At 40.7% G+C, this 72,089-nt stretch overlaps 3 protein-coding genes and 1 long non-coding RNA gene across 12 annotated transcripts; all 4 read right to left on the bottom strand.

The window, feature by feature from the left end:
• Positions 1-18,510: 18,510 nt before the first annotated feature.
• On the bottom strand, positions 18,511-22,467 carry LOC147498929 (uncharacterized). Of its 6 annotated transcripts, none has more exons than XR_015195647.1 (6): positions 22,122-22,467; positions 21,836-21,940; positions 20,816-21,427; positions 20,612-20,717; positions 20,310-20,468; positions 18,511-19,766 (listed from the first exon to the last, which is right to left on the bottom strand). It is a non-coding gene; the product is annotated as an uncharacterized LOC147498929 (long non-coding RNA). The 6 variants fall into 6 exon arrangements; XR_015195643.1 differs by having other exon boundaries at positions 18,511-19,335; positions 19,655-19,766; positions 20,310-20,717; positions 22,122-22,466; XR_015195644.1 differs by having other exon boundaries at positions 20,310-20,717; positions 20,816-21,043; positions 21,349-21,427; positions 22,122-22,466.
• Positions 22,468-23,168: 701 nt separating this feature from the next.
• On the bottom strand, positions 23,169-29,017 carry LOC147498928 (BTB/POZ domain-containing protein). Its single transcript, XM_086560765.1, has 12 exons — positions 28,715-29,017; positions 28,366-28,549; positions 28,218-28,286; positions 28,025-28,123; positions 27,177-27,256; positions 26,244-27,081; positions 25,199-25,872; positions 24,329-24,410; positions 24,155-24,206; positions 24,025-24,074; positions 23,667-23,714; positions 23,169-23,563 (listed from the first exon to the last, which is right to left on the bottom strand). Exons 1-12 carry the CDS (start codon positions 28,948-28,950, stop codon positions 23,387-23,389), a joined length of 2,589 nt encoding a protein of 862 aa, XP_086416891.1. The 5' UTR covers positions 28,951-29,017; the 3' UTR covers positions 23,169-23,386.
• Positions 29,018-32,197: 3,180 nt separating this feature from the next.
• On the bottom strand, positions 32,198-35,799 carry LOC147498927 (serine carboxypeptidase-like 45). Of its 4 annotated transcripts, none has more exons than XM_086560767.1 (8): positions 34,701-35,762; positions 34,477-34,578; positions 34,277-34,369; positions 34,022-34,072; positions 33,853-33,932; positions 33,459-33,740; positions 33,215-33,339; positions 32,198-32,729 (listed from the first exon to the last, which is right to left on the bottom strand). In XM_086560767.1, the coding sequence occupies exons 1-8, from the start codon at positions 34,933-34,935 to the stop codon at positions 32,672-32,674; spliced, it is 1,026 nt and encodes a 341-aa protein (XP_086416893.1). In that variant the 5' UTR covers positions 34,936-35,762; the 3' UTR covers positions 32,198-32,671. The 4 variants fall into 4 exon arrangements, with proteins under 4 accessions (XP_086416893.1, XP_086416895.1, XP_086416892.1 ...); XM_086560769.1 differs by having other exon boundaries at positions 34,022-34,063; XM_086560766.1 differs by having other exon boundaries at positions 32,669-32,804; positions 34,701-35,799.
• A 2,296-nt stretch (positions 35,800-38,095) lies between these two features.
• On the bottom strand, positions 38,096-41,393 carry LOC147498926 (putative protease Do-like 14). The gene is made up of 9 exons (XM_086560771.1): positions 40,344-41,393; positions 40,171-40,247; positions 39,948-40,054; positions 39,719-39,853; positions 39,522-39,636; positions 39,246-39,436; positions 39,035-39,159; positions 38,708-38,924; positions 38,096-38,322 (listed from the first exon to the last, which is right to left on the bottom strand). The coding sequence occupies exons 6-8, from the start codon at positions 39,331-39,333 to the stop codon at positions 38,709-38,711; spliced, it is 429 nt and encodes a 142-aa protein (XP_086416897.1). The 5' UTR covers positions 39,334-39,436; positions 39,522-39,636; positions 39,719-39,853; positions 39,948-40,054; positions 40,171-40,247; positions 40,344-41,393; the 3' UTR covers positions 38,096-38,322; position 38,708.
• Between the last annotated feature and the right edge of the window lie 30,696 nt (positions 41,394-72,089).

Here is a 72,089-nt window from a genome sequence, read left to right as displayed (position 1 = left end):
ATGGTTACGATTAAATGGAGAAGTTCCAGATTAAATATTTGTGTATATTAGTTGTCTTTTCCTCTCTAAAAAAATAAAAAATAAAAATAAAAAATAAAAAATAAAAAAAAATAATAAAAATAAATAAAAATAATAAAAATAAGTAAATAAATAAACAAACCATAACAAAGAAAGGCCATCCAAAACTCACCAAAATAATTAATGGATACACATGGTGTTTAGAGAAAATCGCCAAGACGCTACAAGGTACACATAACAACACTTGTCACACATGCATTTCGATTATTCTATCCATATTCTATTACCGAAGTTATGATCATCATTTCAAAAATTACGTGTAAGTCTAACTACCCCTCGTGAAACTTTCCTCCGTATTTTCTAACATTAAACCATCTCATTAATTGTATTTGGATATCTGACATGACAAAGACTTACTGTAGATCCCCTATGATGCTGTTCATAATCACATGGGTCATTAACTACACTTGGACTCCATATTGGTATAGACTCATAGATTGGCTATAAATCTCTTCTTTTTCATCCATTCTTATTCAAACAATTTTCATTATCCTTCCCTCAGTAATGGCTCAACCAAGAAAAATAACGGCAGAGAAAGACTACCTGAAAACTTTCGAAGAGGGCCGGTTTTCTCCTTATTTTGACACCGAAATCATACGTCGCGGATGGACGCCTTTCTATATCATTCAAAGAAATTGGTTATTCCCGAATTGGTTTTGATGTTCTACCAATTTAAGCGGATCTGAAGATGGAAAATTCTACTTCAATGCCTATGGACAACGATTGAATTGAATAAGGAAATGATCTCCCACATACTTCAAATCCCAATAAATACCTGAGTCCCTTTTTCAAGAGTCATCATTTGATTCCGCAAAAACTTTACTACGAGCTACCGTGATCTCATGGCGACGTCGAAAAATACACATCACATTGTTCTTCAACGCCTTTGAAACAGAATCAATGTGTTGTGCTCCAATCGGGTGGGACATAATGTGGTAGGTACATCACACCAATCGAAGTCACAAAGCCTCAACTTCACCTACTTTGGATTTTGCAAACTCAAAGAGATGACTTTTGTCTAATCCAACACCTCTGGAACGTAATCACCAAGAAAACAAGAAGGTTAGCACCCCTACCCACTTTAGTAACGCAGATTATGATGCGTTGGGGTTATCCAATAATTTCTCCAGAGACACCACTTCAAAGAGCATATATAAAAGTACTCCAAACAGACTACTCCGTTGGTTTTTGGACCCCTGATACTCTGATAGATGAGCAAAACAACCCAAGCTCAAATTCTGACCATTTATTTGATGAAAATGCCTTGCTGAACATTATTAATCCCATGAAAGGCATTAAACTTCTTCATCAGGGTTTGAGGGAACTACACGCTCGTCAGAATATCATCATCACAACTCTTCAGATTTCCAAGATCGTCAAGCAACGCATGATGTTGAAATCGGAGGAGATCTTGGAAAATCATTATCAATCCTTGCAAAATCACGCCTCCTAATGGAAAATCAAACCAGTACTCTCTGCCCGTGAAGGGGACATTCAGATGCATTTCGCCAACAAATAGAAGACCTAAAACACGGTGCAAAATATGCATCTCCAAGATCAACATAAGAATCCATGATATTACTAAGTCAATAAGTATATAATCATATATGTTATTACGTTTTTCCATCGTACTATGTATTTTGTCTTATCTTTTTGTTTTCTTTTGTATGCAATGCTTAGTAGGATTGTCATCATTTCCGTTGTGACTAATATAATTTTAACATGTGCTACAGGAGGGTCTATTTTCTTACATACTCATTTTTCCATCCAGTTTGCCTGTATCGTTACCCATTTCTTTACTTCATCCACCATGGCATCTTCATCAAACATTGCATCTTCATCATCCATGGTACCTCCCAAACTCATTCCCCGAAAGCAATCCTTTTCAGTCTATGATGGATTCCAATGCCTATGGCCATCTCTTCCATGATTACATCACAAACATTGGGTGGTCTTCCCTAATTCTTCAACCCGACCAAACTTATTCTCCGAAGTTTGGGCGCATATTTTATGCTAATATGGAAGACACACCAAAGATTCAACCATGCGCATGGTTTCTATTTAGACGGGTTCACAATCCGAAGTTGGTGACACACCTCATATCTTTTCCTCAACAACAACTTGCCCTAACTTTGGACCTTCCATACCACGAACCTGCTTGCATCTTGGCATTACATCTATCATAATTCTTACCGCTTTCCTTTCGGTGGCAAGCGTTTAGCGACTCTTATGGTGATGGTCTTGAGATCAAACGAAGGAGATGGCCATGTGCCATGGCGACATCACCATTCCATTAGCAAGCATGACCATGAACATGGGGACTGCAATGTTATTTGTACTCTCGAACATTATGGGAGATTGGCATTTTTCTACTGCCAATGAGGTTGCTTGCGTCGTATTCAAGCACTAGCTCGGTCTTGCATTATTTAACATTTTAGGTTGTGTTTGTCTCCAACCTGAAACGAGCTCGCGACTTTTCAGATCGGTATATACTTTTACCACCACCACTTGCGGATCATGAAGACACATTTCCCACGGTTTGCGGCTACTTTTCATGACTAGGTCAAGGTGGATTCCATGTGCCCAAAAATATAGAATCATTCGCTCATTGAGGTTTCATTCAATGGAAGCGTCCCGCGATACCGAGGCATGTTCGATGTTACCTAAAGGACAAAAGATGAAGACCAATTTGAGGGAATCCGGAGACAAAAAATGGGCGAAATTTGGCGGACTATTATCTATTGGTAGCGATGCTAAGGAAATACATTTCCTTAAAGAGGGCGCTTGACCTTCACATCCCTATTGGATGGTAAACTTGAGTTTGCCATTGTACATATATCTAGCTAAACCTTATGTTTGGTGTGCTATTGTTTTTTTCATGTTTCATATGCTATTGTTTTTTATTTCGGTGTGCTATGTTTAGTGTGCTATTGAACATTTTCTTGTTCTTTTCCTAATAATATATTATGTTCTCCAACCTTTGCTCCAAACAATCTAGTCCTAATTTTGCTCACGGTTCTCGTGTACTTTCTCTTTTAATTATTGATACTTTGAGGACTAAACATCATTCCGTTTGGGGGTGCTTTAAACCTCAGCAAAAAAAATAGGCATCTTGTAGCCCTGTATATAGTTTTATTTTCATATTAATAATTGTACTTAGTGACAAAGTCTTGTTTCCTTTTCAATGATGAAAATTGTCTACAAATCTCACATTAGTATCCGAATTAGGATTTGTTTTTAAGAAACTTTAGATAATACGTATGCAATAGTTTATACATCTTTTCATGAATATTCATGTACTGAGTATCATCGATTGTACATAGCAGTAAGTTTCTGGAACCAACGGTTAGTTACGTAAACTATAAATCCTGTGAGAATCTAACCAAAAACCTTGACAATGAGTGATTTGTGTGTGATGACACAGAGGAGTAGTTTTTCCGATTAGAGAAATCACGTGTCTACTTACTTGATCACCACCCGAACCCTAGGCGAGAATTTAGGCCTTCTTTGGATCGACATAGCTAAAAATTCTTACCTGTTATAAATTTTACCGCTAGTCACTCCACTGAACCGTTCATCAAACCTTTCACTTTCACCAAAAATTCCTTACCCATTTATTAAACCAAATAAAAGAACCTACCTAAGTGATGAGTATGAGAAATAGGATGAAATGTGGAAAGAATAAAAGAAAAGACTTGTCCCAATTAAAAGTCGATTACTTGCTTCAGAAAGAAAAAATAGAATCATGTTTTTAAGCCATCTAAAATATATATATATATATATATATATATATATATATATATATATATATATATATATAAAATAATAATAATAATAATAATAATAATAAAAATCCATTAGAGGCTTAAGAACAAGGTTATAAAACTTCGCTTAGAAGAAGGAAAGAAAACAAGGATTTCTCTAGTGTAAATATATGAAGACCCTATTCTCTCATACTCGTAAATTTTGATTATCCATTTCCATTTTCTTGTACACTATCCACCTAAGCCCCACAATACCTAATAAAGACCTCTAGCTCAATTAGGAGTAGGGTGGTGTGATAATAAGTAGTAGACGTGATTGATCGACATTGGCTCCTCTGACTGTCATTGGGATGTAAGGAAACGTGTGCCCACTGCACACTGGAGTTAACAAAACCTGAGTGGAAAAATTTTGAGTGAATTTGTGTTTCAACACATACATGTGAGAACCCATTTAGGTATGCTCTCCAAGGGATCCAGAAACAACCCTGCTAGTATATTTCAATGAAAAGTTCACTGCATGAATAATCATATGTAGATGTTTTAATTATTGAATACATATTAACTTGAGTTTCAAAGAAATCAATCCTCGTTCCCCGCTAAGGAGATGTATGGATATCCGAGATTAATTTAGGAAACGAGTTTACATCCAATTGAGTCGTTGTAGTATAAATGAAGTTTGTGAGTATCTTTTCTGGAAAACTCTCACGAGGCTATAACTCGTCCACTAGGGAATTCCTAGTGGTTTAAGGCCTTGTTGTATATGGTCAATGCAACCGCACTCTGCAAAACGAGAATTAGTTAGGACTACACATTTTTGGCCACTTATCTATCTTAGTGTCTCTTCTTTGCTTGAGGACAAGCAAAGTGCTGTTTGGGGGTAGTGTGATAAACACCCAAAAGTGTATTATGAAACCCCATTGAGACATATAAATTTGGTTAATTATGTGTTTAATAATCATGAAATAAATATGTTTTCATACTTTTGCAGGTATTTGCAGATGACGTAAACATGAAAATATTGGTTAAACCTCTGCGATAAAGCACGAGGAACGGCATTATATATGAATTCTTCCAAATCCATACGTAAGCATCAAACTTCCAAAGCTCCTACCTCTCGAACCAGGACTCCGAATGCGACAAGAGAGCAGCTTAGACAATCAGGGCGATGAACTCTACGCGTAGGCGGGAAGTTGTAAAATTGCCCAAATACCGGACCGCCATCGATCACATGGACCCACTATCTTGAGGGGCCACAAGATTGGATGAGTCATCAATCATGGAGCATGTCAAGACAAAAATAAAAATTATTGGTGCAAAGTTGACACCTTGCATGTAATAAATTAGATTAGGTGTTAATAGTGAAAAAAAAAGGCAAGGTGTCACTTTGTTTTAATGTGGTGGATAAAAATGAATTAATGTGGTTTGATGATTCATGTGGGAGGAAATGAGATTTCTCTCAAATGGAGAAGAAATTAGACAAGGGTGGGGGACACTCCATTTACTCCCTTGACTTATTTTCCTTACATGGTATTATTTTAGTTCCTTAGTGAAAGAGGAGAGTTAGTTTTAGTTTTTAGTTTTGGTAAGAAGCTTGTAATAGTTTTAATGGAGGAAACATTTGTTTTCTTCTAGAAAATAAAAAGAAGTGAGTTTGATTGTTTATCTTCTTCCTCTTTCTCTCTCTTTTTGTTTTTCTAGTTGTAATTTCCTTGTCCCAAGGATCATGAGCTAACTTCCCTTTTGGGGAGTTAATCCAACTCATGTGAGGGAAAAACAATTGTTGTTGGTTTGGTAGGTTGTTAGGAAGAATAACTAGCTCTACATCCTATCCCAAAATGATAGTTGGTGTAGTGTCTAGTTAGGAATCAAAGCAATGAGCTTAGAGATAAGTCATTGCTTGGTTCCACTTGCTAGCATGTATGAGCTCTTAAGTGAGCCATGCATGCTAGGGATCAAGTTTTTTTTTCCATTAGGGGCTTGTCTATGAGTCTAGGAAGAATCAATAAATCTTTTCAAATCGACAACTAAATGTTAGTTTCACATGAGGAGGATTAGCTCTCCACTTTTCTTTCTTTAGTAATTTGTCTTTTGTATTAAGTGCATGATTTCAAACTTTAATGTTTTTCTTAATGTTGTGTAGGAAAAGAAACCTAGCATTAGTAATATAACCTTACTCATTAGTTACCTAAGAGTAACAAACAATTTGTAGTTGACCTAGACTTTAGGTTGGTTCGAATCCTTACTTTAGCTCTACGAAAACGAAAATCGTGAGTAAGGAACTTTGAGTTGCTTTTGTACCAAATTAGAGATTCTAATCTCTAACGTAAGGAAAAGCTAATATCAAGCAACACGCCTTCAGAGGTCAAATACGCTCTTCGCGAGCAGAATGCTCTCAGGAGCTTACAAGCTCATAGCCTCTCCAAACCTCGCTAAGTTGAAGACCTATACTTCTAGGATCAACTCTGTGAGAACGCTCTCAGTGAGCAGAATGCCCTCAGGGGCTACAAATGCTCTCAGTGAGCAACACCCCTCCAGAGGCTTAATACGCTCTTCGCAGGCAGAATGCTCTCAGGAGCTTACCGGCTCATGACCTCCCTAATTCTCACTAGTTGGGGACCTATACCTCTAAGATCAGCTCAGGGAGGTCGCTCTCCTGAGCAATACTTCACAAGCATAACGCTTTCTTAAACTAAATCTCAAAAGCATACCACAAGCGCCATACACAAAATAATAACTACAAACAATCAAGCAAAACATGGCATTACATATACATTCACCAATCGAACTGCCCGGCCAACGCCAGGAAGCCAGTTCCAATCCACCGATCTGCTGGGTCTACCTAGAAAATCCAGATCGGTTCTTTGAACAATGGGAGCAAAATTAACGAACTGCCACTTTTGTGGAAACCAGTTCTCAGTATCAATTAAGGCGAGCTGGTCAGGGAAGCTTGAAAACACAGCTCTGTTGTTTAAATCTCATAGAGAGGAGAACACACAAAACAGTTATTCAACTTAATCTTTTTCAAAAACAAGATGAGAAATCACCATCAAGGAGCAACCACAACATGCTTATCCTTTGGGGCAGCACTGGTCGACGAGGGGTGCCTTGCCGATCTCAGCACAACGCGCATACCCGTACCCTGGTCCCCCTGTGCCTTCTTCAACTGGAAGTATTTCTCATCCAGTTCGGCATACTGAACACAGGCCGTGGTATACACATCTTGAGCTTTGCGTGCAACCCCCTGACATTGCTTGGCGTACTCGGTGACTTCCGCTAACTTCCCTGGCAGATCAGTCATCGCTGCAACAAGCTTAGTGTTCTCATCAGCAGCAACACGATACTTAGCTGTCATCACGTCCAGCTTCGTCTTGTCAACTCCCCACGCAGCTCGCAGACATCCCAGCTCGACTCGGGAGTTGACATCAGTATCAGCGTGCTGCACATCGTTCTTCAGTTTGTCGTACCCCGCCAGAAACTACAAGGACAAGTTCAAGGTTACGATCCCTTACGAAAAAGAGCAACAAGCCTAACAAGTAAACACTCACCAAACAAGTTGCCATGTCCATGGTGCCCAGTAGCGTGTCCATATCTTCATCCTCAACCTCAGCTTTGTCGCCGTCCAATACGATCCCCTTCAGCAGACTGGTCGCTATGGCCGAGTGAAAGTTGCAGTCAAAGCGTTTCACCGCACGCTTCTTCCCCGTTCTCCCCAGATAGTAGAATTCGCTCCCCACGTCCCCGATACGAGGAGGCGAACTCTCACCAGCGACGTGGTGACCTTGCCCCAGTCGCCCGGCTCCCTCAAAGGCGACCCGATTAATCGTCGGCTTTTTGAGGCGACACGAAGACAATGACACCCGTCGCGCGACCTGAACTCCTGGGTCGCTTGTTGCTTTTGGCCCCTGACGCCATAACTTTTCTTTTGCCATGATTTCCATGAACATGTGGGTGGAACTCCATTTCCTCCATTATCAGAGGGGAGCTTTCTCTCAAATTCCCCTCTCTCCTGACATATTTGCGGCACTTGGCCATAAAGAAACCTACGCAGGACGCAGGTTAAATAAACAAGCCGCAACTTCTTTTTCAACAAAACAAAAGAGAGGGACAACCAAACAGAGAAGCCAAACGTACCTGAGTAAATCGACAAAGTAAACGACGCAACACAGTCGAGAGAAGAGACGCGGCAGCAAGAAGAAGAGCAAAGGAAGAGCAAATGCCTTTGCTCTTCCAAGAACACTACTACTTAGGGTAAAGTAACATCTCTTCCAAGACAGGTCATGATGGCATCGAGAAGCCAAAACGGCAGGCCACCTGGCAGCCATCATGTCATGACTCCCGACCACCCGTATTCTTACACGTGCCACGTACGCACGGTAACTCAGGTAGCTCCACGGTAGAGAACGCCCCTTGCGTCCTCAAGACAAGTGCGACCTACACCGTTTAAATCGGATAGCAAGCACGATAGACCAGCAAAGTCACAGGTCATCGAGACCACACCCTCCGTACGACAAGTCGTAACAGCATACACATGCTAGCAGAAGGCAAACGTTCATATCATACACAATATTACTTGAATTAAGCAAAGCAACATACTTCCCATTCACGAAAAGGAACGAACTGACTACCTCAGTGAAGCCTCAGTTCACAGACAAACCGAGCTGCTGAGAATACTCAGGAAATCCAGCCCAGTTAGCCACTATTCATTGTTATTACGAGCATAAAAAACGTCGAACTGCCCAGGTTACCCCATGAAACCAGCTCTATTGTTTCAGGCCTAAGGCCACATACAAACACAGTTTTTACAACCACTTTTAGACAACATGGTCCAAGCTTTCACTGACAAGAGCATCCAAAACTTGCGATGAGCCCGGGTCACCAGAGGTCGTCCCAGCTGCATTGATCACGGTCATATCCAATTCGGGTGATACTGGAGGATGTTCAATCACTGCGTCAGTAGAAGAAGGAGGCACAATTGCAGGAACAGTACTCGCATCTTCGAGCGGCTCATTGTCCCGCCCGACCAAAGTCCCACGTTCCCGCTCCTCTTGTAGATCAAAATATTTCTTCTCCAGCTCCTCTACCTCAGCTCGGATGACAAGATAAGCGTCCTTTGCCTGCTGTGTGGAAGTCTTACATCGTTCAGCATAGGCTTTCGCTACGACCAGCTGGCCCTTCAACGCCTCCACCTCATGTTTCAGCCCGATCGACTCATTCACGACAGATGTCTTCTCCAGCGTCAAGGCAGTGAGTTGGGGCTTCAAAGCGTCTAGTTCTTTCTTCTCAGACTGCTGCACAACTTGAAGATTCGAAAGCTCGTCCCTCAGCAACTCGACCTCCGTCTTCTCCAGCTCAGTGAACTGAGCGGCCGTCTTCAGATTCTGGTACCCAGCGATCAGCTGCGACAACTTGCACAACATATCACGTTAACATCAAACAACAACATATAACACAATAAAACAGCTAAGTCTTAACACAAAGGTTACTCACCAGGCACATCGCCTTATCCATCCCCCTCAGATTCGACTCCAGCTCCATCGCATCCAGGTCTTTCCTATCACTGTCCAGCGTCATACTCTCCAGCAAACAAGCAGCTATGGCCACGGACTTGTAGTTGCAGTCCGACCTCCTCACATAGCGCTTCTTCCCAGTCACTTTATCTACATACATCAGGTTGCGCTCCAGCTCATCTTTCCCAGCACTGGAGTGCCCCTTACCAGTCTCTTTCATACCAACCTTCCCCTTCATCTTGCCAGAAATATCTCCAACAACCCTGGTCGAAGCGACCTCCGGGGCATCCTCACCCAGAACGTTGAAGTCGGGCATCGGCCTTGCTCTCGAGTTACGAACCGCCCTCCCCCCAGTTCGCCCTTCACTACCCCCCAGTGTGGTCTCAGCTACCCTCACAACCTTGGAAGGTCGAGACTCTGGGTCGTTACCCTTCCTCGTGGACAAGCGAGGTTCAGGGATTTCAAAGAGAGAGTCCTCCAAATCAAAGGGAGCGTCCTCTTGACCCTGCCCAGCTCTAGACCCAGACGCACCAGCACCTCCGGCGGATCGCTTCACTCCAGTACGACCGTGGTTCTTATCTTCCTTAGTCACCAGATCACTCCGACACTTTTCCATCACATGCTTCCTTGACGTTCTCCCGCTCACCTTACCCCGTGCCCTGCTCTTTTGCACCTCCCTCTTCTCCCTAATCGTAGGTCCGCCCCGTTCCTTAAAGAAATGTGCGACTTTCGGAAGCTTCGCTTGTTTCTCAGCTCGAGTCAACCTAGCGAACTTCTCAATCACCTTTCGGCTCGTCTCCTTTTCTACGGGGATATCTGCAAAGACAACAAAACAGTAATATCAGTACAACTCAATTAACGCAAGATCAATATTCTCAAAGAGCGTACTGGCACCCACCAGTAAAGTCGCATATTTTATTTTCCACACTGAACCAGCTCGCACAATAGTTTCCTACGAGCAGAAACGGTTTTTTATCCCAAGACTCGTTACTCACACCATCCAGAATGCTCGACAGCTTAGCTCGGGTTTGCAAGCTAAAGTTAAGCGACCGAGATCGCTTTAGGGAGTAATGCTCAATAATATCAGCGACCTCTATCCGGTATTCATCACTAGTGTTCAGCAGGTCGAACACCTTGAACAATCGCCACGTGTTACCCACAAACTGAACAGGTGCTTTACCACAACGGTTCAAGAACTCACAAACCAGCTTAGAGAACGGTATCGTCATATGCGCCCTCAGCTGCCCCTCACAGACGATAACCCCATAGTTCGGTGGGGTATACCTATTGCTAAAGACCAGAGCGTTATGTTCGGGCTCATGGATCTCCAGACCGCTTACGGTTATCCCATATTTTTTCCTTAAATAGGGGAACGCCCTCAAAGCGTGTTCCGTCCACAACGATTCTAGGCGGCCCGGCTGGGACGCCGACCCTCACGGCGACACGAAGTGCTTCGCGCAAAGACCCACGATGCAGATTGAGCCTCATCTTCCCCACTTCCAGCCTTATCAACTGCTTCATCTTCATCACCAGCCTCACTCACCCCACACACCGACTCATCTTTCTCTTCCTCCTCATCAGCCCAACCAAGAGAAACTTCGCGAACCTCATGAGATCGCGTATCATCTGAGTCAGACATCTCTCTTTCGCCCTAACGATTCTAGCCACTAGTAACTAAGCAAACGTCCTAACAACTCTAGAGCAAAGATTTAGTACGAAGCAAGAAGCAGGAGTTCAACAATGGCAGAAAACTAACCTGAAGGTTGTTGCGGTACTGACTTATTTTCTACAAGGCGAAGCAGCAAAGTGATGTTTCAAAAATCACAAGCGTAATCTTTGAACAACCGCCCTCCAGGTTTCCAAGGCACCATGATTACACCCTAGCCCTAACCGCACACGACTTCCAACAAGTTGTCCTGTCTTTTCAAATCCCGAAAAAACGGGGCGGCACGTTTTCTCTGCAACTGCTCAGATCCTCTCACGTGACGAACATGTGTCAAACATCTACACCCACCAGCTCACAGGATAACATAGGTCGTTCTCCTTAACTCGTCAGGTATTTCCAACTCTAAACATGCTCCGCACGCGTTACCATTTTCTCTCAGCAAGCCGCTTCCATGATCGGCACGCCCTACTGAGAGGGGGCTGTGTAAGGGAGTGATATCCTCCTTCAAGAATATCGGTGCGTACTCAGCATGATGGAAATATCACACCGACCTGTAGAATCGGTCAGCGTCCCCAATCTAAGAGAACGTTCGAGCGGTTCGGCGGCGACGACGCGAACCAGGCTATAACGTGGATTCGGCTTATCTTCTAGAAGTAATCATGAACGAGATGCACATGCACAAACCACTGCCACCAGCTACTGACCACTGCCGCAAGCTACTTGCCCAGACTACTAATCCCCATCATCACAGCAAACCTATAAAGACAGGTTTCGCACGCCTCCTTAATCGAGACCCCACGTTTGTGGTACACTTTACACGTGGTGGGCGAGGATTCACTCTCAACATCTATAAATACCCCTCCTATGAACTACGCCAGACTTGATTCTTCTCTCCCCTCAGAATCGAGAGCAAGATACGTAGGCAGTTCGCTCCTTAGCCGAACTCGGTCCCAATAATAACCCTTTCCAGTTCCCATTTAGCTGTATATGTAAAGGAAAGCTGAATCACGCCTTTACATCATCGATTAGGAACTTAACACATCAAAACTTGACTTGCTACGTGAGCAAGTAATTTTCCACATTACAGCATTCCCAATGCAAGCAGCTTTTGATCAGCAGCTTGTTACCTCCACATAGGCGCACTAACTACCTTGCTGGTGAAAAATTATCAGGGATTGCCCAATGCAGAGGTGACTTTAAATTTCAGACGCAATGTTTCATTCCGTCTAAATATTAAAAGCAAAAAAATATCGAAAAAAGAGCCGGACGGGACAGAATAAAAAGTTCGGAAGCTCACAACTCAGTAACAATCTCATTATCAAATGCGACCCTCATTATTACCTTTGCATTTTTTTTTTTGATGTAACAGTAAACCTTTTATTAAACAAAACGAGATTTACATATGCCCAAGACATCATAAAGGACTTGCATATTTCCAACCATTGGCGCCTGATTCCACCATACAGACGAAAAAGGCGGGAGGAAAGACAAGTCTCGAACAGGCCTAGTTGAAAAGTGTACATTTGATTGCCGTAACAATCGAGAGTTCTTTAATTGAGCCACCGCATGTGAGGCTAGCGCGTCTGCAGCCCCATTTGCTTCACGATAAACCCAACTGAAGTACACTTCTTGGAAGTTACTCAAAGACTATCTTAATCGAAAGTAACAATTCTATCTAATAACCAATGATAGTTCAAGTTATCCTCCGTTAAAACCTTAAACAGCAATTGAGAATCTGTTTCTACCTCAACCTTCATATATCCAGCTGCTGCCACAATTTGAAGTCCGTATAATAGAGCAACAAATTCCGCTTCATTGTTGGTTGCGAAAAAAATTGGAATCGATGCTCCCATTATGAAATGACCTGCTGAATCCCTGAGAATACATCCTCCCCTTGCATGTCCTGGATTCCAAATAGAAGCCCCATCTGTATTCAGTTTAACCAGGCCTTCTTTGGGTGGGAACCATTTAATATAAACCAAAGATTTTTTTTCCTATCGTCAAGGACATGACTTCCATAACCATCTGTATGTGTTTCAAGACTCTGCTAATGTATCGAGATGGATGTGGACGCTTACCTTGAAACCTTGTTTCATTTCTCGCAGTCCAAATAGTTCACAAGACCCCAACAAAGTAGCAGCACTGCACTTCACCATTTTGCATTGTCCTTATATATTTTAACAAGCACAATAACTGCTCCTTAAAACTGCCAATATTCATATTCCTCCGATCAACAAGGCCGCTCAAATTTGTTCCACACCAAATAGCTCTAGAAAAGGAACACTCAAAGAAAACATGAGTTTGTGTTTCAGGAAAGCTCTCATACATGGTGCATTCTGGATACACATGAAAATGATGAGATGCCAAAATATCCGCTGTTGGGACGACACCTTGCAAGCATTGCCATACGAAAAATCTTTGTTTGAATGAGACTTTCATCTTCCAAACATGTTTGTAAACATTGTTATCCCGAACCAAAGTATCTATTGCTGTAATCAACTGAATGCAACCATTATAAGCAGACTTCACCGAGTATTCTCCATTGTCCTCCCATTTCCAGATCAAAGTATCCTCTTCATTTGGTGTAATAGGTATCGAAACAATTCTCTCCACATATTCTACCGGCCAAAATTCATTTAACCTATCCCAATCCCAGGTATTTGTATCCATGTCAATGAAGTCGAAACAAGGTGAAAAGGACGATCCTAGTGGTTTCCCAAGAAGTTCACCAAATCCTCGAAATGTGGAATCCATTTTTCATCCCATGCATTAATAGAAGTACCATTCCCAAGCTTCCGGACCGATCCAAAGATTGATAATTTTTCGTGTTTCACAAATCCTTTTCCACATAACTGATGAAGTAGATTTTACTTCCGCCTTTAAGAAACTGGAGTTGTGAAAGTACCTCTGTTTCATTTGATGAGTCCATAATGATGTTGGATTCAGTAGATCCCAACCTTTCTTTGCCAAGAAAAACATAATTTTGTAGTCAAGTTCCTTTATGCCCAACCCTCCATTATTCTTTGACATACATGCTAACTTCCACGGGAAATAATGAAGTTTCCTTGTTGATGGTGTATGGCCCCATAAAAAAGATCTTCTGATAGTCTCCATTCGATCCAGTATCTGTGTAGGTAAAATTGTACAGACATAGCATGAGTAGGCGTAGAGATAAAACCTGAATTAACCCGAGTGAGTCGGCCTGCCTTAGATAAACAATTAGCTTTCCATCCTGCCAGTTTCCTTTGAAATCTTTCCAAAAGAGGACTAAACTTCTGAACTCTACCCTTCCCTGTTAAATTTGGCACTCCCAAGTACATTGGCAGGACAGAAGTAGACGACATCATGAAACTTCTTCTCAAAAAGTACACAAACCTTCTATGCAATTTGGGGTGATGAATAATTTGCGACTTGGTTCTGTTGATAATCTGACCTGACACTCTACAATACTCCTTTAGCAGATTGTTCAAATGATGCTGCTCCTCGAATCCACACTTACCCAGCACTAAAAGATCATCAATATACATTAAATGAGACACCGGTTGACAAAATCTCCCCAATTTGCAACCATGTATAAGCCCTTCTCTGTTCAGTTTCAAGAAATTCAAAGACAGAAGCTCTGAACATGTATAAACCATGTATATTATTACCTTTGCATTGGGATATTGTTTTTTGCTCAACAAGGGGGTGACAACTTGCTATTTCCCCTCAAAACTGCTTTCAAGGTGCCGGAGCTAATTGGATTTGGGGCTGAGGATCTACATCATATAATATATACGAAGGAATGTGAAGCCAAAATAACAAAGTTTAGGATTGACGGCACATTTGTAAAACACATGAAAATAATTGCGATGAAACAATGTTAACTGAAAAATGAGATACTTGTCGGACAAAATAGGCTTGGTCTCTTGTTCATCTTCTTTTATTTTTCATTCCCTTTCACTGGTGGCACATAAGTAGCAGAGTTTAGTAAAGCAAGGCTCCTTACATATGTATGTGGCTTTAAACCTCGACTTGAGAAACACCATCAACATAATCATTGTCTTTATAAAAAGTAACAATCCTCACAACTTTATAATCATCTCTAGTGTGATCATAACCGAAGCCAACAAAACAAATTGAAGTAGGAAATTCATAGGGTCTTCGAATTCTCTAGTAGTAGGATTCCAAAGGCAGTACATACCAACCCATTACAATCGGTAATGAGCTGTTTTTAAAGGTTTCAACTTGGTCCTTCTGCATTCGACGTTGTAATGTTTGTGTATTTCGTTAAGTAGTTGTGGCAGTTTGAATTCCAAGAAACCATAGAAGGAAATATCGTAATACCAATCCTTATCGCAATTATTTGACGATATATCTGGACATTTTGTTTCTATGAAATAATCAAGAAACCATATTAACCGCCAATAACTATGCTATAAATTTATAAAACAGTAGCGAGCCATTTTCACTTTAAAAACAAACTTCAATTCTTAGCAATCAAGAAAACTTCTTCTTCTTCTTCTTTCTTCCAAGAAACCTCACAACCCATTTATAATGGCTTCCAAGAAACCAGGTGAATCTTCTTCTTCAAGTAACCAACCACTACCCAAAGGCGATTGGTCAACCATGCAGCAAGCATATTGCGTTGCTTCCGATGGTAATTACCAAGAAGCTATGAGGCTCATTAGAGAATTGCATGATAAACACAAAGACACGCGTGAAATATACATGTATGAAGCACTTATTCATTCTGCTACTGCTTCTAAACAAGAATGCTATAGTAAGGGAAAAGAATTTCAGGACCAGGCAATTCGGTGCACAAGAAAAGTGATTGAACTCGATCCCACTGCACAAGAACCCAGAAAATATCTTAAACATTTAGAATCCAGCGTTTACTTGGAACTACAAATTCCTGATTCGATTCCATTAACGATAGACATGCTTTCCAATCCGGCACAGAATGCTTCATCTTCTGGAATACAAGAACAAAGATTGGAGGTGAGTCCGAATACTGTTTTATCTTTAACTAGCAAGAAGATTAAGGTTGAAAAGTACTGGAATAGTTTGAATGCTAATGGTAGGAAAAACTTTTTGAAAGTGGGGATTCAAGATTTAAAGGCTCATTTCACTTCATCAGAAGCGCTGATGTTGTTCCCCTCTAATAATAATGTGGAAGAGCTAATCACAAATACGGAATGGTTATTGTGGGAGTGCTGTCAATGTGATGAGAAATTTCCTAATCCTGATTCTCATTTTAATCATGTTTGGCTAACTCACTTCCTTGGGCAAATTCCACCTGATTATATGTCTGCAAAATCCGTTTCTCCAGTACCCATGAACTGTTTTTGGGTGTCATTCGCGGAAGAAACATGGATACCACGGGATACTTCTCGTGCAGTACAATTAATTGAGAAATCATCTCGTGCAGTACAATTAATTGAGAACTCACTCGGACGTCATCTTGTGATTGATGCAAGGAATTTCTGTCTTGAACTTCCAACAACAAATGATTCTGATCGTTCGTTTTGCCTCAAGAACATACAGAACTTGCTTCAAGTTTTATTGATTAAAAATAAGGTTCTCTCAGTCCAAGTCATGGAGAAGGTGGCAATGTACATCACTAGGGGAATGTACGAGCTTTGTCCTAATTTAATGAATAGTGACTTGGAAAACAGTTTTTACTTCGTCTGTGTGCTTGGTACATCTAAACTTGAAGAGATTCATAGAGGTTTGCTTCATGTATCTCAGTACGCTTCCGAATTCTCTAGCCCAGATATAAAAAGTAAGCCATTTCCAAACCAGGTTGGGTTTCAAGTGAAAGGTAGGATTTCATGTAATAGTATATCGTCATATGTCCTTTTGGATGAGGATTCACTTTGCATGAACTCAAGGAAGGCTAGTACTAGAGATGCATTGCTAGCCTGGGTATTTTCTGGCCCTTCAAGTGAAGAACATATGGAATCATGGAAAGGTCTGACACAAAAACGGAAAGATTACGGCAACAACCTGATTGGCGTTTTAAACAAGTGGCTGACTGAGCACCTAGTGAAACATCAGAAATGGGAGTTAGAAAGAGGAAATCGGGACGCTGGTGATGCTTTAAATGTGGGTTTGACACTTTATCCTGTTAGAATACTCTTATATATGTGCATTAGCCTGTTAGGTTTACCCTAAATTCTGTACGTGTTTTACTTGTTCTGCAGCTCATTATGTTTGATACGCATATACTGAGATTTGTTGAGCTTATGCCGGATCTGAAAAGGAGAATCAATGAGTCTGGAGCCCGTTATTACAGAGAAATACTTATGTCTCTTGTGAAGTTACACATACAGGTTCATCTGCAAGTTTCGTCTGACAAAGATTTGCACAGGAAGGAAAAATTAAAACAGGAGAAAAAGGTATCAAGGAACAAAAACGAAGAGAAGAAATATGCTAAAAACAAGGACGCAGAGAGTAGTGCTTCTGGTGGTAATCAGGGCACACATGAACTAATATCATCAAGTCACAAGGTATTTTATTTCTTTATAACATTTTAGATCGTCAGTTAATCTTCTTCGGTCTGAACTAACAATATTCTTGGTTCTGATATCCAGGCATCCCTGGAAGTTTCGGCTTATGAAGAAAAGAACAATCAATCGAAAAGCTCTACAGATGTATCCAAGGACAACAACGAAAAGAAGGACTTAGAGAGTAATGCTTCTAGTGGTAATCGGAGCACATGCGAATCAGCATCAAGTCACAAAGTAAACGACGACATTATGGCTCAAGTTCCATCTCCATCCGCCGAAACCCCCCTTTCATCAGGGGATGCTTCCAATGCATACAATGAATCTGCACCAGCTGACAATGTGGACCAACAGATCAGCTCTACGGATGGCTCACCCCTTGATGACGACCCTCCATCTCCTCCGGATATTAGCAGGGACATCGATGGCTACCTCGCAAGAATTGGAAGAATTAATAGGCTCGCAGTTTTCAGAAATATTTGTCCAGATGATTGATTGGTCTACTAGTGTTGTGGATGAAATGACCTCGATCACAGTAGTGGTATTTGCTCGAGATACAGTATATTAAAACAGTTTAGGACCACAGTACAAACGCAATTTCCTTTATTAGTTTTTTATCGACTTGGTGTTAAGAGTCTTAAGACTGGCATGCAAGACTGATATATGTAAGACCCTAATGCTTTTGAATTTGGATGATCGATGAGGCCAATTGATTATCATATACAATGAGGATTCTCATTAAACTCGAAGCAACTGAAAACTTTCTGTCCTGCTTGTCCTCCTAGGCCTTTTATATGTTTCTGCAGTATTCATTTCTATAATCTCTTTTATTTTTTTTGTAATTGTTAGTGCTTTCGGTATTTTTAACCATTAAATATGAATGTCGATCACGTCACGCTATGCAAGAGAAAATACAAAACACACGCATGGTGGTTATTATATCAAATCTGTATGCTTGGTATCACCTGGTTTATAAGTTTTTCGACAAGAATCGCAGGTGATAGATATACTGTCAATGTTTTATATCTTGATCAATGATTAGCTATTCTGTATTACTGATGATTGCAAGTTGTACTTGTTATGCAAGTAGAGACATACTGACATACATTTTACATCTGCTTGGTGCTGCTGTAAACAGTCACCCCTTTTAAGCTCAAACAAATTTAAAATACATCATGTCAGGCACCTCCCACTTGTGGATCCATGGCGGTTTACCGTAGAAACACTCTGGTTCTAAATTTGCAAATGTAGTACCATGCTTTGCAACTGTATCGTCTGTGAATTTAGACTCCCTCCAAGTGTGAGTTATAGTCCAACTATCCAACTGAACTTAATTTTATAGTTTCCCTTCTGCTCTTTAATTCCCATGGAATCGTATTCTTGCCAAAAGATATAACTGCTGGTCTTGAGTCGGATTCAACCCAGAGAGACTTCCATAGCTTCAAGTATTGCTGTGCATTCAGCAACAAAATTAGCAGTAACACCAATTTTCCTACAATACACCAGTAGAAATATCCCCAATGAATCTCTAAATTCAGCCCCAACACTTGCTACCCCTGGATTTCCGAATGATGCACCATCTGTGTTGATCTTGACTATAGGACTAACTGGAAGTGACCAGCAACATTCCTTGATTCTTTGTATTGCTGCAGTTCTGCCCTCAACACCCCAGCTTCGCAATACCTCTGATTCAGTCGAGAAAGCATGTTTCTTTGATCTTTGTGAGATAATGAAGACTTGTGTCATGATAAACTTCTTGCAGAAATCGATGTTAGGTTGAGCATCTTCATAAAAGATCTTATTCCTATGTTTCCATAGTCCAACCATACCCCCTGTTATAGCCGCAGTCCATAGGTTTCTCAGAATAGGACTGAAGTTGTTTGCCTCAAGTTTTGACTGCCTCTAGTTCATGAAGTCACCCCTAACTATATGATGTTACACTATACTTATACCTTTTCCCCCGCATGTTTTAATGTAAATACTCTACCTAGTGGGTTGGGACTACCCATAAGTTACAAAAGCATGGAAAAACTGTGCTGTTCAAGTAAGAACATGTTTTTTTTTCCATTTCCAAATAATGATGAGGCTTAGACAAATCAGACAATATATAGTTTGACGGGGTTTGTACAAGTAGAAGGTAACAAGACGTACCAGAACTAATCTATATGAAAATTGGGATCAAGCTGGAATGCTTCCAGAAATTTCTGAGCCCTCGTACGTTTCATCCTTCTGTTTTGGCTCTTCCCTCGATCTTCATAGAGCGCTGAAACAAACAAGGAAAATCAGCCATAGAGCAGAGAAAACAAAAATATATTGGTAAGATACATAGATTGATAGATGTATCCTTAAGAGAATGTAATTAAGTATACTAGCCATTTTGCCCAGCCCATGGTCGGGATTGTTTTATTTAATGTGGAAAAAATTACTTTTGGGGGTATTAATCTACTGTGCTCAAAGTTATATGATTTTGAGAGACGACCAATATGCAGCCCATTTCATTATACTAAAAAAAATGAGAAATCAGTCAAATCACTCTGATTTAGTGAAGCCTCACATTTCGACAATCTAAAGGAATAATGACAGTACATAATATCTGTTAAAAACCATTGACGAATCTTACTTAATATACTACTCAAATTATGGACAATACTACACGACCTTGGTGGATTTGAACCACCATCCCTTCTCTTGGGATGTATTTCACATTCAAGTGTTCTTCCATTGAGCTAAAGATCCACTTTAAGATGCTAATTTGCAAGATGACCAAATTAGAAGTTAAATAATTATTAATCACAGCAAAATGTACCTTCGCTCCTGGACAAAAGACATTTTATCATTTCTTAAACGGGAATCTTCAAAAGAAGGAGCTCCCTCTAAGTATGTTAGTCTGCACCAAGTTTGTTAAGAAATTGATATGCACCACCATGGCAATTGTGATATTCTTCAAAATCAGTTTGTTCAGAACCTGATACCAATTAAAATTTGCTACAACAAAATCAGTTCAAAGTATACAAATCCTTTGAGCAAGGGACAATAATTAATGAATGCTAACAAAACTGGAAAACACTGATAAAACTGACTAATTGCCCCTCAAGTTAACAAAACTACCAAGTGCAAAACCATAACTTTCTTCTTCTTTTTCTTCAACAAAGTTTGGATGAATTCCAATGAATCCTTTCCTTATGGCTTTTGCTTTCTATACTATTTCATATATCTGCAATTGGAGGAGTGGAAGCAATTAGAGCTTAAGAAATCTGCAGATCAAAGAAGTATAGTGAGAAAATTAGATAGAAGAGATCGAGATAATGCAACCTGTATGTAAGAGTGGACGTGTTAATAGCATTGCTTCCCATTTCCTCCTCCATCGACTAATGTTCATATAGCGGGCATCGAACCCCAAACCCCAAACCGCAGTGGCTAATCTCAGTTTGACATACTGCTTCCCACCAGTTCCTCTTTGCACTGTAAATTACAGATGGCAATTTCTCTGTCTTATGGTTTGAGAAGGATGCCTCTTTCAACTCTAAACTCTTAAGCCATCTTTAATTTCAATGATGTAAAAGCCCTCTTTAGATATAATATACAATGATGTAAAAGCTGATGAGAATACAACTATAAAAAATGTATGTTTAACTGATGTAAAATGTGTTGGCTGCCTTTTGTTTTTGGATTCAAAACTTGATCAGAGAAACAATAGAATCAAATCTAATTAAAATTTTAAAAGATTTCTAGAATAATAGAACAATATATATAATTCAATCAGTTTAGCTCCACAATCATCAGAATTGCTTCAAAAATGGACCAAATTCAAATCAGTTATGAATAAATAAGTAGAACCCTACTACCTGGAAGCAATGAAAGTTGTGAGAAAGAGCAATGTTCTTCATAAATCCTGACCCACCAAGCATTCCAAGATTTATTTCCCTGTTGCAAGTATATATTCTCAGACATCACATTTGCAGATCAAGGGATCAACTATGTGATACTGTTGGTCGTAAAATATTTTGTCCAACTGTCAGAGTTCATATATATGGACCTATTTAAGCTACATACTTAATGCCCCCTGTGCAAGGTCATTACCATAAACCCATTATTATTAAATCCTCGTTTCCCTCGTGCCGTAAAATCTTAGCAAACCCAACATAGGGAACAAACCCAACATAGGGAGCTTTATGGCGTTAAACAATATTTTTTATATCTGAACTTACCAATTAATTACTATCCCGTTTTCACTAACCAAGCATGCTCCTAACTACAAACTAAACTAAATCCAAAGCTCAAGCTATAATAATCTAGAAACAGTTGAAAAAAGAAAAGAAAGGAAAAGCTTACTCTTTGAGGTATTGTCCATTATTCCTTTTTTATGCCTGTTGAGGAACTTTTAAGATTGAGCACAATTTGGAAACATCCCAGTTATTTGTATTTGTTGGTATGCTGCTGCACGCATAAACACTTGTCAATTGAATCCCATAGAATTAACCATTGAAAATAGTATTCAGTCACCACTTACAAATTCAAAAATGATTGCAAAATAATTAAACTGGTTATAAACATAAAAGAAGAAAATTGAATGCCCAATCAAACATGAAAGTTAAACAACATGTTAAGAGTAACTCACTTGCAATTTATCTCATACTATACATTAGCAGACACTATGAGCATCATTGCAAGTGATATTGGCAGCGAGAAGGACATGAGCATCATCTATTATCAGATAAAAAAATCCTCTAGCAGTCAAACATTCCTAACAATTTCGGAAGATTATGGCCCCAAGTCTTGAGAAGTTTTTAGTTTTGTTGGATCCATTTCAACAGCGGTTATAGTTAGCACTTAGCAGTATAACCAAATGGGAAGAATATATTTAGGACGGAATTAGTGAAAAAAATGAAATTTTATTAGCTTTGTACGATCTAGATCATTTACTGGCAATTCACCTGTTTGAACTTGTTTTTTTCGGTCAATTAATGCTTACGTTTACTTGGCAGATGAATATAGCAGAGAACATTCAAGTGTTCTTGGAGATGATGAGATGAACAGCCTATTGAGCCTCTTTCCAAGTTAATGAGCTCATGTTTAATAGTTGATTTGATCTTGTCTAGTAAGCTCATGTCCATCAAGCATTTTAGATGTTCTGGCATTCTCTAATTGTTTGTACACAGATCCATTATCCATTTACTTTCTCATTAAGACGATGTAAGAATGTAATTGGTCTGACAAAAAGCCTTCTACTTCTCGTTCCTACTCATTGTCCACTGCTATCAAGTTTTAACTTGTTTAGTTGGTACAGAGCCAACTTTTCCATTGGATGTTTAAGTGATGCGCTGATTGCTGTGACTGAAAAGAGACATCCAACTAGAAATTTGGGTACAATGTAACATACAGGCAATTAGGTGGAAGATCATGTTACGCAGGTAAACTGCTTGGTTTAGATCATACTTCGCAAACCATCCTAAAATAAAAGCCAATGTCATCTTCAGGTTGGTCACTTGGTTGTGTTATGTCTATGGCCATTGGTTGATTCAGTTTCTCTTGGAAAATTTTTGTTCAACAAAACTTTGCTAAACTGGGGTGTCTTTGATTGCTAACAGGTTTAATTACATGGGAAACAATTTGAAATGTTGCATTTAACTTCTCTTAACTTCTACATACAACTCGACACTGGAGATCCGATTGAACATACAAATCATATTGAAACCACTTCGGAATAATACCAACAGAGAAATGATATTGGGGCATATATCCTAATAGTTAGGAATGATCTCATACAAATTTTGGACAATAGCAATAAATGGAATAACAAGCAATTGTCACTCCGCTTCTCAGACATTCAGGTGGCTTTTTCTGGAGTGTGATTAGCTTCAAATGAATTCACCTTGTCTAATCTTAAACAAGCTGCACAATGGCAGCAACACGCAAAGCCCCACCTTGGAGGAGATCAGGAAGCTCATCAAATAACAAAGCTGTGGGCCATCCCCATCCCTTCGGAGCTTTTGGTAACAAAGTTCCAGTCTGTTTGAAGCTTCCAAACACCATAACTTCTCTCTTTGATGGGCAGATCAACTGTATTACCCCAAATTAAAAGATTAGATAAATCTGAATTATCATGTGTTAATAAGTAATAACCACAAGAAGGAAACAGAAATTGAAAGCTATAATGATCTACCTGATAACGAGCTGTGACCTTCTCCCGAGAATCTACGTACATATGAATCTGCAAGTAACGAATTCAAACCAAATAGTCCGACCATTAGAATACGTGTTCATACTACAAACAAATCTGAATTATTGAATATGGCTTTCTTCAATAATAATAAAAATTCAAAGAGCAGTCCTACCAAATGAAGTACTAGGAAGGTTCAAATGCAGTGGTTTGTGACCAGAAGAAAGGTTGCAAGTAGGAATTTATAGAATATATGCTGAAAGTGTTATTGGGCAAAACAATGAAAGTTTGGTACAAACACCCATCCAGAGTTCATATGTCCAATCAACATACAACTCATTTTACCAGTAAAGAGACTGACCTTTCTTACAGAATCAGTTATTTCTGCTTTACGCCGGTGGAGAAATAATCCTGAAAAGATATGGTGTCAATCGGTGAACATTATAAGACTTTCATCCTGATAAATACAAGCTTCATAACACAATAATTACCAAGTGTACGACGCCCTTGGAGGTCTTCATCATTGAAAGCTTGGAGACTCACCTACATAATCCAGCAATTAGACAAACAAAAAAACTCTTGAATTAGCACATCCAAAAAAAGGAGACAAAATGTCAAACAAAAGATAATCTGCCGAATAAATAGAATGATTTTGTGGGCTATACCTTCCATAAAGAACCAGCATAAAATACTTCTGGTGAGTGCTTTACTTGGCCATCAAGCCTATGCACATCTTCAAATTCAACCCTGAAACCATAACGTAATCTTCATTAGTAGAACAATGTGAGTAACAAAAACAAAATGTGAAAAAGGCATTCAGGGAAAAATAATTAAGAAATTAACATCCTTTTATCCTTTAGACAAAAAACAGAATACAAAACCAAAATGAGTGAAAACTGAAAAGGGGTTTGAAGAAAAAGGCCACTGTATACCTTAAGTTAGGACATAGGATTAAACGCACATGTGCTAGTTCCACAGTAAAGTACTTTTAACGGAGATATGAGAGTAGAATCAGTATAAACCATAGAACAAAACCTCCTCACATCAGTAATTTTTGGGATATATTGGTGGATATCTCTATCAGAAGAATGATATAAAATATGGAATCTAGCATCAAAATATAGATTACTGGAGAATATGTCGAAACATTGTTTGAATACAGAAAATATCAGTCAGTTTCAGAAAAATCCACAAAGAAAATGAAATTAATATAGTCACATGAAATATTTATTCTTCTTTTCCTCAATAACCTCATCTATCCAGCGGTTTTGCGGGCATCGACACACATTTTGTTCCAAGGTATAACTAGACTCTGCTACATACTATGAAGCGTTTGTCTTTTTGCATGAAGCAATAATATTTTCATCAAAAGTAGACTACTAGAAGCATGCCAGTCAATTACATAGTCAGATCAGTGAATCCAAGAGTCCAACCAACAATCCAAGGGAGGAAAAACCCAGGTGGATATGACACATGAACTAACCTAGAAGCAAAAAAGAGTACGTTCAGTGGTAGTAGCGGTAAGAATTGCTTACCCAAAACGAAAAGGAGGGAAGTGGTGCAAAGGTGTTTTCGAATCCAGGGAAATTGAAGACCCATCTGCATTTTCCCACTCTAACCCAACATTATCATGTGACTCTAGTATTTGCACAGGAATGTTACTAGTATTCGGCACAGAAGCTGTAGCTCCAGAATATCGGCCTTGAATATCTGGTTCATAAATTCTCTCTGTTTGTTCTCCATGACCCCCTCCTTGGCCGAGTCCAACAAGAGCTGTCAAGCCATCTCCAGACAGCTCACCGTTATAATCAGCTCTAGCCTCTGATTCATCATGAGCAAGAGACTGGTGGCCGTTTCTATTGCCAAGTCCAAATGGGACACGAGAGAAAACAAAACGCGTTGGAGGCCAAGCAGTAGATGGCACAAATGTAGTACCCCGACCAATGCCTGCAAGTCCATCAATAGGCGCCCTAACATGCGCTCGTACAGGCCTACCAAAATTATTTGCTTCACCTTGACCAGCATCAGCAACATATACATTCCCCATGCTTCCAGAAGGATTGTTTCGATCGCGGTCTTGCATGTAATAACCTGTGGTGGCTGCCTGTGAAAAGCCATATGATTGCCTGCACACACACGCCATGCTCAAAAGGCAGCAATTTTTGCAAGTATCAGCACCAACTTCCTGCACCTTGTGGCTCAAGAGCATCTACATGGAAAGCAGAAAGTGGTCAGGAGACCAAATCCTGTATAATGTATATAAAAGTTTAATATGAACGAGAATCCGTGAACGTATAAATATCCAATGCAAGTGTTACATGTGAAGTTTTTTTTTTGGGGGTGGGGGGGTGAGAGACATTTCTGATGACAAGCATCATTTTATTTCCAAGCATTCAATGCAGTAAAACAACGGTGATGAGAAAAAAATGAATAGTGAGAGTTATTGACTTTTATGGTCATATCATTGAAACTATATTCCTGTTCTACCCTGCTTGTGTGCCACGTGAAACCCAAGGTAAACAGTTTAACGTGTCAAGTGCAATAAAGATTATTTCCTTCAAAATAAGTAGTGATTCTCACCTGAAGCCAAAGACCGTCATTCACAGCCTTGCAAGGAAACCCCATTTCCTCAAGCTGCTTTCGAACATTCAGAAGTGCTTCAAAAGACATGTTACAATACAAAAGAGAGCCCCCTTCGAAAATGTTAATAAAGGCATCATAATCTTCTCCAAGCACCGCAGAGTAACCTTCAGCATAACTTTTGACACGTCTTCTGCCTACAACCCTCCCACCCCACGAAGGAAGAGGCATGCTGCATCTTCCCCACTCATTAGGCATGAAATTATTACAGGAAGACGTTGCAGAAGAGCACCTTGACTGGTCCCTGGGAAGCCATATATTGTCATTCGTGTTGTAGCATGAGCTTTCTTCAGAAGGTCCTTCCATAGCCACAACACTACCCCTCATTCTGGTTGCTTCAACACCGGTTGGCATTTCACCATAAGAACAAGATGTTCTAGTTCCATCTTGGTGAGAAAATGAGCTAACGAAAGATGCAGCTTGTTCCTTTTGGCTTGGATATCTAGTTTCCTGATTCAATTGAGAGCAAGAAGCTTGCTGCAATGGGTGTCTCGAATCAGAAAACCCACTATGGAAGTCTACCACACAGTCCGCAAGCTCTACCAGAATATTGTGAGCAGTTTTTTGTCCTTCACAATCGTCTTTCAAGCTCAAGTTCTTTAGATCTGATCCTATCAACTGTTCATTACCATTGCTGACACTTAAATTCTCCCCCCTTAAACCGGAAGAACCAGAATGAACACCTTTTTCTATCTCAGTACTTGAACTTCCTTCCTTGGGTTGTTCTTCTTTTAACAATGTAGCTTTCGTTAGCAATGTGTACAGTGCTAACTCAAACCTTTGAAAAATCAAAAAGTTGGCTGGATTAGCCATTTCCAGAGAAATTACAGCTGCAGTTGATAAAATTCAAGTAAGAACCCGTTAATATGTTACCTTTTCTCCTCAGTAGGAACCCACAATTCATCTGATGTGAGCAGTGCATGTAAAGTTTGAGCAGAAAGTCTGGGCAGTACCTATCAGGATCCCCAGTTAACCATGCCGAATTTAATATTAATAGTTAGTATCCATACAATAATCAAATAACAAACCTGAACTTGTAAAAGAATGAAGTGATATTCAAACAGAAATGTCTCGAAAACGGTGGAAATATGAAATAATTACCAACTGAGTAAAACTTCCGGCTATGCTTTCCTTTTAAGAGTAAAATATTTCCTACATCTTATGGCATTGTTTCTTAAGAACCTTTAGATGCAAAAAAGTCCCATTAAGCTCTTTAAATAACTATTGAAAGATGGACTTGAAACTGGAGACATTAACATATTATTATGTGCTGATTGCCTGACCGTTAAACTCGGAGCATGACTAGAGCTGCCATAGGAACTAAAGAGTAGCAATCATGGGGAGAAATTATATTAATTAGCCAGGCTTTATGCTCCCTCACGTATGGCTTGAGTTGAACCTAACACATGGACTTTGATTTTTCTGGGTGACGTGGACTACACATAGGCCCTTTTTGCCAAACACTGCAACAACCTTCTCTAATACCAGTCTGAAGTTTCAGAGTTTTAGCTCATACGTGGCCCCACAAAAGCTAGGCTTTAAACTCCATACGTGGGATTAATAATCTCAACACTGATCATTTGACATTCTTTTTTTCTTCTATTTTTTATATGTCATAAACAAGATAACACCTCTGGCAGAATTTATTAAAAAAACCTTAAGAAGACGACTTGCAATTATTCGACTCCATGAACAAATTACTATTCACACTCATTCATTACCTCCTTCAACTCCATGGCCCCACTTTGACAAAGATAACCCCAGCAAGCATTTCTGACACGTTCCCCGTGTATACCATAGTCTTGACTCTCTGCAAATACCTGAATCGTAGATTTAAAGCAGGTAAATGCGTATATTAAAACTAGATAAAAACACATGGGACCTGAACAAAGACTATAATAAGCAGGGTCTTACCTGATACGCTAAGAAGTTTGAGGTCCATAATTCCAATATAATAAAGTCAGTGCAAATAGTACACAAATCCTGCAAGATGAGCCCTTAAGTTAAAAAGCAAAAAACAAAAGAAAATTCCCATTATGCACAAGCAGAGGTATGTAAATACCTGAAGATCAAGAAACGATGCGGCAGCAAGAACACGAAATGCATTACTATTATTAAGCTTTGGGTAATGCCCATATAAATAGGCCAAAGCCAACGCAATCGCTTCCCCGTTAATATTATCATCATCAACATGCAATGTCAATACTGGTGCATGAGCTTCTTTCCATGGACCATGAAGCATATTCCTAACAAACAATGAAAAAAGACCGCTTTTTTATAGTAACTTAACACTCAAGTAACACCAAATTGAAACAAAAATTTAGACATAAAAGTCTGAAATAACTTGAAAAAATGAAGAAAATATAAAAACATGAAACGAAAATGAGAGAGATTGAGTGGTGCATTATTACCTGAAATAAGAGCTACGAGAAAGAATCAAACGATGAAGATGATAAGTAGAACCAGAGATGACTTGAACGACGATATCGGAAAAAGAACCAGAATGAAAACCATCTAATTGAATGTGATCACATAATGATGTTAAATTACAGTCCAGACCTCGTAATTCATTACCACTACCAACGATACTATTACTATTTCGTTCGTTATCAGATGCTGATTGGTGGTGTGATATTTTCGAATTCATTTTTTTTTTTTTTTCTGGTTTTTTGTGTTCAAACTTGAAATAAATGAGAGACTAGGAAGTGATTTTGTTGGAATGTGTCGATATTTCGGACGGTTTCAATGAAAATCAAATAACGACGAGCTCGTATTTGCTTAATTATATATTAGATAAAGTGCTTCCTTTCTTTAATCTTTTCTGAATGGTTATAGAGGAATTTTGGTTTCTAGCTGGGTGAGTAAGGCTTATGGGTAAAAAAATTTGGTTTATTGTGTATAAATTTTAAAATAACATTTTAATTGGAGGAAATATTTTTAATTAGAGTGTTTATTTGTTTGTTAAGAAGAAAAAGTGAAAAGAAAAATGGTGAAGTGAAGAAGAGGATTGACTAAGAGAGAAAAAGAGAATTGACATACAGGTGAGAATATTTGAGTGGATCATTTTCCGGATTCTTAGATTTAAAAAAGAGTAAGGTTGTTAATTGTTACCGAAAAATAAATAAAAGAAGAATGAAAAAAAGATTTGGAAAAGGGTGTTTCTAAAAAAAAAAAAAAAAAAAAAAATTACACTCCTTGAGTTAGTCGCGCCCCACAGGAGTACTTACATTTTTACATTTGGTAATGACTAATAACAATACAACACAAAATTGGAAAGCTCATCATGTAGACATGTACACTCATAATATACTCAAACCTAAAAAAAACAATAAGTTTTAGAGATAAACCCACCCACCTACAACCCCTTCAAAAACCTTGCTAAACAATTGAAGTTAGCTGTAAAAACTTTCACCCCCGATATCCTCCTTTCTTGGCGAGCAAGGAAGTGGGCGTGATGGTTCTCAACACTCTTCACATGATGAACAGTTATCTTGTAGTCCCTAAGCAATGTATGCTCATTATATGCTTCGTGCAAAATGTTTTCTGATTTAGGATAATACCCATTTTGATCGTTTGCCAAAGCCACCACCATCTCATTATCACAGTAGACTGGAAACCTGACCCCCCTATATGTAGTCATAATCTACTGCCTTGTAAGGCCCCACCATCTCCCTAGCTCCAGGATTTGGGCAATATGATAGGGAGCCTAACCCAACCGCAACGGTGATTCCAGCTCTCACAGCTCATACGACGTATCCATATGGTACGAAGTCAGGATTCTAAGCCAGGGAGATAATGTGTACACAATCCCCATCCCGCCCTAAAAAAAATGTCTAAACAATAAAGATCAACAAAATTATGCATTTATTTCAATTCATACAACTAGAGTTAGATACTAATAATTTAATATGGATTGGCGATGTTAACTACTTAAGCACTTAAGTCATTAATTTATACTCTCTGTCTTACACTTTTACTATATGTCTATATATCTACATATTTTAGTCTGCAAGTCTACAATAATTTAACAAATTGTTAACTTCCTATAATGATATAAGTCTATAACCCTACTATCATCCGGAGAAAACTATAAAAGATTAACATTAAAAGTAAAAAGTTATTTTTGTTAACTTCCAATGTTATAAGTCCATAACCCTATTATCATGTGGAGAAAACTATAAAAGATATAATTAACATTAAAAGTAAAAAGTTATTTTTTTTAAGTGGAAATTTTATTGATAATAATAATGAGTTTTACAAATAGTTAGGACAAACGTGCAACAAGTTGCGCCGCAAGTTTTCTGAATTTGTTTTTTGTTTTGTTGAGGTTTGAAGTTTGTTCAAGAATTGAGAGTGAAAGAAAAGAAAAAGACATTATGGGTGATTATAATTATACAAACTAATCGGTTGAGCTTTAGGCCTTTCGCTATTTGTTTTAGTTTCATAAACCTAAAAGATATAATTAATATTAAAAGTAAAAAGTTATTTTTTTTAAGTGGAAATTTTATTGATAATGATAATGAGTTTTACAAATAGTTAGGACAAACGTGCAACAAGTTGCACCGCAAATTTTCTGAATTTGTTTTTTGTTTTGTGTTTTTTTTTTTGAGGTTTGAAGTTTGTTCAAGAATTGAGAGTGAAAGAAAAGAAAAAGACATTATGGGTGATTATAATTATACAAACTAATCGGTTGAGCTTTAGGCCTTTCGCTATTTGTTTTAGTTTCATAAACCTATCAAATGTTCAAATACACATTTGTACATCTTTAATGGTTTTAGACTCAAAATAAATGATAAATGATAATTTTGTAAGAGCAAAAAAAAAGTAAAAAACAAAACAATAGTTTATTGGAATTTTTTTATTAGTTATTTATTTATTTTTATTTATTTTTTTTTTTTACTATTTTTTTTTGGAGGTGCGGTAGTGGAAGTTTGTAAAAAAAAATTTTGGGGGTGCAAGTCTTTATATTTTGAAAATGTTTCTAGGCAATTAGTTATGTGGTAGTAGAACTTTTTTAATCTCATGGGCGACCGCCACCCACATGCACTCTTTATATCCATTTATGATGGTAGGTTTTCTGAACCTCCAAAGTAATCTGTTTCAACATAAAAACCTACGCAAGAAAAACTATAATCAAATTAAAATTAAAATCATTTCACTAATTTATAAACATACTAGCTAGAGGGTGAGGTAGCTGTAGTCGTGCTCAAGAGTCTCCTCCAAACAGTTGGAAGTAGTTAGAACTACAATTTAATTATGTACAAGACAATAAGAACTTCAGGGGGCTCTTCATCTCCCTTTTAGTTTTCTTCCTCCTCTATACTTGCATATTTAAAGTGAATTCCCCATCAACCTAATTAGAACCCAATTTCAACTGCCCCAGTGAGGTGGTGAATGAGTTGTCAGTAAAATTGGATTCTTTGGATGGATTATGTGTTGAAAGAGTGATTACTGAGAACTGTATAATCATGTTGATATGGAGTATTTGATTAAATAGAGTTTTAGGAGGTTTACTTAACTACTTGAAAGTTAAAAGCTGTATCTGTTAAAAGTTCAAGTTTCTTGGAAAAATTTCTAGGGAAACATGCACAACTACATTGTAAATTTTGGATTATCTATGAACCCAACCCATATCTTGTGGAGACCAAAATCTTTCGGATACTCATTGGTAGGGATGTCCAAATGGGTACCCAATCCGGCCCGAATCCGACTTCAGGAAATTATTTTCCAAATTATCACCTCCTCGTACCTTTTCGACTTCATAGAAAGAATTTGTGACTTGTGAGATCAAGGTTGAAAGGAAGGAGGTGGAATGGGATGGTGGGGGGCTTGAGGCAATTCGTTGGTATCTAGCATACGCCCTAGTCTACGAATGCGAGTTTGCAAAGCAACAATTTTCCGGATGAATTATTACATTATATTTGATAATGGGGAAAGCTAATGATAAATGTGATATATGGTCTCAGTCACTACAAAAGAAACCACTTTACCCGACTGCCAAAGGTATTACCCGACAGACCAAAACTGCCACAAGACCATCGGAAAACGCTCGGTCGGCAGTGGCAGTCGGTGTTGACTCTAAGAAGAAATACCCATTCCTAAATAATAAATGTTGCAGACAAAAGAAGACCATATAGCAAAGTTTCCCCAACTAGATCTCGCAAGTCCTCTGTTGAGTTCACTCCTTGAAAGCATGAGAGTGAGACCCCAAGGGAAACCTCTGAAAAAATGCCTAGCCCAAGAGTTGTAAAGGCCGAGCCAGGAGTTTTGCCCCACGTTGTAGACAGGAAGGTACTTGGCCTACTCTTATTGCTGCTATCATTGATACTTCACCTGTAAACTAGGACTGGGATTCCGTCTTTGACAATTCAGCCTACGACGTTGATCATGGGTATCTCTTCGTTAAGTACATCATAATCCAGGATGCTGCATACATGTTAAGAAAGAACTAAACAATTATTCACTTCACTTGAGAAGATATGGATCCAAGAAATCCCAGCACTACAAAAGAAAGAGGGTACCAATAAAAAAAAACACCAATGAATATCTTATTTAGAGAGAACATAAAGCTTAACATGATAATAGCTTCTTCGTAAGAGCTTTGCAGTGTTAATATACACTTACAGTATACTTGGTGGAGAGTAATCGCCACAAGGATTCTAAAAAGGATCCTCATGAAATAGACTCCTAATGTTCATAGGAGTTTGGTTTGTCCGTTACGACTGTTAACTTTATGATTCTAATGTTAGAGTTGATTAGTTATATATTCTCCTTTCATGAGGTACTCATCAAGTCAACATTCTGAACTAGTGGCACAATGTTGCTTACCTGTTTTAAGGTTAATATCACGAGTACACTCTTCACAAATGCTCTAACTGTATAATTTGCTGGACTAAGGTAAGAGATTTTACCTGTTGCAAACTGTCCACCTGTTTACTCCCACGAGACGGGCATGGAGAGCTTTCTGTACATCATTTCGGTTCAAATAATTTACAGTTTCATCTTCAATGCAGACATCAACACTCTGAGTAACTTGCTGTGGATTAGAAGGAAGCCGAAATTGACATTGTAAGATATATTGAGGGACAAGAAAGAAAGAGAGGTAAGCTAAATCAGTTCATTAGAGAAGAGTAGAAATACTATGGATCAACTCACTTGGGGACTGATAATCTTGGATTGTGAGAAGACCGATGATGTGCAAACATCTAGGGTGACATCGTACTTATCTACAAATCTACTTGTTTCTTTACCCACTTGGGACATTACCATTGAGCATATAGGGGAAACAGATTCCCTGTAGAATTCGCTCACATATCGACAATAATTACAAGCTGATGTGAAAAATTTGTATGTAGCATCTGATATCAATCCATGAGACCAGAAGTACTCAGCTCTTGAATTGAAATCTGACTCAAATTCCAGCACAGGATTGCCCAACTGGAATGGAAAATTAAGACATCAGCTCAAACAAAATCATCCAACAAGATTTATGTTTAACTTATTATCATTTCAAATAAACTCCTTAAGTTGAATTCTTTTAGCTACTTACAGCAATTCCTTTCAAATTAAACAACATTTTCTTTTTGTTGAATTGAATCATCAGCTCTGCCAGTTGTGGGATATAATGCCCTGGTAATTGCAACATTCTCGTAATCAGTCTTGCTCTTATGTTCTACGATGAACAAATGACGATGAGATTGACAAACATTCTAGTTTACCTGCATAGCTTTCCCCGGTAATAAATAGTTCCGTTTGCTGTACTGCGGAAACTTATCAAACCAGTGTAGCAAAAACATAAGATTATCCCTGGCTTAAGCATCTAAATTCGCAACAGTTTCCTCAAAGAGATTTTTGGTAATCTAAATACAAATGGACTTTAATTTGAATCCAAGTAGTAGCACTTAAAATGTATCACAAACTAACTTGATTTCAAGTACTGTCAATAAGTAATTGTTCAAAGTGATGAGACATGCCTGTTATCTTGTCATCTACAGTCTCAAAAGAGGTTTGATTGGAGAAAGATAATCCAACACCCCCTGGAGTCTCCAAGTATAACATATTTGCTTCTGCAGAACAAATGTGAATCAAGTATCAATTTGCAAAGCTGATCTTAAACCACTCATTGTACATAAATGTAAAGAGAAAGTACATTCAAGAGATATCAGATGGATACCTTTATTCCAGCTATGCTCATTTCTCACCAAAACCTTTCCACTTGGTCTAAAAGGCCCATTTTCAGAAAATGCTCCAACACCCAAAGAAGAACAACCGGGACCTACAAAGAAAACAAAAAGATATTTGAATCTTCTCATAGGAACATAGAAAAAGAAAAAGAGTTTGCTCCTTCTTTCCCCTACACATAAACGTCTTATAATTAAGTGAGGCGGAAGTGCTGACCTCTGTTCAACCAGAGAACAAGAGGCTTTGAAGCTGGATCCATCTCTGCTTCAACAAAGTAGTAAAATCGAGATATTTTTTTCTTCACATCTATAGTAACATAGCCTGAATACTGCTGGAAGCTAACATGGGGTTGCCCAGGCAGCACAGTTATTTTGTCAGATAGAGCTGGAAAGGACTCTACCTTCATAAAAAGCATTGGCTGAAGCAGTGCTAGTACTACAACCAACACCATGGTTTTCCATTACAGTGCATGCATTATTTCAGGTAGAAAGAATGTAGTAGGAAGAGGGAAGTGTAGAGGTAAATAAAGATTTGAGATGCTGCCCAGTGTGAAGCGTGAATTGTGGAGGGACTTACAATGCTAACTCTAGGCATACATTGACTTCAAGCTAACTCTACGCATACACTAACCTAATATTCAGTACCAAAATGGAGTACAAAATTAGATGAAACTAGAGTCAAACACATATATTAATACATCTTTTAAAAGGAAAACACATCTTAAATAATTTCCCAAAAAACCACATACCCATGTTTTGGAATAGATCAATGCAATGAACAGCTTATATTTTCCGCAACTATATTAGATACAAACAAGCTAAATATAAAGTAATCTTATAAGTTATAACCATTATACATGTATAAAAAGCTAATTAGTCTACCAAGAAGTTAACACATAATAAACAAAACCTCAAGTTGGTTTATGACCATCAAAACACAACAGGTTTCAACAAATCTAAACCATTTAACACATAGTAATCCAAAAAAGAAACTAAACCCACAGTTGGTATTACTTAAATCCTACTTATAAAACACTAAAAACACAAAACAAACATGACAGTAGTACTTTAATGAGGAACAAAAACAGTCGTACCGTCAACAGTAGTACTTTTATGAGGCTTAATCAAGATACAGAAAGTTTACCAGAAAACTGGAAAACATGTAATGAAATAAAAAAAACAGGTTCAATCCAATTTCAAGAACTAAAACGTTGATGAAGTATTTGTTTAACAGAAGAGGAACGCTTACTTGCAGAGGTGAAGTTGTACAACACAACTACTACAAAAAATCAAATTTTAATCAAAATAATCAAATTTATTACCTTGATGGCTTCAACCTGATAAAGTGCTACAAAGCAACCTAAAAAACACCGAAACAAAAGAAATCAAATTTTGATATTGAGAATTAATGAATTTAAAATTAAATGTTTAAGATTGAGAGTGAGTTGTTACCTTTTCGAGTGGAATTGTGAGAGTGAGAGAGGGATGAAGCAGCAAAGTGAGGATGTGAGAGTGAGAGCTACAGAGGGATGAAGCGGCAAAGTTATTATTTTATTTTTATGTTTTTTTTTAATTATTATTTTGTTGACCTAATTTGTTGGTCCGAACAAATTTATCGCGGGAAACGAAATTCATGATGTAACAATGAAAAATAACAACTTGTCAAATTTCATTCGTGAGTTATAGAGATAAGAAATCTTAGCTCATATAGCTTGTGCATTTAAGTTGTTGATAAATTTTGGTGACATATATTTTGCAAAGTATTCGTCAAAAGTCAAAACACAGAAAGCAAATTGGAAAACTTACCATAAATTATGGCAACGGAGTTCCAGTTGAACTCAACTACAAAAAAAAACAAATGCAAAAAGAAAAACTCAAATTTTAACTAAACCCCATTTCTTAAATAATCAAATTTATTAGAAAATACTCAAACTAACCCTAATTATTTTACTTGATGGCTTCAACCTGATGAAGTGTTACAAAACAACCTACAAAATCGTCAAAACAAGAGATTATTCGTATTGATGCAATTAAAACTTAATTTTACATTGAATTGAATGTGGGTGAGAGAGAGAGTGAGTGAGAGGGAGTGAGGGATTTGAGAAGGTGTTACCTTCTTGAAGCGTGAGTGAGAAGGGAAGGCAACCGACAACAAGCTTGAGTGAGAGGGATAATAGTTAGGGTTTTCTTTATTTTTTGATTTTTTCAGAAAATTTAGGGTGGAACTAAATTGGTTTGGCGCCCTGATAATTGGAATAGATATGCCAACGGCTGAAACTCGCAAGAACAAATCGGACGGTTAATAAGTACAACGAAAATTTAATCAACAGTCGGCATATTTATGGCGTCTGTCGGAAAGAAATGATGGTTAAAAACCGTCAAACTATCCGACGGATAAAAGCTCTCGCACAATTGTCGGTTATAACCAAAACATATGAAGTGCTGGAAGAACTCACTGGATGGATGGCAAAATAATACCCGACGGATAAACTTTGCAAGGAACGTCCTACAGACGGGAACCGTCGGGTAATCTCTATGGAGTCTGTTGGGTAAACTCATTTTTTTGGTAGTGTTCATAGATGCAAAACTACCATTTTCTCTATAAGTCTTAAATTTACAAGATTATTAAAATTCCAAAATTCTAGAGGAGACCAAAAATTGAGAGGTCTAGTCAACCAACTAGGCAGTAATGTAATCAGCATACTGATCATACAAACCCATTAGGGATGAGTTCAAAATATCAATTAATAACAACAACAAACATGATTGTGAAAATACACATGAGGTGTTAACATAATGTTGGACGGAGAACGATAAGAAGATATCTGTGAAATTTTCGCTTGGATGAGGTATCCATGATGAAGCAGAAAGTACTGATATACACCACAGCTAGCATATAATTTGTAACTTAATAGGAAGATATAATAAATTGCTTTAGCACAACTGGAATAAAACTAACATAAGAAATGCAACTGCACTTCATCCAAACCAGACCTGACAGACAATAAGATTGATTACAGGTGAGTTAACATGTGGATGCACAAATTTTATTTGACAAAAGTTAAATGAAATTTAGAAGTTTCTATGAGGCGGGACATGACGTATAGGTCACTCCAAAAACTACAGGTGAAACTTGGCAATTGACTAGGAAACAAATACAAGCTTATTCTTATTTGAGCTTCTTTATGAAAATTGACTAAACTAGAACAAATAAATAACATTTAATGGTCTAGAGCATACCCATTTTTCTTGAAATGCATTATTATTTTAGAAACAGATTCAATTGGCACTGCAAACTCAAACCATCAGCAGCAGAAATCTTCATAAATATCTTGCATAGAAGCTTCACTTTCACTTATTCCCTATGATCCATGGACACGCCATATTAAAAAAATATCTGAGTCGGATACGTATCTACGTGTCCGTGTCAGACACGGACACATATTGTAGGTACCTCAATTTTTGTCATTTCGCTGTGTCAGATACTTTATATCCATGTCGGATGCGGACACGTATCCATGTCAATATAACTTAGCTTTTCCCTCATAATATGATAATTATCTGGTCTATATAATTAAGGATTTAAGGCTGACTAATGAGGCTTCACGAGTAACCTCAACGAAATACAAATTTTAACTATCCTGATGCAGGATGTGCGTGCGATCAACTTAGCTCATAATACTAATTAATTTACACAAGGTAAATAATAATTGCATTGATTATAATTATACATAATAATCTCTATTGGTATATTTACCATATTGATTGCACAATCAGTCTGCAGATATTCCCTCCGCATTCCTCCAAGACCCAAATCACTGCTTTTACGATCAACGCAACTAAACAAAGAAAATAAAACAAAGAGAAGAAAAGAATTATTATCAAATTAGGGTTATTATTCGATTATAGAATGTGGAGTATACACTTCAATATGGACAATATGGAACTTGTTATCAAGAAAAAGTTACACTAGAATGAATATTAAAATGTTCAAATGTTGATTATTATCCTCATTCCACACACAAACCAAACTAATATTTTCACAGCATGTACAGTTTAGGATGAGGAAACCATTTCCAATAAAGCTTATAAGTTTTTCACTTATTCTAGAGCTGACATGCTATATGAAATGGAAAGGTAAGCCTAGAGTCCAATACCGGAGGTATCCATTTAATTACCTTCATGAGAAACCAACCTACAATAGACTGCTTTCCGGAAGTTTACCTCACAATACCAGCTGTAACTGTATTTTGCAAAGACAGGGGATCGGACAACCCATAGCCACCACCCAGTCTCCAGGTCGAAGTTGGCAAGATGACCCAAGTTTTGCCATCGGTAAAGGAGTCTTAGATTTGATTTTCGCATTGGCAATGTCAGAATGAAAATCAGCATTGACCACAGTGCCCTGAAACGTCCGACCATCTTGTAGAGTGGCATCAATCTGCCATAAATCATATTCAAAATCAATGGCTAATTTAGGAAACAATCATCTATAAAGTCAAAAGGAATCACAGTGATGATTATCCAAACAGAAAAGTTAATTCTCTATACCTTCGCTTTACCAAAAGACCTGCTATGGAAGTCTACCACGGCATTAGCACAAGTTAAGATGGTACCATCAGGATCAATTATAGTTCCAGAAGCTTCAGTTTTCCTATACAACTCTCCATAATGATCTACAATACACAATAACCCAATTATCATCATCATATTCTTGATTTAACCAAAAAACAAAAAAAAACTATGAATACAGTTTGCACACCTTGAGTAACAAAAAGATTGACAACAGCCGGAGCAACCATAGAAGCTGCATTCGCAATTGAATCTCTACTAAACATCCAGAACCACATTTCCCACTATTTCCAATTCTACCCGAACCTTCCTTACTCAAACCGAATGATTCAACAGAACCAGAATTTATTCTCGACAAAGTCAACGGAACATACCCATGTCCTAAAATTACAAATGTGAACCATAAAATTTGATAATAATAACATCCCAATGAATGACACATTTTAGATTAAAAACATTATCAAACCTGAAGTAGAATACATTATACAAATGCTCAGTTCGAAAAACATCGTCCATCGTCCCTCACGCCAAAGAAAAGTGTTGTCGCAATTCTTGAGAAATTGAGACCCATACCCTTGTTTCTACAATTATAACATAATAATAGTTCAGAATTCAATAAACGTTGCTACAAGAATTTTATAAGAAAAGAAAAATGTTACTTACTGGAATCCTCATCACGGTCATTTACAGAATAAACAGCTGTTCCTGTTGCAGTGGCAGCTAAAGCTAGTAAAATTAGAGTTTGATTTGATTACATTTTCTCTGGAAGTTTCTCTGCTAAATTAGAAACAATCGGTTCTGCAAAAAGCCAAAAAAGAAATGAAAAGTGCATTAGTTATTGAATCGGTTTGGTTTTATTTTGGAGAAAATGTTTTGTGAAGGGAAGTAGTACCTTCCAATATCAATTTCCCTAGTTGTCTTGCTCTTTATATCTGAAGTTCGACTGAAGAATGAACATTAATAGCTGAAAGTGGAAGAAACATGGAGAACAAAGCATGCCTGAATATCAAGGGATTAAACATTCAAACAATGTAGCTTGAGTAAACTAAAGACAGTCTCAAGGAAGTACACAAATGCAAGATAAACAATTAAGTAAATAATAATTGTAAAGTCACCTATTGCTTTTTCATGGAAAACCTCCAGTTACTAATTTGCAAAAAGAAGAACGCGTCTCTTTAACAGCAAAGCATACCTGAATACCATGGGCTTAAACTTTTAAATCAAGTAAACCAAAGACACAATCTCAAGGAAGCACGCAAATTCAAGATAAACATAATCGTAGACTGACCTATTGCTTTAATCTTGAGCTCTTGGCAATGGATGATCTTCTATAAGATAAACTCATACAACATTGAACTTAATATCTTATCACACAAATTTATCTCCGTGCTATTCACTTATAATTTGGGCAATCTCAATTCTAAATGAATCAAATGTTAAAACGTCTACTTCATCTAATAATGAGCAAGAAGAAGATGGATTACAATGCTGTTGAGAGAGAAAAAAAAAAATTGTTTGTTTTCTACTTTTCTCATCGGAACAAACTAACAACTATTTAATGGGTAAAATTATTTTGAGAATGTAAGGTTCACGTTCACCACTTTTCAAACTGGATATATAAATCTCACTGAGAATACTTGACAAACATATATTGAATAAAAAAGTCTTGTATTTACACAACACTGCCATAATCGACCCACCTACAACTCCTTCAAAAAACCTTGCTAAACAATTGAAGTTAGTTATGGTAAAAAGTTTCACCCGAGAAAGGAAGTGGGCATGCGGGTTCTCAGCACCCATCACATGATGTTGCCAAAGCCACCACCATCTCGTTATGACAGTAGACTGGAAACCTGACCCCCTAGCTGTAGTCCTAACCTACTGGCTTGTAAGGCCCCACCATCTCCCCAGCTTCAGGATCTGGACAATATGATAGGGAGCCTAACTCAACTGCAACGGTGATTCCAGCTCTCACAGCTCGTACGACGTATCCAGATTGTAGGCAGGGAAGAAGCAAGGATTCTAAGGGAGGGGTATTATGTGTACACGCCCTAAAAAAATGGCTAAACAATAAAAATCAACAAAATTGTGTATTTATTTCAATTCATACAAATAAAGTGCGTTGACTACTAAGAATTTAATATGGATTGATGAAGTTAACTACGCAAGCACTTAAGTCATTAATTTATACTCTCTGTCTTACACTTTTACTATATGTCTCCGCAAGTCTACAACAATTTAACAAATTGTTAACTTCCTATAATATTATAAGTCTATAACCCTACTATCATCAGGAGAAAACTATAAAAGATTAACATTAAAAGTAAAAAATTATATTTGTTAATTTCCTATAATGTTATAAGTCTATAACCTTATTATTACGTGGAGAAAACTATAAAAGATATGATTAACATTAAAAGTAAAAAGTTATTTTTTTTAAGTGGAAATTTTATTGATAATGATAATGAGTTTTACAAATAGTTACGACAACCGTGCAACAAGCTGCGCCGCAAGTCTTTTCTGAATTTGTTTTTTGTTTTTTGTTTTTTTTTGGGTTGAGGTTTGAAGTTTGTTAAAGAATTGGGAGTGAAATAAAAGAAAAAAACATTATGGGTGATTAAAATTATACAAATTGATAGGTTGAGCTTTGGGCCTTTGGCTATTTGTTTTAGTCTTATAAACCTATCAAACATTCAAATACACATTTGTCCATCTTTAATGGTTTTAGACTCAAAATAAATGATAAAAGATAATTTTGTAAGAACAAAAGAAGAAGTAAAAAAAAAACAATGGCTTATTGGATTTTTTTTTTTTAGTTGTTTTTTTTTCATACTATTTTTTTTTGTTGATTATAATTTCACTATATAGTTGTGAAAATTTTGGAAATGCGGCAGTAGAAGTTTGCGAAAAAAAATGGGGGGTGCAAATCCTTATAGTTTGAAAATGTTTCTAGGCAATTAGTTATGTGGTAGTGGAGCGATGCCCCCCACATGCACCCCTTATATCCATTTATGATGGTAGGTTTTCTGAACCTCCAAAATAATCTATTTCAACATAAAAATCTACAAAAAAAAAAATTATAATCAAATTAAAATTAAAATCGGATCAAAATCATTTCACTGATTTATAAACATACTAGCTAGAGGGTGAGGTAGTTGTAGTCGTGCTCAAGAGTCTCCTCCAAACAGTTGGAAGCAGCTAGAAAAACACCGACAAATTATAGTATTCAAAGTTTAATTATGTACAAGACAATAAAAACTTTTTTTGTGTGTGTGGGAGTTGGAATGTGGTTCCAAATATAAAATTTGTAGTCATAGTAAGAAACGGAAGTTCTAAATCTCTTACCGGTTTCAAAGGCTCTAGGAACATAACACGAACAACACCCTTTGAAGTTTTCTTTCGAGTATTAATCAGATCCTTGATAAGTTCAGCAACAATAGGTACATGCATTGTATAGTGCGAGCGAAATGATCTCTGGTCCAAGATAATCCTATTTAAAATATGTTAAAAAAGACAACTATGAGATTCTCGTAGCACTGATCATGATCAACAATCAGGACTTAACCTTGCAAAGGAAGCATTTTGGAGGGTACCATGAAGTATTTGGAAAGTGTTAAAGTTTCAAAAGAAGGTAAACATGGTCCATCTCGATTCTAAGGCTAAATGGATTTATTTTCAGGGTAAGAAATGGAAAGTAGAGAAAAAAAGGGATTTTTTCTGCTTTTCACGATCGAAGCATGCCGGCCGAAAGAATGACCAGCGCCGAAGCTCCAAGATGTTTTTACCAGCGAGAAGGTAATGATTTTTATGAGCCAGTGTCTTTTGTTTGCGGGTCTCGCATTTCAAGAAACGCGATTTTTGTTTTAGTATAAAAACAAAATTAGTTTTTGGAAAACCTAACTTTTCCAAAACCAAGAAAGAGAGAGTGATTACAAGAGAACAATTTTTGTGAGTTGAGTGTTCATCCTTTGTGAGTGAATCGAGAGAGACTTGTAATCGTTTGACATCTAGTAAAGCTTGGAACTCGCGAAAAGTAAAAAATTGCCGAACCACGATATATATCTCGTCTTGTGGTTTGTTCTTACATTGATTGTTTTATTTCATATGCTTGTTATTTGATATTGAAAGTGTTGGGATATTGCTTGGAGGGTGTTGAAGTCTTGTCTATTGAGAAAGATCAATCTTTGTGTAGGATTGATCCGTTTGGAGTCTTAACGTTGTTTCCAAACCTTATTCACAACAATTGGTATCGAGGCGTAGGTATCTGACCTAGGATTTTTGAGTTTAGTACTAAAAAATTGTGTAGACAAGGTGTTCGATTAAATTCGAGGTGAAACCGGTTATTGTGTGTAACTTGAAAGATGGCTCCCAAGATGTCAAACGAAGGTTTGAAGTGGAGAAGTTTAATGGGAAGAATAACTTTGGGATTTGGCAAGTCCAAGTAAAGGACATCCTCATCCAACAAGGTTTGCCTTTTTGAAGGGATTAAATCTAAAGCGGCTATGAGTAATGATGATTGGGAAGAGTTCGATCTTCGGGCTTGTTCATCAATCCGGTTATGTCTTGCTAATGAGGTCATGTATAAATGAGAGAAAATTATTTGGCTCAAACTAGAGTCTATGTATATGACCAAGAGCATGACGAACAAGATGTACCTTAAAAAACATGATGGTCGATGGTTCAACGATGCAAAAACCACGTTAGTGAGTTCCGTCGGCGTCCTAGTTTTGAATGTTGGTATGAAGATAGATGATGAGGATCAAAGCGGCATGTTTAATATTCTCCTTGCCCGAAAAGCTATGAGCATCTAATGACTACATTCATGAACGAGAGAAGTCGCCGATCTTGACGAAGTTCAGAGTGCACTTCTTTCTTATGAGTTGATGAAGAAGACACGTGTAGAGAATAGCATTGATGCAAGTCGGGCCTAGTGGCAAGAGGAAATTAAATCCGAACGAGAATTATTCAAGTAATGATAATTCTAGGTCCAAGTCAAAGAAGCCTTTAAAACATGTATTTACAATTGCAATGAAAAAGGACATTACAATTGTCCTCACCCGAAAAAAGAGAACAAGAGAATGGTCGGAAAAAGGTAAAAAATTTTGAGGCAAATTATGCTTCGGATCAAAAGTTCATTGTCCACACAAGACTATATGACGAGAGGTGGATCCTTGATTCCGGATGTTCCTATCATATGTGCCCGAATAGAAAGTGGTTTACTTCTTATGAGAGCATTGATGGTGGTTCATTTTTAATGGGTAATGACGTTGCTTGTAAGGCGGTAGGAATTGGAACTATCAAGATGTATGATGGTGTAGTGAGGACTCTAACCGATGTGAGACATGTTCCCCGAAGCTAAAGAAAAGTCTTATTTCTCTTGGTACCTTGGATTCCAAAGGCCACAAGTTTAATCCTAAATATTGTTAATGGCTCTTTAGTTGTTATGAAGGGTAAAAAATATGGAACCTTTATACTCGATTGGTAGTACGGTGATAAGCGATGTAGTAGTGGGTGCATGTAGTAATGATTCCGAAAGTGCACTAAGATGTGGCATATCGTTTAGGGCATATATGAAAAGGGTTTGTCCGTCATAGGGCTCTTGAAAAAACTTGAAGAAGCCAAGTATGGGGTTCTGAATTGCGTCTATACGGAAGTCAAGTCAGAGTCAAGTTCAAGTTAAAGCAAGCACACTACAACAACAAAATCCTTGATTATGTGCATACATGTTTGGGGACCCACCGAACTTCCAAGGGAGGTAACCGCTATTATGTCTCATTCATTTGATCATACTCGCTATGTGTGGGTGTATATGATGAAATCGAAAAGATGAAGTGTTTGAGACATTTAAGAAGTGGAAGGCAAGGGTTGAGAATCGCACGATAGGAAGGTAAAGACATTACGGTCCGACAATGGTATTGTATACCTATGGACCTTTCCAAGAGTTCCGCTTGCTAACGAGGAATTGCCGGACATTGATCTACGGTCCAAGAGATGAATAGAACTTTGCTTGAAAGAGCAAGATGTTTATTAATAATGCCGTTAAAATTAGGGCGATCACTATGGCGTGTTATTAGATTAATAGGTCACCATTACCGGCATAGATTGCGTAACACCTTATGAGGTGTGGTCTTAACCCAGTTGATTATAGTATCTTGCAGTGTTTGGATCGACAACTTACTACCATGTGAGGGGCAACAAGCTAGATCCTGTGAGCTAAGAAGGCCATATTCTTAGGCCGCGAAATGAGGTAAAAGGGATACAGATTGTGGTGTCTAAACAAGTTCCCGGTCGCCAGAGATGTTACTTTTGATGAGACTTGGTCCATCTTTTGATAGAAGTTTCCAAGAAAAATGGATTAGAAGTTCAAGCTAATTTGAGTTGTCATTCTGTGAAATCATGATGAGAAAATCATGGAACCACAAGCGGAAGAAGAGCAAGAGCATCCGCCAACTTGTGGTGGCCGAACCACCAAAAGAAGTGCATCTATAGGTCCTGAAACACTTTTTAGTGGCATATGCTCAAGATGATGAGCGGATAGCTAAATGCTCATTCTGGGACAAAATGCAAGCGAGATGGAATCTCTTGATAAAAATCACACATGGGACCTAGTTTTATTGCCAAAGGCAAAAACTATCGGCGAAATGGGTGTTCGTGAAAGAAAGAGGTCCTTCCCCGAGTCCGAAGCAAGATCTTGGGTACAAGGCAAGAGTGGTAGCAAAGGGTTTTTCACGTAAGGAAGGAGTTGACTAAATGAGGTATTTTCCCCGGTGGTCAAACATACGTCCATTAAGTGTGTTATTGAGTTTAGTTGCTTCCACTTGGAGTTAAAATAACTTGATGAAAACCGCTTCCATTTGGAAAAAGATCTATATGAGACAACCAAGGGTTTGTCGCTTCTTGAAAAAGAAGATTATGTCCGCAAATTGAATCCACTTTATGCGGGTTAAAAGCAATCGCCTGCAATGGTACAAAGCCACATTCATGATGCAACATGAGTACACCCGGTATGATCGCTGTGTCTACTTTAGAAGGCTTCGTGGTAATGACTTCATCTATCTCCCCTTTTATGTGGATGACATGCTTATTGCTTCCAAAAGCATGATGGAGATAGACAAGTTGAAATCTCAACTTAGCTCGAAGATGAAAGACTTAGGTGGAGCCAAAGAAGAATCTTGGGGCATGGAGATTGACAGATAGGAAGAAGCTTCACGGATAGTTGTATCTCGGAAGAAATACATTCGTAAAGTAATTTCTCGCTTTGGTATGGAGAATGCAAAGTCGGTTTCTACCCTTTAAATTTGGGCATTTTTCGGCTTTCGGCAAGTTCTCTCCTAGTTCGGTGGAGGACCACAAGCATATGGCTAATGTTCCTTATGCAAGTGCCGCGGGTAGTTTGATGTATGCTATGGTGTGCACACTGCATGATCTTTCACTTTAGTGTTGTGAGCGTATATGGCAAATCACGGGAAGCGGCATTGGGAGGCAATGAAAATGGGTACTACGGTACACTTTGGATGTGGGATTAGCTTATGGTGGAGGCACTTGTTATGTCGATGGGTTTGTGGATTCCGATTATGCGGTGATCTAGATAGACTACGATCAACTACCGGGTTATGTGTTTATGATGCATGGTGCACCGGTTAGTTGGAGGTCTATGCTACAGCTACCGCTGCTCATCTACTAATCGAGGCGTAGTATATGGCGCGGCGAGGCAAAGAAAGAGGCACTATGGCTTCGGTGGTCTTCTAGATGATTTGGGTATTGAATTTGTTGCTTTGTATTGTGATAGTCGAGTGCTATTCATTTGGCGAAGAACCAAGTTCATCATGCTCGGACCAAGCATATTGATGTCCGTTATCACTTTATCACGGGATGTCGCCTGTAGCACTTGAGAAAGTAGACACCCATGACAATCCCTGGCGATATCTTTGAAAAGTTGTCACCGGAGTTAAGTTCCAACACCGCTTTGGACTTGCTCCAAATCCTACATGTTTGAAAGAGCCCCAGTGTGGGCATAGCCCTTCGGGCGGTTAAATATCTTCCTTTTGCTAGAGGTGTTCCTACCGGATGTGATCTTCTTGGATGTGTTCGGCTTGGTTTTATGTGTTAAAACCTCACCGTGTGGAGAATGTAAAAAAAAAAAGGGATTTTTCTGCTTTTTCACGATCGACTTCGGCTCCAAGATGTTTGTTTAGCGCCACCGGGCCACTTTTGGAAGGAGCGCCAAGTCTTTTGTTTGCGGGCCTCCTTACAAGAATCGCGATTTTTGTTTTAGTATAAAAACAAAATCGCTTTTGGAAAACCTAACTTTTCCAAAACCAAGAAAGAGAGTGATTACAAGAGAACAATTCTTTGTGAGTTGAGTGTTCATCCTTTGTGAGTGAATCGAGAGAGACTTGTAATCGCCAACATCTAGTAAAGCTTGGAACTTCGCGTGTGGAAGTAGGCAAATTCGAACCACGATATATCTCGCCTTGTGGTTTGTTCTTCTTTTACATTGATTGTTTTATTTCATATGCTTGTTATTTGATATTGAGAAGTGTTGGGATATTGCTTGGAGGGTGTTGAAGTCTTGTCTATTGAGAAAGATCAATCTTTGTGTAGGATTGATCCGTTTGGAGTGGGTAACGTTGTTTCCGCAGTTAATTATTCACAACAAAAGCAATAAGCAGGCTAGGTGCCAACTAGAAACCACCAAATAAATCTATAGGTCCTTCTAATTTTTCTCAATCTAAACAACAAAAAAAAAAGAAGCAAAATAATTTCCCTAAAGGAAAAAAGTCATTTTGATTTGAAGGATCTAATGATGCAACCAACACGAGAAAATATGTTCCATCAAAATACAATGATTCCATTAAAAAAATCCCCTGCATTATCTTAGAATTGCTCCATTAGACCCATCCAGATCGATAGCGCCAAATATGACACAGACACCAGGAAATCAATATGCAAGAGAGCCGAGCTTCACCTTAGGAAGTCTATTAACAACCAACTTTGCAGTTCCAATCCCGTCTGCAGCTCGATTCATTTCTTCAAAATACTCATTTTTTGCATCTTCATCTTCCTTCTCATCTGCATTATTTGCGCTAACAATATGTATTACAACATATAGTATTTGCCATAGGAATGTCTAGATGCATGTAATAGGGTTTTGCATCATTAAGGGAAGAAAAGGAGAGGGTGCAGATGAAACACACAAATACACACTTCAAATTTCTTTTGTTAGAGGTGCATATTTGTAGCTCATATGTTGGTTTTGCTGTTTAGGTCGGGCTAATCTCAAGAAAGTAAGATTTTCTTTTCAGTCCCTCCACTTTATACGGCAATTCCGAAGTTGAGCATTGAAATGTTACTTGCGTTAGTCAGTTCATTATAACACATGTAACAGCGAGACAAGTTCTTAGTGCAAAACATGGAGAAGCTAAAGGCTGTTATCTTTCTTTTCAAGCTACACACACATATATGTTGTACATTAAGAACACATCTGAGATGGTTTTCCTCTGAAGCCTAGGAAAAGTAGGGATAAAAAATGTTTCAAGCTGATTACAAATGCATCTGTGTTAAGGATTAAGTTGGTTAACCTAAGGGGAATTTAAGGGTTTAGGCAGTGTTCTAAAAAACGCTAGGCGGTAGTCGGGCAGTGGGAGAGCGCCTAGTGCCTAAGCCTTCTAGGCCGTGCCTAGACGGGCTAGGCGCTAGGTGGTTTTTTTTCCTAATATATATAGTAATATGCACATATATTATAATAAATGAAGAAAATCATTTACCATAACTCAAAAAATAAGCACAAACAAATATACTTATTACAAAAATGTGTAATAGTTTAGGAATATTGACTTCATATAAAAACATACTCTTTGTTATAGTGGTGTATAATTTACATTAGACTTAAGTCTTTTAAACTCATTCAAATCTTAAGCCTACATGGGCCTTTATTTTTTGACATTTAATCATTAAAAAAAAAAAAAAAAAAAACTGGACCACCTAGAGGCCGTCTAGACCCGCCTAGTCGGTCCACCAATTTTTAAACGACTATGGCCTAGGCGAGTCGGTTGGGCACCGCCTAGCGCCTAGAGACCGCCTAGGCGGCCGCTTAGACCGATTTTTAGAACAGTGGGTTTAGGAAATAAAGTAGCTATCAAAATAACAACAAAACAACAACAACAACAACAACAACAACAACAATAATAATAATAATACACACGCGTTACATATTTAAACTCTAAGGGGCAATTTATAAATTGATGTACATGTGCATTCTCAAAATAATTCAAAAGGTATAATAAGATGCATCATGTTGAGGCTTATGCCTAGAGTAGTGCAATTAAAGTGCAAAACTCATGCCTCAGAAACCTATAAACACTACAAACAAGAGATCAGATGCTAGCAAATACAGAAACTCGGGATCAAGATTCAAGAGTTCGACTTAGACGAGATATTTTTGGTAATAAAATTACTTGAACATTGGTTGATTTTTGCTAAGTGAATTCCTCGCCGCAACCAATCAATGCCATGTCTTAATTAAGCTCAAGCAGGTGAAGCAGCAATTCCACATACTCAGGTTACATAATTTTCATTAAAATTTTTAAAACACAAAGGCTGCATATGCAGATTGAAATGTCATAACAGTAGGCACCAAAAAAGAAGTAAAAGACCAAACCGAGAAATATATATTAACCTGGAACAATGAGCTGTTCTTTACAAGTCCTCCAAAATTTGTTGACAATAGGCAACCTTTCTATGTTCGCTGAAGAGTACTTTGAAGCTCTTAACAGGACTGGAAGCTCAGAAAGGATAATGCAGACCTTGAGGAGGGAAAAACAAGTGAAACTTTAAATTAGAACTATATACAAACATTTCAAAACTGCTTTAGCGGTTTCAATACCAAGGCTAACATAAGAATACCAGTTAAAAAAAAACAACAACAACAACAACATACTCTTGAAGCCACGAAAGTTCTCCCCATATTCTGAATTTGAGGGGTGTCTAGAAAGTATATGAGCTGCTCAAACAAGATATTGCATTTGGATAGAAGTGAAGAAAAAGATGAAATGAAAAGACTTTCTTCATCTGATATAGACTGGCTCCAGGTATCATCCAAAGGCATGTTCAGATCATGAAGCAGATAATTTGCAACCGGGGATAAAAGAAAATTGCAGAATAAACTTCGCCGGCTTTCATTAAAAACTTGATTCTGCTTTTTTAAGAATGAGCATATTTAGAAAAGAAAAACATTAAATCATTTGGAGGCTCGTGTATTCACCTCACTATTCATGCTATTCATGTGCCTGTATTCAGTAAGAATCCTGATAGAAACTTCATAAAAACATTTGATGGGTATGGACATTTGCAATTGCATTTCACATAACCTTTTCAGTTTTACAAGAAGAGAGCATTCATCGCCGGCCTCCTGCCAAAATACAAAAATGTGATGTTTGATCGAATCACATATTAAGCAATGGCATGAACCTGATTTACAAGGGAAATACCACTGTTTCTTCCATTGTACTTTTAAGCTTAGCAAGAAGGTCGTCCTGCAGCTCCTTCAGTTTAATAAGCACAAAATCTTCAAATCCTCCATTGCCATTAGTGGAACAAAAAATGATTGCCTTCAGACAAGATGTAATTGAGTCACCGAGTTTGAAAAATTCTTCTTGACTAACAGTTCTAACATTCTGCAAGAAACAGCAAGTAGGCATGTATCAGAGGTTGTAATCCATACAGAATGATATACTGTGGCTAGAGACCAGCCTATTTTTGTTTCTTCAACAAATAGAGCTCAAGTTTCAGATGCACAATAATCTCTATAAAGGACTGTCTATTTTCTTTATCAGCCATAAATTTTCTTAGGAGTTGTGGATAGCTTCTCATCGTGGCCTGAGATATGTCCTGTCTATTGTTCAACGTTTCCTGCTAGATGGAATTTAACAAAACATTTGAAGTAATTACAATAACATAGTCATGTAACTAATTTGGGAACAAAAGCAGCTTTGCTTGATGCCTCTGCATGACAATAGGAAGGTCAAAATGGCAATGCAAGGATTATTTTGCCACGGATTATCAAAACATACTGTGGCAAGAGACCAACCTCTTTTTGTTTCTTCAACAAATAGAGCTAGCTCAAGTTTCAGATGCACAATAATCTCTATAAAGGACTGTATATTCTCTTTATCAGCCATAAATTTTCTTAGGACTTGTGCATAGCTTCTCATCATGGCCTGAGATATGTCCCGTCTATTGTTCAACGTTTCCTGCGAGATGGAATTTAACAAAACATTTGAAGTTATTACAAGAAGATAGTCATGTAACTAATTTGGGAACAAAAGCAGCTTTGCTTGATGCCTCTACATGAGAATAGGAAGTTCAAAATGGCAATGCATGGATTATTTTACCACGGGTTATCAAAACATACTGTGCAGAGTTTTAGGGACGGGGAGAGAGAATATCTTTTGATGTAGAAAATTCCAGATAATAAGAAATCATTGTAAAGCTAAAAACTAGTAACAATAAGTTTCCTTCTTTTGTTTAGGAAGAGAACAAGAAGAATCTTACGTAGTGTAATACTTGGTTTATGCTAATAGAACTTTTTCCTTTCCATCTTTCCAGGCAAATCATGTAGTTGAACAACATTAGAACTAAATGAGAAGAAAAGATTACTACCAACAAATTTCCATGGCGTTCATGTCCCAAACATCATCAAGGATATGTAATATGGTTGTGATCATAAAAACCACTGCTTGAAACCATTTAAAAAGAATCGTAAAAACCACTGCTTGAAACCATTATTATTTAAAAAGGAGTAATTCCTATTGTAGCCAATGTAGAGGATGCAGGGAAAGAAAAATATGCATACCATACGTTGAACATGCACAACACGGCAGAGGATCTTAGAAGGCAAATCATGTTTTGACAGATTTTATCATAACTTCCACTAAAATGAATTGCCGCAGGATGGGATGACTTAAAACTAGCTAGAAATGTTCACTTCATTTAACTACGACATCAACAAAATGAATGTAACAGTACAGGGGAGAGTGATACCTGCTCTGAACGGGGAACAGTAACCCCAGTGTAGGGGAGTGATATTCTATATGCAACACGCGCTTAACATGGTGGGAATGACACATCGACCTGTGTATCCAGGTCGCATCCATGAGCTAGTAGAACGCTACAGACAGATCGCAGTATCACGCGAACTACACGAGGAAGTGACATGGATTCCCTATCCATAAGCAATCATGACCAAAGGTGTACTTACCCATATCTTGACCGTCAGCCATTGATCACGGCCGCAAGCTACTTGTATAGACTGCCACTCTACATCATTGCAGCAGACCTAGGAGGGCAGTTCTCACATGTGATCCTAATCTCCACCCCTCATTTAGGACATCCTTGACACGTGGTGAGCAAGGATACACTCTCAACCTCTATAAATACCTCCCCATGAACTCGCCCGGACGATTCTACTCACCCCATACAACCCGAGTAAGATCGTGGCGGTTAAGCTCTCAAGTTGAACTCGGTCTCATCCAATAGTCTATTCCAGTCCCCCAGAGACTGTTTGTAAGGGAAAACCATATCACACCTTTACATTGGCGCCGTCTATGGTCTCGATTACTTGAGAAACCAGACCATTTCCAACCAAATCTGTAGCCAAAACTCTTAAGCCCACGAAGCATGGCAAGCCTCGAAGCTCAACTCCACCTTTTAGCAGGCCAACTAGGGACAGTGAACGAGCAAATAGCTGAGCTCAGGCAAGAAAACATCACACTCCGTGCACATGTGGACACACAGAGCCCACTAGGAGTCACCGCAGAGGACGACGTCATCAACGTCAGTCAACAGATCACCGAGCTGAACCAAAGGCTCGACAAAAACGCGGTCAAGAAAGATTCCACCCAGATAGTGCAAAAGATGTTGAAAACCTACCGCGCATCTCCATTTGCTGCTGAAATACTTCACAAAGTCTCTTCTCCAGACTTTGTCCAACCACGGTTCCCGATGTACGACGGGCGCACATGCCCAGGCCAGCATATAGCACGATATGTTCAAAGTCTTGCACTCTACAGCGCACCAGAGTTCGACCATCTCCATTGCAGACTATTTCCGGCGAGTCTAAAAGATGGCCCACTCGACTGGTTTTTCTCCCTCGAGGCAGACTCGATAAAAAGCTTCGAACAACTCACCGACTTGTTCGCAAGCCAATACGTCCACAATAGACGTAAGAAGGGTGACCTCAACTCACTCTTCTAGCTCGCTCTTGGTAAGGAGGAAACTTACAGCTCCTTCCTAAGCCGGTTCAAAACAGAACTCTTGGACATGGAAAGCGGACTCAAAGAGTCATTTGCCACAGTGGCTTTCACAACCGCCTACCGCACCCGCAATACCGACCTAACCAGATCGCTCAAAGAACTCCTGTACGCTCGAGTTGATAAATACATCAAGCTGCAAGAGGGTTTGAAAAAGCAGAACCAAGAAGAAGACGAAACAGAAGAAGGAGAAGTTTACGAGGTAACATCATCCTCTAAAAAGCGACCCCGACAACAAGGGCAAACCTCCAAACCCAAACCAAGCAATAACCGAGAATTCGCCGTGCTCACTCGATCTCCTAGCTACATACTAGAGAAGATCAAGCGAGCTGCCTTCTACCGACCGGATATAAGACAGCCAGCAGATCGCCCCGACCAGCCCTACTGCGCGTTTCATCGCGCCAGATGCCATGAGACCGACGTGTGCTGGGGGCTCAAGCATTATTTGCAAGACCTGGTCGAAGCCGGGCACATCAAGTAGTACACCAATATACCCGACGGCGACCTGCGCCACAAGCTCATGGCCCACGAGAATCTGGCGGTCCCCACCGACGAGGCGATCCGCGGTCCCAAAGTCGTCCGCCAGCGGCGGAAGGGCGTTCCGTTCGAACGCTCCGTCAATATCGCCGTCAGACATCAAGAGGTCGCGAGCATGACAGAACCATCCACATGATCACACTCCAGGATGATTCCGTCTCGAGTTCGCGAGAAAAAAGAAGGTGCGTCGGTGCCCTCCATGAAGTGTACAACTTTTCTTCACGAGCCGCACCCGCGCCACGCAGTTCAGGACGCAGGACAGGAGACATCACCTTCTCAGAGGTCGACCTCAACAAGGTTTGCCTCCCGCACAATGACGCACTCGTGGTCCACGTCAAAATCAGTGACTGGACCGTCAAGAGAGTTTTGATCGATCCAGGCAGCTCCTGCGATATTTTGTTCTACCACACGATCCAAGAGATGAACCTGCCAAAGTCGGTCTTCATAGACCCAATCACACCCCTCTTCGGATTCAATGGCTCCAGAGCCGACCCAATAGGAGTCATCATACTCCCAGTCTCGGTGGGCTCCCGAGAAGACAAGGTCAGCTTCAATCGCAGCGTTTCAGCGTCCTAGATACCAAGTTGTCCTACAACGCCATTCTAGGACGACGGTGGATCCATCAAATGTAGGCAGTACCATCCACTTTGCAACAAGTGCTCCGTTTTCCGGGCCTAACGGGAATGATGGAGCTTTGAAGCAACCAGCTCGAGGCCCATCATTGTAATCAGATCATTGCAGCAAACAAGATCGTTGAACCTCCCATCACCGTCGGCAACGAGCCCACCAGCTATACAATGGCCAAAGACTTAGTGGCTGAGGTGAGAGCCAGCGCACTAAAACAGAACGCCGGGGGCTCCAACAAGAACTTCCTCTCACCAGCCCGGATCCCGACCGCTACCAAGGCAGCTGTCGTACCAGCATTGCAAATCCTTGAGGTCGCCCCAGTGGAGAACGTCGCGTGCAAACAAAGTCTCGAGGTTGCACTACCAGCTCTCATACAACCAGCGGAGTTGCAGCAAACCATCCGGTTTTCGTTGTCCGCGGCAACAGCGATCCACTTCGACCACATTGTCGTAACCACAGAAGACGCTCCAGCTCCTACGGCTATTCCAGCCAGTCATCAGACCAGCCCAGCATCGGCAAAGTGCAATCCTCCAGAGAGCACTCAGAACGCGCAGAACCAAACACCGACTCCAGAAAAGCAGCAAGTGAATTTGGGAACTGAAGACGACCCTAAACTCGTCTATGTCGGGGCTAACCTCGACCCCACACTTAAGGCTCATCTTGTAAATTTTCTGTCCATGAATAAAGATGTGTTAAGCAGTGGTATATCGGCGTGCACGGTATAGACCCTAGCGTTGCATGCCACCGGTTAAACGTCAACCCTGGTGCCAAACCAGTTCGACAACGACCTAGAAGATTGTCATTACGCTTTCAAAAAGCAGTTAACGATGAGGTAGATAAACTCAAACAAGTAGGTTTCATCCGGAAGATCGATTACCCAGAGTGGGTCGCAAACATAGTGGCAGTTCCGAAAAAGAATGGTACAGTCCGCTTGTGCGTCGACTTCACCAACGTCAACCAAGAAACTCCAAAAGACAGCTTCCCACTACCCAGAATCGACCAACTAGTCCACCAGACTTGTGGGCACGAGCTGCTATCATTCATGGATGCATATAGTGGGTACAACCAAATACCACTTGCTGAAGAAGATCAGGAGAAGACCTCATTCATCACTGAGCAAGGAATTTATTGTTACAATGTTCTCCCGTTCGGACTAAAAATTGCAGGGGGCGACATATCAACGACTTGTAACTGACATGTTCTAGGACATGTTAGGAGATACCATGGAGGTCTACATCGACGATATGGTTGTCAAAAGCAAGAAAGCAGGCGACCACCTCACTCACCTCGAGCAAGCGTTCTCCAGACTACGACGAACCGGAATGAAGCTGAACCCAGAGAAGTGCCTTTTTGGAGCGTCCTCTAGAAAATTTCTCGGTTATCAGGTCTCGCAGCGAGGTATCGAAGCAAATCCAGACCAAATTCGGGCGTTCCTCGACATGCCCGACCCGCAAACAAAGAAACAGATACAAAAGTTGTCAGGTATGGTCGCTGCACTCAACCGATTCATATCGAGAGCATCAGACAAATGCCGGCCGTTCTTCTGATACTAAAGAAAGCGGCAGTTTTCATGGAATGATCAATGCCACCAAGCATTCTCCACTCTTAAGGAATACGACAACACCCCCGTCTTAGCTAAAGCTAAGCCGACGGAGAAACTCTGGGGCTTTATCGGCGATGTCGGACTTAAGCCATCGGTTCGGATCCTATTCAAAGAAGAACCACAATTCAGAAAAGCCGATCTACTTCACAAGTAAGACACTCACTCCAAATAGAGAAATTACTCCCACGTAGAGAGAGCAGTCCTTGCTTTGTTATACTCGGCAAGAAAATTCAGACCTTACTTCCAAGCCCATCCAATCAGAGTACTTAGCGATCTCCCGTTGAAGAGGATCCTTCACAAGGAAAATAAATCCACTAGGATGGCAATATGGGCCGAAGAGTTGGGCGAGCACCACATGGACTTCGTCCCCCGCACGTCGCAGAAAGGTCAGGTCGTCGCAGATTTCCTAGCAGATTTTCCAGTCGACGACCCCAATTGGGAGTCAGAAACAGAGGTCGCACCCACAAAAGCGAACATAAAAACAGTTTGGTCCTTCTACGTCGATGGTTCCAGCAACCCCGAAGGCAGTGGTATCGGAATCGTTTTAGTATCCCCCGAGGGAGCCATGATAGAAAAAGCAGTCCGCATAGACTTCACAACTTCCAATAACGAAGCAGAGTACGAAGCACTAATAATGGGAATGCGTGCGGTAATCCAGCTCGGTGTAAGGGAGATCCAAATCTTTAGTGACTTCGCGAACCGGTTGTTCGCCGGTTGCAAAAGAGTACACTACCGGTGAGGTAACCTTTCCAAGTACCTTCAAGTTGTTAATGATTTGCTTCCTTCTTTCAGTGAGCTACTGGTACACCATTTTTGCATGACGAGAACCGTCATGCGGATAAAGCTTAGCATACTTAGCCACTTCGGACACGAATTGTGCCCCCTAGACAATGACCATTGAAGTGGTCGATCGACCCGGCTTACCAAGCGGACCATGTCTTGGCAATCGGCGACACTGCGCCCACTCTCGAAGATCGGATGAGTCAAACATGGATCAGACCTATTATACAATACATCCAAAGCCGCGGCACTTCCGGACGAAGTGCCAAAGCCGAAAAAGTTCCACACCGGTGCACGTAGCTATTGTTTGTTGAATGGCGGGTTATTCCATAAGTCCGCGGAGGAGGACCTCATCGAGGTGCATCGATCGAACAAAGGTCGGTTAATCTTCGCCGAGATCCATGAAGGAGAATGTGGCAATCATGCCGGAGGTCGCTCATTGGCCCACAAAGCGATCTCCCAAGGATACTTCTGGCCCCGTATGCAGATTGATGCCAAATCGTATGTCCTCAAGTGTGTCAAATGTCAAACATTTGGTCACAACATCATACAGCCAGCCCGCGAATTGATCAACATCGCGAGCCCTTGGCCGTTCCACATGTGGGGCATGGACATTATGGGACCATTCATCCCTCAGAAGAGCACCGGCTTCGCTTCATCCTTGCTGCCACAGATTATTTCACTAAGTGGGTCGAAGCAATTCCGTTGGCACACGTCAAAGAATCACATGTCAGGAATTTCATTTGGACTCATATCATCACCCGGTTTGGCTTACCACACACACTGGTGATGGACAATGGCTCCCAGTTCAAAGGCAAAACAGTCAAAGAGTTTCTGGCCAAGTGGAAGATCGTTCATGCCTTCTCTCCCTAGTACGCCCAAAGCAATGGACAAAGCGGAGGCCCGACAACAAAGCCATTCTAGAGAATCTGAAGAAAAAATTGAAAGAACAAGAACCAATGGCCAAATCAGCTCGAGAACATACTATGGGCTTATCGCGATTACAAAGCTCGCTCCGACCGGCGTGAATCACCATTTTTTTTTTTTGATTGGTAAGCCTGTTTTAAATGAGATCAACTCTTTTGATCTTTGGGGGGTTCGAGCCCCGGAGTATCATCTCTAGTATCAAATCACAAAGGTTTTACCGACTTTGCTAGTCGGCACCTGCCCGAATCACCATTTTCCCTATGCTATAATACAGAAGCCGTCATCCCCACCGAGCTGACAATCACGACAACCCGATCTGAGCTTGTCGAGTCAGGCCTAAATGACTCAGTTTTAGCTCGAGAGGTCGACCTCCTCGAGCAACGGCGCGATCTAGCAGCCATCAGAGTAGCATCCTACCAATAAGTCCTAAAGCGATCCTACAACAAACGAGTACATCCTCGATCTTTTCAACTTGGGGATCTCGTTTTGAAGAAAACTCAAGATGACTCTAAACTAGCACCAGCGTGGAAGGCCCTTACATAGTGGAACGCAGCGTCGTTGGCAATGGGCGTATTGGATTAAAACCCGGGGAAGGGAAGTTCTTTGCCGCGACCTTGGAACACATACTTACTAAAACAGTTTTACCAGTAGTTGCATTATGTATTGTAATTCATGTCCACATGTACTACAAGCTCAAGTGTAAGCTACTGAAGATTGTTATCATAAACTGCGGTTTTTACTCGAATTTCCAAGCTAAGCCACTCGCACCACAAGCATCATATGCACGCTCTCAAGCGAGCAGAACGCTCTCAGGAGCCTACATGCTTATCACCTCTCGGAATCTTGCTAAGTTGAGAACCTACACTCCTAAGATCAACTCAGCGAGAACGCTCTTAGGAGCAGCACGCCCTCAGGGGCTACGTACGCTCTCAAGCGAGCAGAACGCTCTCAGGAGCTTACAGGCTCATCGCCTCTTTGAGTCTCGCTAAGTTGAGGACCTATACTCCTAGGATCAACTCAGCGAGAACGCTCTCAGGAGCAGCACGCCCTCAGGGGCTACACACGCTCTCAAGCGAGCAGAACCCTCTCAGGAGCCTACAGGCTTATCGCCTCTCCGAATCTTGCTAAGTTGAGAACCTACACTCCTAGGATCAACTCGGCGAAACGCGGCTCGGGGAGCAGCAGCGCCCGGGGGGCTACGCGCTCTCAAAGCGAACGCCTCGGGGAGCTTACAGGCTCATCGCCTCTCCGAGTCTCGCTAAGTTGAGGACCTATACTCCTAGGATCAACTCGGCAGAACGGCTCTTACCGAGGCGCTGCCCTTAGGGGCTACACACGCTCTCAAGCGAGCAGAACCCTCTCAGGAGCCTACAAGCTTATCGCCTCTCCGAGTCTCGCTAAGTTGAGGACCTATACTCCTAGGATCAACTCAGCGAGAATGCTCTCGAGGCAACCGACGCCTCGGGGGCTACACATGCTCTCAAGCGAGCAGAACGCTCTCAGGAGCCTACAGGCTTATCGCCTCTCCGAGTCTCGCTAAGTTGAGGACCTATACTCCTAGGATCAACTCAGGAAGAACGCTCTCCGGGGGCGCGCCGCCCTCGGGGGCTACACACCTCTCGGCGAGCGGCGCTCTCGGGGAGCCCTACAGGCTTATCGTTTCTCCGAGTCTCGCTAAGTTGAGGACCTATACTCCTAGGATCAACTCGGATCAACTCGGTGAGAGCTCTCCGGGGAGAAACGGCGAAGGCGGGGGTTACACCGCGCTCGAGCGAAGCGAGCGCTTTCGGGCTCACGGGCTCCTCGCCCCTCCGAGTTTTACTCGTGGAGAACCTATACTCCTAGAACCTATGAAAGAACGCTCTCCGCGACCAACACGCCCTCAGGGAGTCATAGGGCCACGAGCCCCCTAAGTCTACACTAATTGGACATCTACATCTCCTAGATCGCCCTTCCGAACAAGGGTACACAAGCATAACGCTTCACGAGAGTACATCTCAGAAACAAACCAAATGAACAGAGTAAAAGAGAAATAGCTACAATCAGTCAAGCAAAAGATAAGCATTAAGCATAAAGTTACCACGTAGCATTACGACCAGGTCCAGATAATCAGTTGAAACCCACCGATCTGCTGGGTTTACCCAGAAAATCCAGATCGGACCGATGAACAACAAAAAACAAGGGGGGGGGGATTAATGAACTGCCACTTTCGTGGACACCAGTTCTCTGTATCAAAACGGGCGAACTGCTCAGGCAAGCCTGAAAGCGCAGCTCTAATGTTTAACCCTCGTAGGGGCAAAGAACAAGCATGATCATTACAAACACGAACCAAATTTCTTACCAAGAAGCAAAATCAACATCACGGAGCACCAACCACATGTTTGTCCTGAGGAGTAGCGCTGGTCGAAGGAACATGCCTCGCAGCCCACAGAACAACGTGCATAGCCGTCCCTTGAACCCCATCTGCCTTAGTCAGCTGACAATACTTCTCGTCCAGCTTGGCATACTCACTACAGGCCGTGGTATACGCGCTTTGAGCTTTGCGAGCAACCCGCTGACATCGCTTAGCATACTCAGTGACTTCTGCTACCTCCATTTGCAGCTCAGCCATCGCAGCGACCAGCCTAGCGTTCTCATCAACAGCGGACCGCGGTGCTTTGCGATCATCAGCGTCAAGTTTCCTCTTGTCGGCCCCTAGGGCAGTCGCGCAAGCATCCCGGCTCGACCGGGAGTTGACATCGATATCGGCCGCGTTACCTGGCGTTCTTGAGTTTATCATACCCAGCCAGAAACTACAAGGACAGAGTCATAATCAGAATCACTTAAGAAATAAAGAGACAAAGCCGGACAAATAAATACTCACCAGACAACTCGCCATATCCATGGTCCCCAGCAGCGTGTCCATGTCCTCATCCTCGACTTCAGCTCGGTCCCCATCTAACACGATCCCCTTCAGCAGGCTAGTCGCTATGGGCGCCGAGTGGAAGCTGCAAATCGAACGCGTTTACGACCGCGCTTCTTCCCGTTCTCCCCATTAGTAGAATTAAATCCCCGCCCCCAACACGAGGGAGCGAACCCTCACTAGCGACGTGACGACCTTGCCCCAGGTCGTCGCTTCCCTCAGCAGCCCGATGGGAGCATTCCGCTCGTTGCGGCGACCTGAATACAATGCCGCATGTAGAGCGACCCGACCCCCTGGATCGTTTGCTCTTCTTGCCACCAAACACAACAGCTTTCCTCTTACCGCGGTCCCCATGCACATGAGGACGGAACTCCATCTCCTCCATGAGCAGAGGGGAACTCGCTCTGACACTCCCTTCTCCTCTGACGTAGGGCAAACACCGAGCCATAATGAAAGCTGAACACAGAAAACAAAACAAAGATGGTCAGAGCGACCAGTAACTTCTACGTTCACAAGCTAAACGAAAGCAAGAAAAATGTACCTGAGTAAAAGGCAAAGCAGAGAGAAACCGAAGCAGGTAGGAAGGAGAACAGCCGCAGTAGGAAGAACAAGAAGGGCAAATGCCGTTGCTCTCCCTAGACCGGTCGTATTTATTCTCACGAAACGTCTCTTCCCAAGGCACACCATTATGGCATCGAGACACCAAACGCCAGCCAACTTGGCAACCATCATTTCATACCCCCTGACCGCCCACATCCCGACCGTGCCGCGCCACACTATATAGCTTCGGGCCGCGCCCGAATACGGCAGCCCGGCCCCTCATCGAGATGAACGACCTGCACCAATTAGTTCATAACAGCAGGCACACGCTTACAAATATAAATATTCCTCTCATACACAAGGCCAGCCATAAAGGGAAAGAGCAACAAGATTCACATTCATACAAGGAGCAACCTAACGCGACAAAGAAGGGCGCCCAGTTTCACGGATCAACCGTCTTTGCGAGAATACTCGGAAATCCAAAGATAATTAAACATCCAGCATCGTAACCAATAACAAAGAAAAAAAAGCGAGCTGCCCAGGTCAACCTAGGAAACCAGCTCTATTGTTTACGGCCAGAGGCCCATTACAACCGCATGTGCTAAACAAATGTTCTAAACATTTTCACCTAAATCTTCTCAAGAGTAACATTCAAAATAGAGGCGGAGCTTGGATCACCGAGGGGCGCCACAACTGCCTCAGCACCAACCACATTGAGATCGGCTGGACCCACGAAAGGCTTCGCTCATCGGACCAGCGAGGGAGGGTGACACGATCTGCAGGAGCGGGGCGGCGGTTTGGCGATTAAGCGCCGAGCTTCGCTTCGAAGTCCGCGTTCCCTCCCTCCCCGCAGGTCGTCCATCTTCCTTTCCGGCTCCTCCACTTCGGCATGGATGGCGAGATAGGCTTCTTTGGCTTGCGAGTGGAAGTCTTACATCGTTCGGCATAAGTGTTTGCAGCGGCTAGTTGGCCCCTCAACGCCTCCACCTCATGCTTCAACTCGATCGACTTCGTTCACGCAGAGGTCCTCTCGAGTCGAGGCGGTGGCTGAGGCCTCGGTAGCATCCGGTTCGGCCTTTTTCGCCTCTTTGCACAGCCAGCGGATTCGACAATTTCGTCCCTTTAGCGACTCAACGTCCGCCTTCTCCAATTCAGCGATCGGAGGCCGTCTTCAACCGGTACCCGGTGATCACATGCGGCGGCTCGCCTGACATATATCGTTATTATCAAACAATAGCATGTAGTGCAATAACACATTCAAGAAGAGCGCAAAGGTTACTTACCAGGCACATTGCCTTGTCCATCCCCCTCAGGTTCGACTCCAGCTCCTTAGCATCCAAGTCCTTCCTATCACCGTCCAGGGTCATCCCCTCCAACAACAAGCGGCTATAGGCGGACTTGTAGCTCGCAAATGACCTCCTCACATAACGCTTCTTCCGAGTTACCTCATCAATGTACATCAGGTTGCGCTCCAGCTCGTCTTTTCCAGCACTGGAGTGTCCCTTACCAGTCTCTTTTGCACTAGCCTTTCCCTTCATCTTGCCAGAGGGATCTCCAACAACCTTGATCGAGCGACCTCCGGGGCATCCTCACCTAGGACGCTGAAGTCGGGCATCGGCCTCGCCCTCGAGCTGCGAGCCGCCCTTCCCCCAGTTCGCACTTCACCACCCAGTGCGGTCTCAGCCACCCTGGCAGCCTTTGCAGGTCGATACTCTGGAATGTCGAAGAGAACGTCGTCCACATCAAAGGAGCCCCTCGACCGCTTCCCGCCCCTGACCCAGGCCCAAAGACTCCAATGGGTCGCTTCACCCCATACGGCCCCGCTGCTTGTCTTCCCGCGTCACCAGATTGCTCTTACGCTTCTCCATAACAGGCTTTCTTTGACGTATTCCCACTCAAGTTACCCGCGCTCGGGCCTTCTGCTCTACTCTTTTTTCCCGGATGGCAGGTCCTCCGCGCTTTTCAAAGAAATGCGCAACTTTTGGTAGCTTGGCCTGTTTTTCAGCTCGCGACAAGCTAGCGAACTTCTCGATCACTTGCCGACTTGACTCCTTTTTCAGGCGGATATCTGCATAGGCAACAAGACAACAGTTTCAGTAAAAGTTCAACAAAACCAAGTTGACCTAATCAGACAACGCGCTGCTACCCACCAGTAAAGTTGCATACTTTATGGTTCACACTGAACCCGCTAGCACAGTAGCGTCCTAAAGGAGCAGGTCGTTTGTCCCACGACTTCGTTACTCTTTACCGTCGAGCGCCGGCAACAGAGCTTCGTGTTTGCAGGCTAAAATTTAGCGACCTAGATCGCTTTACGAGGTAGTGCTCGATCACATCAGCGACCTCGATTCGGTACTCACCACTGGCGTTCAAGAGGTCAAAAACTTTAAATAATCGCCACGTGTTCCCCACAAACTGAACAGGCGCCTTGCCACAACGGTTCAGGAACTCGCAAACCAGCTTGGAGAACGGTATCGTCATGTGCGCCCTCAGCTGTCCCTCACAGATGATCACCCCATGATTGGGTGGGGTGTACCTCTCACTAAAAACCAGAGCGTTCCAATCAGGCTCATGGATCTCCAGATCGCTTATGGTTATCCCATATTTCTTTCTCAGATATGGGAACGCCCTCAAAGCATGTCTATCCACAGCCCTGGCGCGGCGGGCGGCTTTGAAGGCACGACCCCCTCACCGCGACCTGAAGTGCTAGCTTCAGCAGCTACAGACGCAGATCGAGCCACATCTTCCTCACTACTAGCCCCCTCAGCCGCCTCGCCTTCATCATCACTCTCAACCATCTCACACCACCGGACTTCGTCCTTCTCCTCACCTTCCGTCATCCCGGCCAAGAGAAACTTCGCGAACCTCATTAGATCGAGTGTCATCGGAGTCCGACATTGTCTCTTCTAACCCTAACAAATCTAGCTACTAGTATCTAACAGGGTATCCTAACAACTCTAGCACAGAGGCTTAGCACCAAACAAGAAGAAGAGGTTCAAAATGGCGGAGAACTAACACGAAGGATGATCGCGGTAATGAAGTTAAATCTACGGGGCAAGGCGACCAAATGAAGTCTCAACAGAGCAAGTGAAATTTTTGAGCAACCGCCCCTCCAGTTTCCAAGGCATCATGATTACACCCTAGCCCTAGCTGCCCACGACTTCCAACCAACTGTCCTATCTTTTCACATCCCGAAAAAACGGGGCGCCACGTTTTCTTCTCTGCAAGAATCGCCGGATCATCACGTGCGCTGCCACGCCAAACGCGTTCACACCCACTAGCTCACATGGCTAACATGAGCCATTCCTCACAGGTCGTTGGAGATTTCCACCTCTCACATACTCCACGTGCGCTACCGATCTCTCTCAGCAGGTCCTTCTCACAACCTACTGAGAGGGGGCTGTGTAGGGGAGTGATATTCTATATCCAACACGCGCTTAACATGGTGGGAATGACACATCGACCTGTGTATCCAGGTCGCATCCATGAGCTAGTAGAACGCTACAGACAGATCATAGTATCACGCGAACTACACGAGGAAGTGACACGGATTCCCTATCCATAAGCAATCATGACCAAAGGTGTACTTACCCATATCTTGACCGTCAGCCACTGATCACGGCCGCAAGCTACTTGTACAAACTGCCACTCCATATCATTACAGCAGACCTAGGAGGGCAGTTCTCACATGTGATCCTAATCTCCACCCCTCATTTAGGACATCCTTGACACGTGGTGAGCAAGGATACACTCTCAACCTCTATAAATACCTCCCCTATGAACTACGCCAGATCTGATTCTACTCTCCCCCATACAACCCAGAGTAAGATACGTAGGCAGTTTGCTCTCAAGTCGAACTCGGTCTCATCCAATAGTCTATTCCAGTCCCCCAGAGACTGTTTGTAAGGGAAAACCATATCACACCTTTACACCCAACACAAGAGAATGGGGTGTCTTACCTAAAGAGCAGACCAAACAAGTATTATTAATATGTTATTATCACGGACAAAGGAAAGATCAAGAACCCGTCCTCTTTATCAACTATTTTCACCATTTATCAAGAAAAGGTGAGAGTTTTATAAACCGAAAAAAATAATAAATAAATCCATGTCATCCAAACTCTGATCACCTGCTTTCCTTACTCTTAAAACCCAAACAATCCAACTTCTACCTCTACACCAAGCACATTTTCCACTGTTTCTAAAAAACCCCATAAGAAAAAGGAGGTTCATATATAAACAAGTACTAGTGTTTGTTTTTTGTCGTTTCTCTCTCTCTCTCTCTCTTCAGTCTTCACCACTGTCAGCTGAAGGCAGGGTGATGTGCTTATTGGTGCTTAAGCTTAAAGTTGCTCTTTTTCCGCTGAACGTGCCTGATTTTGGCAAAGCCCATCAACCTAAAATTTAAACCAGTCAGTTCTTTTTCGTTAAGCCCATCACAAAAGCCCCATTATATATTTTCATAAAACCCAGTGGCAATTTCGCAATTGTTGTTTGTAAAAGAAAGGGGTAATTCAGTAATTTCAAGCCTCCGACACATTATTCCTTTGGATTTTTAATCGGTAAAAGACAACTATATTAATATTTTTTTTTAATTTAAGTCCCATTACGAATTTTACGATTGGCTTTTTTGAAATATTTATTTTCCCATTTTACCCATTCAATTCTAATAGTGCACTGGGTCTCTTGACCACAAAAATAAGGGTAGCTCTGTGCCGATGTGATTTCAATATATATCGTTGAGATGAGTCGGTAATTGTAGCCACAGTTACTAGCTAGCTGAGTTTCTTTGCCTAACGTCAGCGAAACTGAAAATAAAACGAAGTACATTTCCCAAATGGTATGGGAGGGGTTTATTGATAACAAATTAAGAGCATCCACAAGAATATCTGCACAAATACAAAAATCACGAAACTAAAGAAGGACTAAATTATCAATTTAAAGGTTCATGCCACAATTTTCATTTCTTTGCTACTTGGGATTTGTGGGGGACATATATTGTCATCAATATATTTGTGACATGTGTCATTGCCATTGATTATATCTTGAGAGTAACTTATTAGATTATTACAATTAATTATCTTAAGAGTCATGAGTTACCAAATAGTTACAAAATGAACATGAATACATGTATTAAATATCATCAATGAATAGAGAACCAAAGATGGATCTCATTTAATTCATGGAGCACCAAAGGAGGAAGAGAATTCTATATATTTCCTCTTCACTCTCTAAATAAGGGGGAGAATTCTATGCTTTTTCTCCACTCTCCATCTTCTACATTCACCATCGACCATTCGATCACAGAATCCAAACAATGAACTATAATAAGGGGGAGAATTCTATGCTTCTTCTCCACTCTCCATCTTCTACATTCACCATCGACCATTCGATCACAGAATCCAAACAATGAACTATATTCGACTTGATTCCAAATCGTCAGCGAACTGGATACGTAGGCAGTTCAATCCTTCGAACTCAGTCGCAATATCATTCTCCCTAAAATTCCTACACACGTAAGGTTCGCCCAAAAAGAACATTTACATTAGCGTTGGGTCGAAGTTTTTGAGAAAATTACATTTTTCACTTGTTCTTTTCAAGCCTACAAAAACATGGTTATCAGAAAAGCCAAGGACGAACTCAAAATATATGGTGTTTCATTGCATTCGAGAAGGGAGTTGAAAACGAAACGTCCTGTGGTACAAATAAGTTGCCAATCAAACTCAAGAATTATAGCTTGAACCATATTTCATTCTGAATTTTCCTTGGCGAATCCATCTTAAAATGGATAATATTAGCTTATTGCAATATAGTGGGACGTACTGACTTCATAGTCCCATTAGACTTTTCATATGGCACAGATAATGGAGATGTCACAGAAAGAGCACATGCATACTATTTATTCATTCAACACATGCATAGATTATTTTTTATTGTTACTGTATATGTTTGGATGCTTTAATTTCTTGTTGGAACACATTCTAGATCGAAGAGGATCAGATCGCAAGTGAAAAGAATACTTGAACATAGCATCACTATTGTAAGTACTTTCCGTTCTACACTAAAGAGTACGTGTCCACAAGGCAGGACGTCTTATTTCAACTCGTCCCACAATATCAGAGCATACCAACGACCCAACACCCAGATCGTCACCAGCAGTAGTTACATCCATTCATGGAAAGATATCAACTAGCGCAATTCTGGAGCTCAGTCAAGGTAACAATCAATGAGACATTTACTTTGTAACAACAAAGTAATGTCGAATCATCAAGATAGCATACAAGGTGGATCGGCAATCCATAACAGTTCAAGCACACAACTATAAGTAGAGAGAGATGAACTACGTAAGGCTTGATTCAAGTTTATCCCGAGAAACTTGATACGTAGGCAACTCTTATCCCAAGAAGAGTGCAGCCATTCCCTATCCAACAAATCATCAGGCTGTAGTCCCAAAATAACCAACATCTACATTGGCGCCGTCTGCCGGTTCGTTTCCTTAAGAAAAGAACAACCACTCTTTTCTCAAGCCCACGAAGTTGGTCAGAAAAACCACAATGGAGCCCAACTTACAAGCATTGGCAGACCAGATGAAGACACTCCAAGAAGCCTTCATCACTTTGCAACAAGAGAGCCAGACAATGCGAGAGCAGGCCAACTCCAACGCCAACAATGGCACCACAGAAGCCGGAGAGCACAACATTGTTGCAGCCCTAACAAACACCACCAATCAGCATTTAGAAGACTTTGTACAAAAACTAGAGGAGTCAAGCGAAAGAGCTAGCGTGATCCAGATCGCTCAGAAGATGCTAGAGACGTACAAGGCATCACCATTCATCCAAGATATCCGAGACCTCCTTCAGAGTTCATCCAACCAAAGTTCCCGTTATATGATGGTACCTCACCTCCGGCAAGCACGTGTAGCTTCGCTTGACCAAATCCTAGCACTCTACGACCATCCCCGACTACGACTACGAAGTGCAAACTTTTTCCAGCCGGTTTAAAGGGCCGAGCAATAGACCGGTTTTACACACTCCCTCGATTTGATCAACAACCCGGCAAACCTTGCGAGACGTTAAATGCGTGAGTTAGATCCACAATAAAAAGAAGTGCACTGACCTGGACTCCTTGTTTCAGCTCAAGCAAGCTCATGGCAAAACGATCCGAGCATTCCTAGGACGTTTTAAGAAGGACCTCCTATCGCTGGAATCAGGACTCAATGACGGTTTTGCAAATGCCCTCTTAGATGACTCCGACCTAGCAGGGTCCCTCATGCGCAACAAGCCAGACACCTCAGCTGACCTGTATCACAGAGTCGACAAATACATCAAGTACGAAAAGTGGATGACCAAGCGCAAAGGCAAAGAGGTCCTCGCAGTTAGCAACGAGCCAGACCCCAAGGAAAGCAAGCAATATTCAAATAATAACAACAACAACAAGAGATCTAACGCCAGCAAACCCTCATACACAAAGAGGGAATTTTCCAATTTCTCCAGGATGCCAAGTCAAATTCTAAAGAAAATATATACAACATCACACTTCAAACCAAACATCAACAAGGTGATAGCCATACCAGAACGTCCATACTGCCATTTCCACAAACTCCACCACCACGACACCAATGATTGCTGGAGCCTCAAGTACCACCTCCAAGACCTAGTGGAGGAAGGCAAATTAAAAGAGTTCTTGCCAGAAAGCGATCTGAGGCACAAGCTGGATGCCAAACACCACAGAAGTAGGAGCCGCAACAATGAACAACCTGCCAACAACAGAAACAGGAGCAGGAGCAGATCAACTCGACGATTTAAGTCTCCAGGTCAGTCAAGGCACATCAAGAGACATCACTCCTCCGACCAAGATGAGGACAAAGTAATCAATATGATTACAGACACCTCAAATGATGAAACCTCAGGTCGGGAGAAGCACAGAAGAGTGGGAGCAATCCAAGAAATCTACCACCTCTCACATAAAGATGAGATGATCAACCCTACCAATCCTAAGAGGACAACAACAATTTCATTCGCAGAAGAGGATCTAAACAAGGTGTGCCTACCTCACAATGATGCCTTGGTAGTACATGTCAAAATCAACAGTTGGATAGTCAAAAGAGTCCTCATCGATCTAGGGAGCTCATGTGACAAATTGTTCTATCAAACATACAAGGACATGCACCTGCCAGACTCGATGATGATAGAGTAATGCACCGCTCTATGGGTTCAACGAAGATCGTACAGATGCCATTGGAGACGTAATCCTACCAGTTTCCATTGGCAAAAAAGAGGACATGGTCAAAACTTTGACACGCTTCAGTGTGATCGATGTCAGGTCGTCCTACACTACCATTCTAGGATGCCGTTGGATTCACAAAATCTAAGCAATTCCATCAACCCTACACCAGGTCCTACGATATTCCGGTCCCAGAGGCATCATGGAGCTCAGAAGCAACCAACTAGAAGCTCACTGATGCAATCAGGTCAGCACTACGACCTCACCCAAGTCTCAGGTTGTTGAAGCCAAAGACGTCCTAAAAAGGCAGGATCCTCAAACATCCAACCCTCCAGTAACAGCATCAGACAAGCTCAAAGGAAAACAAGCTCAGATAGAACCAAGAGAAAAAGTCAATTTGGGCACAACTGATGACCCAAAATTTGTTTATGTAGGGGCTGACTTAGACCCCAAGCTCAAGGAACAACTTGTCAAATTTCTATCTCTCAATAAAGATATTTTTGCTTGGTCATATATCAATATGCCAGGAATCGACCCTCAGGTCACTTGCCACAAGTTAAATGTAGATCCAACCATCAAGCCTATCAAACAACGACCTAGGAAGCTAGCACTCAAGTTTCAAAAAGCCATCAATGAAGAGATAGAAAAGCTCAAAAATGTTGGATTCATCAGAGAAGTCGAGTACCCGACTTGGTTTGCCAACATAGTAGCCGTTCCAAAGAAGAATGGTCAAGTACGACTCTGCATAGATTTCACCAACGTCAACAACCACTGCCCAAAAGACAGCTTCCCCCTACCAAGAATCGACATACTGGTAGATCAAACTTGCGGCCATGAGCTTTTGTCATTCATGGACGCATACAACGGGTACAACCAAATACCACTTGCAGAAGAAGATCAAGAAAAGATGTCCTTCATAACCGAGCAAGGTACGTTCTGCTATAACGTCCTACCTTTCGGCTTGAAGAACGCAGGAGCGACCTACCAAAAACTTGTCACCAAAATGTTCAAAGATTTGCTAGGAGACACTATGGAGGTCTACATAGATGACATGGTGGTCAAAAGTGAGAAGGCAGGTGACTACATCCCCCACCTACAAGAGGCCTTTGAACGACTTCGCCAAAACAAAATGAAGCTCAACCCAGCCAAATGCGTATTTGGAGTAGTCTCAGGAAATTTTTTAGGTTACCTCATCTCACAAAGATGCATTGAAGCAAACCCAGAACAGATACGAGCTCTCCTTGAAATGCCAAAACCAACCACAAAGCAACAAATCCACAAGTTATCTGACATGGTTTCAGCCCTCAACAGGTTCATCTCAAGAGCATCTGACAAATGCAGACCATTCCTACAAATACTCAAAAAGGGAGCAACATTCACTTGGACAGATGAGTGCTATAAAGCCTTCACCGACCTGAAAGCCTATTTATCAACTCCACCCGTCCTGTCCAAACTAGAAGAAGGAGAAACACTAGGGCTATACCTTGCAACTATCGACTTCGCAATCAGCTCAGTTCTCTTTCGAGAGCATGATGGAGTCGAAAAGCCGGTCTACTTTACCAGCAAGACGTTGGTAGATGCAGAAAAACACTACTCTCCGATCGAGAAAACAATGCTTTATTTACTATACTCAGCTCGAAAGTTCTGACCTTACTTCCAATCTCACAGCATCAAGGTCATCACTGACATACCCATTAAACAATTATTGATATTCTAACAACAAAATAGCCCGCATGGCCAAATGGGCTGAAGAACTCGGAGAACATCACATCGAGTTCGTTCCCAGAATGTTTCGCAAAGGCCAGGTCATTACTGATTTCTTGGCAGATTTCCCTGTCGAAGACATCAACTGGGAACCCGAGCCAATCACTTCACTCCATCAACAAGCCACCCCATACACATGACACCTCCATGTAGATGGCGCATGCAATAACAGTGGTAGTGGACTGGGGGCTGTATTAACTTCATCAGAGGGAGCCCAGCTTATAGAAATCAATCAAAATCGATTTTGCAACGTCCAACAACGAAGCAGAATACGAATCATTGATCACAGACCTCCGAATGGCACAACAACTACAAGTCTCAAAGCTTAAAGCTTACAACGATTTCCAGCTAATCGTCAAGCAGATCACCAAAGAATATGTCACGAACGGAGCAAACTTGGCAAAGTATGCTCAAGTCGTTTATGACATAATCAGCTCGTTCAAAACATTCTCCTTAGACCATATTCCTTGAGAGGACAACATACATGCAGACAACTTAGCTTTCCTAGCCTCCAAAACACAAGAGGCATGTCCGACCACAGTCTACATTGACATTCTGGAACGACCTGCTTACCAGAAAGAAAGTATCAACAGCCTCACAGATTTCCAGCCCTCATCTGAAGAAGAGATCAATCAATCTTGGATGGGCCCATTCCTCAAGTTCATCTTACATGGTGAGATCCCATCAGAAACAAAACATGTTCGTGTAATACAATTATGAGCCCCAAGATACACAGTGATCAAAGGAAGACTATTCCGCAAATCAGCAGGAGGACCCCTCCTAAGGTGCATAACTCCAAGGGAGGGACAACTCATTTTCAACGAAA

Source organism: Coptis chinensis, chromosome 5 (genome assembly GCF_015680905.1).
Source record: "Coptis chinensis isolate HL-2020 chromosome 5, ASM1568090v1, whole genome shotgun sequence".
Classification (NCBI taxonomy): Eukaryota; Viridiplantae; Streptophyta; class Magnoliopsida; order Ranunculales; family Ranunculaceae; genus Coptis; species Coptis chinensis.
This window is presented reverse-complemented; position numbering and strand designations above follow the sequence as displayed.

Bases quoted from the DNA above. Each gene is read 5' to 3' on its own strand.
- LOC147498928 (XM_086560765.1), bottom strand. From the start codon at position 28,950: ATGAATTCGAAAATATCACACCACCAATCAGCATCTGATAACGAACGA. The intron at 24,411-25,198 runs GTAAGCAATTCT...TTATGGTTTCAG, and splicing joins TTCCCTCCTTTTCGTTTTGG to GGTTGAATTTGAAGATGTGC. The intron at 24,075-24,154 runs GTAATTATTGTG...ATATCTTTTCAG, and splicing joins CCAAGGGCGTCGTACACTTG to GATTATTTCTCCACCGGCGT.
- LOC147498927 (XM_086560766.1), bottom strand. From the start codon at position 34,935: ATGGTGTTGGTTGTAGTACTAGCACTGCTTCAGCCAATGCTTTTTATG. The intron at 34,579-34,700 runs GTCAGCACTTCC...TTTTCTTTGTAG, and splicing joins TGTTCTCTGGTTGAACAGAG to GTCCCGGTTGTTCTTCTTTG. The intron at 33,933-34,021 runs GTAAACTAGAAT...TGCAATTACCAG, and splicing joins TACCGGGGAAAGCTATGCAG to GGCATTATATCCCACAACTG.
- LOC147498926 (XM_086560771.1), bottom strand. From the start codon at position 39,333: ATGTGGTTCTGGATGTTTAGTAGAGATTCAATTGCGAATGCAGCTTCT. The intron at 39,160-39,245 runs GTGTGCAAACTG...TGTGTATTGTAG, and splicing joins CAATCTTTTTGTTACTCAAG to ATCATTATGGAGAGTTGTAT. The intron at 38,925-39,034 runs GTATAGAGAATT...GATTTATGGCAG, and splicing joins GGTCTTTTGGTAAAGCGAAG to ATTGATGCCACTCTACAAGA.